Raw genomic sequence first — 72,089 nt, 5'->3', positions numbered from 1 at the left:
AATCTTGTATAAAGGTTCATCTAAGTCTAGAATGAAATACTTCTAGCATTAAGAAATAAAAGAAGTTAGTTTATACATGGTCTAAAACAAACATAGTATTTGCTTAAAACTAAACTTAAATCGCTTAATTATCAAAAGTCTATGTACTATCTCCCTTTTTACCTCTTTGGATACATCTGACCAATGTTCACATTCAAGCGATATTATCGCTCGTACCTCTTTTCTAATTTAAGAGTTTAATTTCAAGTTGTTACAATTCGGTTTTCTATCATTAAGCTCAATTGTAATTGGAATGGGATCATTTGCTTGAACATATTTCTCAAGTTTAATCCCTTTAGTCGCTCCTCGACCTTTTGTTTTGTACTAGAACCTACATGAGAAATGTTAACATTAATACGTCTAATGTTTTATGAAAAGTAGAAGATTTTATTATGCATATAAATGAATACGTACTTAGAATATCTAGATCTATGGACACCACTTCTTGCTCACCAATACAATTTTTATTAGTATTGTTTGCTTAATTCACATTTGAAGATGACCTACTACAGTTTTTCAATCCAAGATTTCTTGACAACATCCTACAAAGGGGTTGATGCATAAATATAACAATAGTTAGCATAAATATAACTATAAACATAAAAAAATGAACAAATAATATACAATTCAAATATATGCATAAATAAAACCATAGTTAGTTATATATAACCATGGTAGTATGATTACAAGTCACTAACTATCACAATCTTCGTTACTCATTGACTCATTGCTAGAATTATCTGAATCAAAATCTTCTTCATCAACCAATGCTTTGTCGATTGATGATTCTTCATTACTTCATGCAATAAAGTCTTTTTGGTCTCCAATTACCGAAGGTTCAACATATTCTCTATTAAACATTTGTGAATCTTGGTTATCTTCAACTCAAGGATAACATGTGGATATGGTTTCATCTACTGTTACTTCTATTTCATTACTTTTTACTTCTAAAATATCCCACACATGTCTTGGTTGAATTTGTTGAACTATTTCCCAGTCTTGACCAAGTTTGTAATCATCTAAGTAAAAATCTTGTGTTGTTTGACAGATGAAAGACTCATCTTTGTAGCACCGGTTACAAGTGTTTATTGATATGAAGCCATCAACTATGTCTTGAACTAGTATTATACCACTCACACTTAAAAAGCACAATTGCCTTCATGCAAATATATTGTGGCCTTATAATTTCATGTAAATTGCCGTAAAAAAATATTTGTTCTGTTTCATCATCAGCTGGCACCATTACTCCACTATTCTGAGTGGTCTGACGACTATCACGATCTTTAGTTTAAAATTGAACTCCATTTGCTATACACTCACTATAAGAGTGATCAAAGTCATATAAACCACATGCAATGGCATACAAATAAGCAGATATGGATTTATCACAATGCAACTTTTGGGCCTAATCACAAAGGCAATGCTTAAATGTAATAAAACAATTTTATAATGCAAGGTACGACCATTAAAAATAACTTACCTTTGCTTTGAACCAAGTAGGGAATTCTAATTGTTCTCTCTTATGCAAATCACCATGTCCACTACTTGACTCAAGGATTTTCATATGCTCCCTACGTTTTGCATTTCGTGTAACTTTTTAGTCATATTTAAAATATTAAAAAATAAATATAAAAAAAACAACAAATATTAGAGATAATTGGATTCCACTTCAACACAATTGTTTAGAATATACCAATGCAATTTCTCTAACTCATCATAGGTTAGTTGTCGAAATAGGGCACCACCTAGCCATCTTATGTGTTAAGAGACAATTAAGAGCAAATTATTGATCTCCTCATCATCAATGTTATCATTATTTTCATCCCCTCTATTAAACCTTGTTTCAGTGCCACGTAAGTACATAGAACAAAAGTTTAAGGGTTCATTTATGACACAAGCTTCTGCAATTGAACCCTCAGGCCGAGCTTTGTTTCTTACATATTGCTTCAAATACTGCAAACTCTCAAGACAACATGAACCAAATTACATGTGTTGGAATCCTACACCATAAAAGTAATAGCAACAAAGAATTCACATACCTTTCGATTGGATACATCCAACTATATCCAACAGGCCCAACAATTCTTGCTTCCCACGATAAATGGACAACTAAATGGACCATCACGTCAAAAAAAGTTGGCGAGAAGATCTTTTCCAACTTACATAAGATGAGTAACATATCATCTTGCATTTTGTCTAGTTTTCATATGGTATAAGTTTTACTACATAGAGCATGGAAGAAATTTGACAACTTCGATGTAGTGGTCGAAATGTCTTTACATGGATAAGGTCGAAAGTCGATTGGGAGAAGTTGTTATAATAAAACATGACAATCATGTCTCTTTAAACCATATATTTTTCCTTACATCAAATTAACACAATAAGATATGTTGGATGCAAAATCATTTGGAAACTTCATAGACTTCATGAACGTACAAAAGTCCACTTTTTTAGTAGCAGTTAACGTGTAGGAAGCATGAGGCTTTACACGTCTATTTCCAATCTCTTGTATCTGAAGCTCTTTTCTTATTTTCAAGTTAGCTAGATTCTCACGAACTTTAATGGTGTCATTAGTCTTCTCATCGATGTTCAATATTGTACCCACCAAGTTATCACAAATATTTTTCTCAATAATGCATGACGTCGAATTTATGATGTAGTTGTAACGACCCAACTCTTTATACTAAGCTGAGGTCGTTACTAAAAAGAAACAATGACAAGAGACACTTTTTTGAAACGAGGGAAGAATAAATTTTCATTAAAAACGGAATATTAAAACACTGAAACATAAACGCGGAAACAAAATTGAGTCCCCATATGGCATGTCACGGATCCTTCTCTGTCGCTCGCCAGCTTTCCTCTACCTTTACCTTCGCCTGAAATGTTAAACATAGAAAGAGTGAGTATAAACATATACTCAGTAAGGGACCTACTACTAGTCCCGCTAGGTGTCTGTTAACTTCCCATTAGAGTCCTGAAAATGGTACCCAATCTCTGGCACGTTCCCGAACACGTGCAACATGCGCTCCCGTAGGAACGAAAATCTGGTCTTCGGTGTCCCGGGGGAGCACCTAGGACATGCTGGTCTGTAGTGAACCCGGGGGTAACACTAAGACGATCGGGATGCGAGGACCCCGTCGAATCACTCGAATCATATCTATATACATGCTAGACTGGCGTCCCGTCGGACCACACAGTCCTAAATAGGTGGTGATTTCGAAGGACACCCATGCAGGTACGACTTTAATAGACAAAGTTAACAGAACACCCTATCCATAGCATGTAGCATAACATAACATCATAACATGGCATGAATATTAATCTTAACGTCCTTAATCATGTGATTAATATATCATGCATTAACAATCATCAACATCAATCTACCAGTCATTAACATAACATCAGTCATCATCATCAATCATCAACATAATAATCTCAGTCATCATCATCAACATCAATACAATGACAGTCATTATCAGTAGCATCAAGTTATGCATTTTAGCTACCATCAATGCATAATCATAATTACATGCGGTCTCTTGAATTCAGTTCGAAGGTCTAGTAGGAGAATCTCTTACCTGGAGATTTTAGCCAAACAAAGGTACTCCCTATTTGACAGTAAAATTCTCCAATTAACTTGATCCTAATCATAAAAGGAACACTTAGTATCTTAATTAATGAAATTAGCAATTGGCTAACATCCAAAAATCCTCCCAAATTAATTAACTTTCTAAAAATTGGGGTTGAAACCAATTCAACCTTGATTGGGAAAAATCCAAGATTTAGATCTTAAAAAGTTTAGCCAATTGAACCTTTTACAGAAAACCCAAATAGATCCAAAATTAAATTAATAAAATATTAATTTAATTTTACTGGCTTACCAAGGTTACTCAGATGGAGGTTGGAAAATCCTCTTATCCTTGATGAAAAATTCATCACTTTAAATCCTCAAGCTTCCAAAGAGACCAATCTTAACTTCAACTGAGGCGGTGACAGCAGAGGGTTATCTTAGAGAAGAAGATGAAGAACCTTTTTTTTTCCTTTTACTTTCTAATTTAAGCATTCCAATGCTATTTATAGACCCAAATAATAACAATAATATTTATTATTATTATTTCCTTTTCCTTTTCCTTTTAGGATATATATATATATATATATATATAATACCAAAAAAATATACATATATCTTTATTCCCATTATCTTTCCTAAATAAATGCCTTAATCTTAGGCATTTATAACCATTAGTAATAATAATAATACTTCTTTATTATTACTATTTTTCTCTCACCAAAATCTACAATAAATATATATTTATTTAAACCATTATTCTCTCTTATAAATAAATATATATCTTTTTCGTCCAATCAAATCAACCATCTCTCTCCTTATGGATTATCTTCTTTTCCAAACAAATATAATTATATTCCAACATATAATTAACTTCACTTTTCCAAATTATTAATTATATATATATATATATCCATATATATATACTCAATTAATTACAATTCCACCAAAACTAACTTTTCCCTCCAAAATCTCAAATTAACTTAAGTCCTCAATTAATTTAATCAATCAAATCTTTTCCAATAAATCACTTATAACTTCCAACATGAATTATCTTAACTCAACCATAACAACTTCACTCCATAAACAATATTTATCTTTCTACATAATAATTAATTATCTTCCACAATAACTAATTATTATTTATCTTTCTTCAAAATAATTAATTATCTTCCACAATAATTAATTATTATTTATCTTTCTCCAAAGTAATTAATTATCTTCCACAATAATTAATTATTGTTTATCTTTCTCCAAAGTAATTAATTATCTTCCACAATAATTAATTATTGTTTATCTTTCTCCAAAGTAATTAATTATCTTCCACAATAATTAATTATTGTTTATCTTTCTCCAAAGTAATTAATTATCCTTTTACAAATAATTATATTTTCCCAAAATATAATTATTTTACTTTTTCTCCTTTAATAAATATCCTTTCCCTAAAATACAACTATCTTTTCCTTAAATAATTATATTTCAACAAATATAATTATCTTTTCCTTTAACATAATAATTATATATATATTTCCACATATACATATAATTATTGAATCTCCGACAAACTTTCCACCCGACAATTTAATTAAATAACATCCATAATTATTTAATTAAATTCAACTTCAACAACACTAAAAATCCACAACTTTACTTAATTCTCTTAACTTACCATCTAATCAAAATCTCAACAAACAACACATGCTAAAACCTCTAATTAATTAAATATTCATCCAAGAAATATTTAATTAATTTCAATTTCCACATAAATCAAATAATTCTCATTAAATGGATTCAAAATAAGCCCAATAAATTATCTAAATTTTTGGGGCGTTACAATCTTCCCTCCTTTAACAACTTTCGTCCTCGAAAGTTCTAATCTTTGAACAACTTGGGATACTTGGCTCTCACGTCTTAATTAATAACAAATTATACCAAACTCCATAATCTTTAATTAAAAATACACACCAATGTATATATATTCAATTAATCCAACACAAAACAACCGAATACATTCCTTAACTTCCAATTCCACTTAATGTAATACCCATAATAAGTTCCTTAAATTTATGGGGTGTTACAATCTTCCCTCGCTAAGAAACTTTCGTCCTCGAAAGTTTTAGTTCTTGAACAATTTCGAGTATCGAGCTCTCTTGTCATATTTTTGTTCCTAAGTAGCCTTGTCAACTTGGTAATTCTACCATAAAATTTTCCTAAGTGCAACACTCATGTTGCGCAATGCGCTACCTCACTTGACAAAATATTACTTTTCTCAAATACTTTTCTTCTCTTTACACTTATCCAAGTAAACCTTAATTCATAACTCTTCAAAAACTACATTCTATTTTCCAACTTCGGACTTCCACCCTTAGTAAGGCATTCTCCACCATTTAGCAATCTTTAGAACTCACTAATTTCTCTTTTCTTGTTTGATAAAGTTCAAACTCATGTCCAACTATTGACTTTCTTTAATGACATCAACTTAGCTAGTTATTCTAAAGGAGTTCGTTAATTCACCACTTGTACTTTAAACTAGCTGTAACTTATCCTTCATGGTAAACTCAAAAACAGTTTCTTGAAGTCTCACCAAAATAACTATGCACTAAAGTTTGCTTTGTTCCTTCTCCAGCAACTCAATTCTAAACACAATCAAATGTGCTTGATATACTTGAACTTAACCATGCCTTTAGTTCCCTTTAAAACCACCAACATAACTTATTTCTTAGATATCCAGTCACAAAACAGTTCATCACGCTGAACACGTCCAACTCTTTTGCCTACTCAATCACCCCTTTGAGCATCTTTACGTGCCAACATTTTTCTTAAAACTTTACCACCAAAGCCATCACCATTAAATCATAACATTCATGCAGTTCTAGTTTAATACAGGCAAGGTCACGTGCATATTCATAATCATCTATCATAAAATACATACCTGGCGAGTGACGAAGGACCGTAATAGCCATATATAGAGACAAAATCAGAGACTCACATCGTAAGTTAGTCTACAGAACCTAAAAGCTGACGCTCTGATACCAACTGTAACGACCCAACTCTTTATACTAAGCTGAGGTCGTTACTAAAAAGAAACAATGACAAGAGACACTTTTTTGAAACGAGGGAAGAATAAATTTTCATTAAAAACGGAATATTAAAACACTGAAACATAAACGCGGAAACAAAATTGAGTCCCCATATGGCATGTCACGGATCCTTCTCTGTCGCTCGCCAGCTTTCCTCTACCTTTACCTTCGCCTGAAATGTTAAACATAGAAAGAGTGAGTATAAACATATACTCAGTAAGGGACCTACTACTAGTCCCGCTAGGTGTCTGTTAACTTCCCATTAGAGTCCTGAAAATGGTACCCAATCTCTGGCACGTTCCCGAACACGTGCAACATGCGCTCCCGTAGGAACGAAAATCTGGTCTTCGGTGTCCCGGGGGAGCACCTAGGACATGCTGGTCTGTAGTGAACCCGGGGGTAACACTAAGACGATCGGGATGCGAGGACCCCGTCGAATCACTCGAATCATATCTATATACATGCTAGACTGGCGTCCCGTCGGACCACACAGTCCTAAATAGGTGGTGATTTCGAAGGACACCCATGCAGGTACGACTTTAATAGACAAAGTTAACAGAACACCCTATCCATAGCATGTAGCATAACATAACATCATAACATGGCATGAATATTAATCTTAACGTCCTTAATCATGTGATTAATATATCATGCATTAACAATCATCAACATCAATCTACCAGTCATTAACATAACATCAGTCATCATCATCAATCATCAACATAATAATCTCAGTCATCATCATCAACATCAATACAATGACAGTCATTATCAGTAGCATCAAGTTATGCATTTTAGCTACCATCAATGCATAATCATAATTACATGCGGTCTCTTGAATTCAGTTCGAAGGTCTAGTAGGAGAATCTCTTACCTGGAGATTTTAGCCAAACAAAGGTACTCCCTATTTGACAGTAAAATTCTCCAATTAACTTGATCCTAATCATAAAAGGAACACTTAGTATCTTAATTAATGAAATTAGCAATTGGCTAACATCCAAAAATCCTCCCAAATTAATTAACTTTCTAAAAATTGGGGTTGAAACCAATTCAACCTTGATTGGGAAAAATCCAAGATTTAGATCTTAAAAAGTTTAGCCAATTGAACCTTTTACAGAAAACCCAAATAGATCCAAAATTAAATTAATAAAATATTAATTTAATTTTACTGGCTTACCAAGGTTACTCAGATGGAGGTTGGAAAATCCTCTTATCCTTGATGAAAAATTCATCACTTTAAATCCTCAAGCTTCCAAAGAGACCAATCTTAACTTCAACTGAGGCGGTGACAGCAGAGGGTTATCTTAGAGAAGAAGATGAAGAACCTTTTTTTTTCCTTTTACTTTCTAATTTAAGCATTCCAATGCTATTTATAGACCCAAATAATAACAATAATATTTATTATTATTATTTCCTTTTCCTTTTCCTTTTAGGATATATATATATATATATATATATAATACCAAAAAAATATACATATATCTTTATTCCCATTATCTTTCCTAAATAAATGCCTTAATCTTAGGCATTTATAACCATTAGTAATAATAATAATACTTCTTTATTATTACTATTTTTCTCTCACCAAAATCTACAATAAATATATATTTATTTAAACCATTATTCTCTCTTATAAATAAATATATATCTTTTTCGTCCAATCAAATCAACCATCTCTCTCCTTATGGATTATCTTCTTTTCCAAACAAATATAATTATATTCCAACATATAATTAACTTCACTTTTCCAAATTATTAATTATATATATATATATATCCATATATATATACTCAATTAATTACAATTCCACCAAAACTAACTTTTCCCTCCAAAATCTCAAATTAACTTAAGTCCTCAATTAATTTAATCAATCAAATCTTTTCCAATAAATCACTTATAACTTCCAACATGAATTATCTTAACTCAACCATAACAACTTCACTCCATAAACAATATTTATCTTTCTACATAATAATTAATTATCTTCCACAATAACTAATTATTATTTATCTTTCTTCAAAATAATTAATTATCTTCCACAATAATTAATTATTATTTATCTTTCTCCAAAGTAATTAATTATCTTCCACAATAATTAATTATTGTTTATCTTTCTCCAAAGTAATTAATTATCTTCCACAATAATTAATTATTGTTTATCTTTCTCCAAAGTAATTAATTATCTTCCACAATAATTAATTATTGTTTATCTTTCTCCAAAGTAATTAATTATCCTTTTACAAATAATTATATTTTCCCAAAATATAATTATTTTACTTTTTCTCCTTTAATAAATATCCTTTCCCTAAAATACAACTATCTTTTCCTTAAATAATTATATTTCAACAAATATAATTATCTTTTCCTTTAACATAATAATTATATATATATTTCCACATATACATATAATTATTGAATCTCCGACAAACTTTCCACCCGACAATTTAATTAAATAACATCCATAATTATTTAATTAAATTCAACTTCAACAACACTAAAAATCCACAACTTTACTTAATTCTCTTAACTTACCATCTAATCAAAATCTCAACAAACAACACATGCTAAAACCTCTAATTAATTAAATATTCATCCAAGAAATATTTAATTAATTTCAATTTCCACATAAATCAAATAATTCTCATTAAATGGATTCAAAATAAGCCCAATAAATTATCTAAATTTTTGGGGCGTTACAGTAGTTTATGATGTAGTTTATATTTTTCTCAATAAGAAAGATTGAAAAGAAATGCTTCTTTTAGTTCAATTGTGCTCAAAATTTATCTTTTTTCTTTTGATATCACATCTTGCAGGATTTTTGTTCAACATTGGAAAACTTATAGAATTCAATTTATTTATAATATCTTGTCCATATAAAATATTCAGAGTTGCTCCCATTTATTGTTTTCCATCATGTGGCCTACTTTTACGCCATGCATGTATTAAAGGTAGATATTGACGATGTCCCATATAACAAATTTTTCTCTTTAGTCTCATTGATCTTGTATCAAAATTGCAAATTGGGCATGCTTTAAAACCTTTTTTCCTCTAGCCAGATAAATCATCGTAAGTTGGAAAATCATTTATTGTTCATAACAGTGCAGCACAAAGTTGGAAGAAAGAAGCGTTGGAACTATCGTACGTTTGAATACCACCACCCACAATCCATTTAACTCATTTATCAATTGTTGTAAGTAAATATCAATTTCTTTACCAGGAGCCCTTAGACCAGGGATGAGTAAGATAAAAAGTGAATGGTGCTTTTATACACTTCCGAGGAGGCAAGTTGTATGAAATGAGTATAACTGGCCATATGCTGTATGATGTACTCATGTTTCCAAATAGATTAAAACCATATGAAGAAAGTGCTACTCTGACCTTTCGAGCGTCTGAAGCGAAACAAGGATATTGGTCATCAAAATGTTTCCTAACCCTCTGCATCAATAGGATGTTGAAGTATGCCTTCAGTTTCGCACCTCTTATCTTTGTGTCACCTAATATCCTCTGCAGTATGTTTTAAAAGAAATAATCTCTGCAACCTTGCCTTTAGCGTAAAATATCTCAACATCTTATGTGGAATTTGTTTCCCTTTCTATCATTCAACCTATATCTAGATTCTCCACAATGTGGATATTTGTGAAATGATGTATAATCTTTTTAAAATAAAGTACAATCAAATTTGCACACATGAATTGATTCATATCCCATCTTTAGGTCACATAGTCTTTCCTTAGCACCATCTAGAAAGGCTTCATTTAATAATTCAAGCAACATATCAAAGGATTATATTTGTCGCTCCAATGATTAAGCACCTTAATGTGCATAAGATTCGTTAAAAAAATTAAACGAAGTGAACTTTAGACATCCCAGATATAACTTCTCTTCTACTTCAGGAAACTTTCCACTTATTCTATCGAAATCATCTTGCTCGTTTGATTCTTTTGTAGTTTTTTTCAAATATTGGCCCATGCAGATCATGAACCATCTCTAGCATCTCATCATCCATAGTATCTCTAACTCCAATGTTTTCTCTAAGATTTACATTCTCTTCTATATATTTACTTAAATTAGATATCAAAAATGGAGAAAAATCAACAGTATCTCCATGGAATATCCATTGCCTATAAGTCGAGGACATACAATATTAATACAAACAACGTTCTACAACATCTAATCTATTCCAATTGATATTCACCCAATTTAAGCCATTATTCTCCTTCGTCCGTCGTCTGGTCTTCACTTTTGTCTGTTGTCCCTCACTGTCATTAAGCCATTGTTCTTCTTCAATTTTGCTTTTTTGTTATTTTGCTTTAGAGATTAGAAATATTATTAAATTTGTGATTGTTTTCATTTTTTTATTATCAAGGGCCTCTCGGTGTGTTATTCTACTTGACGCCCTTATCGCCTGCCATGTCGTACCTCTCTCGTCTGCTGCCACCGCCTACCCTATCACTTTGTTCTTTGAACGTATTTAGGTATTTTTGAAAATGTTTTCCTAAAACTCTTTGTTCTCTAAAATTTCCCTAAAATTACTTCGTTTTGAAGACTTTGTTTGATGAAATGCTTAGAATGTTTTGAGATTTGTTTGAACTCTCTAGAATTTTTAATGTTTTTATTAATTGTGGATTCTGGATGTTGCCCCAAATAATATCTATATTTTTTATGTTCAGTAATTTTAAGATTCATTTTATGGATGAATGTTGTTGGTGAATGTTATTGTTGTTTACATTTTTTAGTTAAGGTGTGGTTGAAAAGTATTCCTTTGATAATTTAGAGTTAGTTTGTCGTTAAATTAGATTTATATTTGATTTTGTAGGAGTTGACTAATGCATTGTAATGAATTAGTGTGTACTTCCTGTAAACACACTTTTAGATTCGTATTTGTGGAATGTTGTTATTGTTATGGAATGTAGTTGTATTTGTTGGATGTTGTTGTATCAATCTTTGTGGGTCAACTTGCTCCTAAGACTACTAGTTAGTTGAAGTAATCTATAAATGTTGTTTGTGGAATGTTGTTGTATCAATTTCTGTGGATCAAAGAATATTATAAACTTAGGAAGTTTTTAGTTCTATTTAGTAATGAACTTCCCAAGTTATAAGCTTTTTAGTTGTTTTTCATTTATGCATATCATTTATCTTTCGAGCTTCATATCTCCATCAATACTAACTCATTTTATGCATAGGAAAATTGCAATAGATGACAAAAAAGTTTAGAAAAAAATAGCCCATAGCACCTCTTTTTTGCACATTGCAAATATGCAAAATATGACAAGTAATTAAATATATCAGGCGACTATCAAAGGGCCATCAAAGGGCTATTAGACGGCTACCAAAGGGCTATTCACTTTTAAATTTGTTCCTTTTGCAATTTAGAAAATGTAGTGACATTGGCCCTATTATCATAAATTTGTTTGTTATTTTTCCTAACCCCCTTATGCATATGACCACTTGATTTGAGGTGTTTTTCATGATCTTTATATCTATTGTCATAAAGTTAGCATTTTACTAATGTATCTAGAATTTCCTTCCAAATTTCTTCCACCCAAATTTATTGATCTTTCCTTTAGTTTTTCTAGTCCTTAGTCTCTCTATGCTAATTTGGATGCTTGAAAGTAAATGTTGAAAAAATATTAATTGTTTGAACTATTATTTTTCATGTTGAAATGGAGAAAATATGATATGTTTTTTGTTGCTTGGATTAATCTAACTTGGATTGTGTTGTTACATAATATATACCTTTCATTATTAAATGGAAGGTATTTTTTTTAAATAGAGGATCTCCCGATACCGTATGGACAACATTGGGAGTGTACAATTGCCGACACTGTATGTATGACATCGGAAGATGTATAGGATCTCTCGACGTTGCATGTTGTGCATCAAGAGATCCTCTCCCAACAAATTTTTCCCAACCCCTATCTCGACGGTCATTTATGTGTGAGGAGATTCTTTTCCAATGCTTTTTCATATAACCTATCCTGACATTTTTTGCATCAAGATACCGCTCCTTTCTTGTAGTGAGAAAAATTTGTCAAAAGAAAGAGAAAAAAGGGAGACCTATTGAGTTCTTAAAGACTTTTCTTTTTAAGTCTCAAAAGAAGAACAACAGTGTGATATTTAAGGAAAGAAAAATGGAGACCCCAAAAGCTAAAAGGCATAAGGAGAGATTAAGAACAAGTATAGAAATGGGAATAAAGTAAAATAGAGGTTAATCCTCATGAGCGAGATGAATAAAGTAAAATGATATGGAAGAAGTATGAGAAAAATTGGTCCCCATTACTCATATAGAATTCAATCAAACTGACCCACCATAAAATAATAATAATAATTGTCTTTGAAGTTTGAATCAACCCTCGTAATAAGAAAAATTGGGAAAAAAGGAGAAAAATAATAGGTCAAATTTCTTGTGATAAAGAGACGAAGAGAAAGACATAGTTTTGACAAAGAATTGTTCTTATTCCTTGAGATATAATTAGAGACAGATGTTTTTGAAGTAATCAAAAACATATTTGCATTTCATGTGAGATATTTTCGTGCTTACCCACGAGAAAGAAGAAAGTTGATTTCAATTCAAGATCCATACATCTGTTGCTTTCTTCTAAATGAAAATTGAACAATGTAAATGAACACTTCAAGCTCCATGAAAAAAGAAGCTAACAACAACCAATCTAGATGCATCCACATGATAGAAGCTTAAATAAGGCAAAAAAATTATGTGATTAACTTGAAATGTTATCTTCAACAAAGCTCCTTGTTCTATAATCAAAGGATGGTTGAAATCTCCTTAAGAAAACAAACCCAATTATCTCAAACATCACATAACATGCTTCTACAATCTTTTCGGCACAACAATGTTGTCTAAACTAGGATGCTCAAAGACATTCCAGTAGTAAATTTACTTACCTCGAAATTGGGTCCAAAAAGCAAGCAAATTTATTCCCTTCTTGTCTAATGAAACCTTGAATCAAACCCTAAATTATAAAGCAAGTTTAATTCCAATCATAAAGTCATAGCTCAATCTTAATTCAACTCAAACACACCAAGTCAATTATCTTAAAGCTTTGCCAAACTCGAAATTTCACCAAAATTGCGAATGCAGAAACCAACCTAAATATAAACCACATTTAAGGGTTTAACAAAATATTACAACAATATAACCAAGTAAAAAAGAGTTAAAACTTTTGGCATAGTGGGGTTTTCTTTCCAACAGAATAGATGATTAATCTGAGTATGCCTAGGGTCAATTAAAAGATGCCAGTGTAAATGCTCCTTAAGTGATGTTCTGATTTTAGGGCTAAGGGGTGGTATGATCTTGACTAATGATGATGGAATCAAGGGACCAGGCTTCCTATTTATGTAGAGAAACTAGTGGGTCGGCATCACCAAACATCAACCTCTAAGCTTCATGGGTTGCCGCCAACTTGTGTGGCCAGCCAAAACTTTAGCTTCTATGTGGTTGGTCAAAATGCATTACTTTCTGTGTGGCCGATTGAAATGTTGTGGGTCGTCATCGATGAGAAAACAAGTACAAGTGTGGCTAACCGGTGAAGATGGAGAAGATTGAGGTTGGGGGGTTTTTGGGGACTTTTCATGAAGATGGTGGAGAGAAAGGGGAGATAAAAAGTATATAAATTAATAAATTATTTAATGAAAAAAGTTGGAGGGAAATTAAAATAAGGGGGAAATTTTTGTTAAGTTTTAGTAATATTTATGTTTGTTGATAAAACTATTTAATTTTTAGTGACATTATTATCGTGTTACTAAGTCTTTAGTGGTGCAGATTAAAAACGTGTCAATAATAATCTTTTGTGGCACTTTTGTTTTTGTGCATTGCTATAAACAATTTCTTACTGACAAAAATTATTTATGCCACTAACTTTGTCACTGAAATAGTTTACGTGATTCATTGTTATAAACTATTTAATTCTTGTAGTGCATTATACCTTCATATCCTTAACCAAGGATAAATGGGAGCAATGAATCACAATTATCCATATGCATTAATGGCTAGTGATCACAAGATTCATTCAAGTGATCCTAATAATTCATTCAAGATTGAAAACCCATAAAAAAAAGTATTAAGCTCACATTCTTACAAACAACCAAAAGAAAAGCGAAAAACTACATTAAACGTAGTTAGAAGAGTACCTTAGCCCATTACAAGCTTCACGACACAAGGGAGAACCTTCCCAACGATTAATACAACCTAAAATGTGAAATGAAAAATCAAAATGGTGAAGGAGAATGTTAGCCGCTCAGTCATTGGCCCTAATTTGACAATGGAATATTTAAAAAGTTATGAAGACGTCGCGACACTAGGTAAAACATGTCGAAGTTGCCACCAATGTGCTTTAGCATGCACTGCAGATTGTGAACTTCAGGCGTTGGGATGCCATATGGAGAATTGTGGTGCTGCCTTTAAATTTGAACTCTCGAGAAAAGGCACTAGGCGCCACTATGCCTTCCGTTGTACTTCCTTAAGGGCGTTTTGGTTATTTTCACCTCTTGATTTATTCCACCCTTAATTGGTTCATAGTACCATCAGTTTGCTCCAAATACTCTGTTTTATCTCTTAGGCATCAAATATATGTAAATTAGACACTTAAGCTTATCAAACACGAAGAATTAAATAGAGAATGATATCGTATTTAGCCACAAAAGCAACTGAAGAGACAAAGCTTGAAATCTTAAACAAATATATTTGACCAACTATTAAATTTTTTGCTTTTGCACTACAACAAAACTTTCTAAAGTCTATTTAAAACTAACAATATAGAGTTACCGTGTTGGTTGTCAACCGATATCTATAAAGATGTTATTAAAGGTTTTTAATGTTGGTTTTGCTTTGATGTTGATTTTAAACTGACAAGATGCCTAATAATTTCAGTTTAAAATTGACATTATAGAGGTACGGTGTTGGTTCTTGTTGATAGTATACTCAATTAAAGTAAATCCTAATTAATAAAATTTTCCTCTTACTATTTAGTATCTGCTTTAATTGGAAATATGCTATCAACAAAGAAATATTTTTTGCTAATCTTCAGGTAAGAAATTCCATTACTGGACTTTCAAACTGAACTTAAGAGACTGCATGTATTTACGATTATGCATTGATGGTAGCTAAGATGCATAATGCGATGCTGTAGATGATGATTGATATTATGTTGATGATGATGACTAATATCTTTATGAAGTTTATGATACATGATATATTAATCACATGCTTATGGACATTATGATTAATATTCATGTCATGTTATGATGTTTATGATGATGTTACATGCTTTGGATTGTGGTGGGTCTGTTAACTTTGTCTGTTGAGCTTTTTCTCCCCACTATATTGTGATCCTATATATGGGGTAACTCACACGACTACAAGTGTTCCTACGGAACCACTCACATGATTTAGCGGTGTACCTACGGATCCCATGCACGGTTGGAACATTTATATTGTTTATACGAGGTCACTCGCACGACTAGGGCCGTTTCGACGGGACCACTCACTGAGGGTACTTGAATGGATCATTCTTTGGGAAAATCCTTTATAGTCTCCTAGATCTAGAAAATTCATATTTAATCCTCAATTAATCTCTTACTCAAGAAAATATCCAAAAATTTCTTTAAAATTCCCAAAAATAACAAAACAACAAAAAACAACCCAAAAATGGCCCACCGGGCTCACTGATATAGTCAATGGGGCTGAGTGCGTTCACATGGCCTAGAGGCCTTGCCGCATGCTAACCTCACTGAGGTGGCCCTTGCACCGAGTGCTAACCTCATAGTGAGCGGTGACACATGCATCATGGTCGCATACCCAGCTCGCCCATCGCGTGCCTTGTGTGCGTTATGCTGCCCACATAGCCTGCCTGCTAACCTCTTTTCGTAAGTCATGCATGCAGCCTGACGCATGCCTTGCCGCTTTGCTATACGATGACCTTGCCGCATGCACCAAAACATGTCAATATAACCTCTATGAAATAAAATCACGCCTACAACGTCTAGTCGTGCTTGACACTTACCCACTGCCCATAGTTACTTTTTCGTCTAGAAACATGACTCGATATTTAATGCTCATATCTTTAAATCTATAATTATTTTTGGAAAACTTCCTTCTATAATGTTTCTCTAAAATGTCTTATGTTTCTTTTCACAAAATTTTAGAACCCAATTCCAAGGACTTGGTCTATAGCCCTCTAGAAATGCACCTTAGTTTTATTCTCTTCTAAAATGGCATTCTCACCTTTTCTTGGTCAAAACGCCTATCTTCCTGCCTCTAAACTTCACAACATCCTTCTTCTATAAACTAGACTCAATTACTTAACTTTTGAAATTAGTTTGAGAGTATTTTCACTAGTGAGTTGTGAGAAATCATTCCCTGAAGTTGCCTATTTATTGGAGAACTTTGCATGAAAATAAACTGACACCTAAACTTCTCTTAATTCATCCTTAATTTTTCGTAAGACACCTCATACTTCCATTCCTGCTCCATCTTAGCCATGAAATTCATGTAACAAGCTTAAGACGCTTGGATTAACTTTAAACCGATTTCCATAAGTGTAACGACCAAACTTTTCGGACTAAGTTGAGATCATTACTTACTGCTAGACTCACAGTAAAACATACAAACTCATAAAAAGACTTGTTTACGATTCATTATAATCCTTCAATACATAAAAAAAAGCAGTTTTGGGCCCTATTTTAAATAACTTTCCAAATGTTCTAACACATAATCCATGAAGTCATCAAAACAAGATAGGAAAATAATTGTTCTAACCATGACTCCATTTACTAAGTAAAAAGAAACAGAAACAAAAAATACGTTCAGCGGAAGCATAAAAAAACTAGACATGTCCATATGGCCTTCACGTATCCTTCTTGCCTCTTGCTAGTCTGCCTCTCGCGTTACCTTTACCTGAAAAAGTTATAGAGTAAAGATTGAGTATAAAAATATACCGAGTAAGAGACCCACTACTGGGCCCGCAAGGGTAATAACGATTAGCTTCCTATTAAGGGGGTACCTTACATAAACAGTCTAGTGGTTCCGTAGAACACACACATCAATCAATCTAAGAATCCCGAAAGATACACGTGTCAGTCGAGTGATCCCGTAGGATGTACATATCAATCTAGTGATCCCGAAGGATGCACATATCAGTGGAGTGATCCTAAAGGATACACATATCAGTTTAGTAATCCCGAAGGATGCACATATCAGTCGAGTGATCCCGAAGGATACACATAACAGTCTAGTGATCCCGAAGGATACACATATCAGTCTAGTGATCTCGAAGGATACACATATCAGTCGAGGAATCTCGAACACCGTACCTATAAGGTACACTACCCCATAGATAAAACTAATCGTTACCCCTCAGTCCATACTTAACCGTCTATAACCATCACATCACAATATCATTCAAGCTAACAGTTCAGTTCATAAGCTTAGCCAGTCAGATAGTTTAGGCTTAGTCAGCAGCCTCATCAGTCGCTATACATAAATCCAATCCACGCAATACCGTCACCTTATCTAAATCCTGTCAACGAATCAATCATCTCTAGGTAATTACACCTGGCAATCATTTTGTCTCAGTTCAAACCCTAGCGCAACTACAGGTAACCTATGTTATGCATAAAGTCTATATTATGCATAACGGTCGTAACCATTCTACAACACAGTCCAACAATGAATACACAATCTACTCCTGAGGTTCCCAAATTCTTAGTCCATCAACGACATAACTTGATAATAGGTAACGCAACAACATACCTCAACTATACATAACTTCAAAATTTTCATAACCCATCGACATTACTATTTCGGTTAACAGCACGACCCATCAATATAACTATATCACACGAGACATCCAGGCGTCCATACTCCATCAGCAGAACAACTCATCAACATATATATATATATATATATATATATATATATATACAAGTTACAACTAACAATCATGTCACCAAGTGCATACTAGTGACGTTTCTACGCATACGTGCATCAGCCAATTAATTGCAGTTACTATTGTGCAACCCTCATTTGAGTTACTACTTATTCCTTTAACAGCTTATCTCGAAGAAGATAAGTAAATTATGCATCACGCCTATGTTCAGTCTGCAACACAGTTCATCAGTATATACAACATACTATAGTCTAAAACCAATACTCCATCAATAGCACAGCCCGACTGTATGCACAGACTACACATAACTGCTCAAACATCACTACTTCATTAACAGTACAACCCATCAGTATGTTTAACTGCATATAATAGCCAAGTCATTTACACTCTACCAATAATATAACCCATCAATATAGATGATAATATATATATAAACCACTCATAACGATCCAAACACCTAAACTCAGTCGACAGCACAGCCCATCATTATAACTAGACTACACATAGCAGTCATATGCTTATACTCAGTAGAAAGCATTACTTGGCAATACTTTTTGGTTTATACAAACAGTCGATAAGTATAGTCATTATATTATAATTCTCATATCAGTCAGTACGAGCCAATTTAAAATTGAGTCCAGTAGTAGAAGTCCCTTACCTGAACTGTAGCTAATATCCTTGTTCAATTCGACGTCCAAACGAATCCACCTAAATACGAACATGAGGGTTTAACAATGACATCACTAAAATCTACATTACAAAACATTCCAAAGCATTATCTATGGACTTACCCAAATAGAGGAGAGTTGGCTCCAACTACACTTGTCGTAAAACTCCAGAACTCGAGCGTCACCTATCTAACCTTCAAGGGATCGACAGTTAACCCAATCAATAAGTTCAACATTTTAATTCAACATTTAAACTCGCGTTGACTGTAGAAAACATCAGGAATTCCTTACATGGTCCTTACCAAAACTCACTGGGACTTAGCACGGATAGAAACGGCTTACGTGGCTCGGTGAACAGGGAGATTGGCTTGGAAAAATGGCTTGTCTCGGGAGGCAGCTCGGCTTAGCTTGGCTCTCAGCTCGGTTCAACTCGACTCGTAGCTCTCTTCGACTCGACTCGCGGCTTGGTTTATGGCTCGGGTATGGTGTGTGGTGCGAAGAGGGTAGAAGGAGGAAGAAGAAAGCACGACGACGGCGACGACTAGGTGTATGTGGCCGGACGAGGTCGGGGCGGTCGATGGCGTTCGGATCTATGACGGAAAGAGGAAGACAAAAGGATTGGAGGCAGCGGCGGATCCGAAAGTACGAAGGGAAAAAGTCGAACGACGGGCGGCTTGGCTTCAACTACCGCAGACGAACGAGGCGGCTCAGGTGGGGGCGTCGGAGAACCGTAGCTGCTGGTTGGCATTGAACGGAGAAGAAGCAGAAGATTAAGGAAGGTGGGGGCAGATGGTTTGCACGGGGGAAGGAAGAAGGAGGAAGAGAAACGGAGGGGGGGTTGGCGGCGCGCACGGGAGGGGGGTTCTAGGATTTTTTTTTAATAATAAAAATTATATATATATATATATATATATATATATTAAATATAATAATAATAATAATAATAATTCATAATATATAATTTATATTATATTCATTATTAAAATTTTTACCCTCCAGTTTTTTTTTTCTTTTCTCTTCTAAACCAAACAAAATTTTAAAACCCAAAGAAATTTTGAACTCCCAAAATTAACATAAAAATGTTAAAATTTACCTCGAAATTTGGGGCGTTACAATAAGCTTAAACGTAGTTGTACAAACCGCTCAGATAACCTTTATGGTCCTTCTCACATAGCCTTGGTCGCCTAACTAAAATGCCCAATTTCATCTCATCTCGCCTACTAACCTCAACATCAATCTTTCTCATCAAACCTAAATGCTCAACTAACTTCTTGACAAGTTCAAACACATTGCTAACCTCTTTAATTATTTTGTTAGACATTTTCTTAATATCTTTTCGCCTAGCATCCTTTGTCTACTAACCTTTTATCCCTTTTTTTCACCTAGCAAATCTAACATAGCCAAGCCATCCAAAACACCTAGACATATTTCTTAGAGGTTATTCCCATTCTTTGGCTGCCTACTACCTACACCAAAACGCGTAGGTTTGGAGGTTCTCAACCTTCTTTTATTGCTCAATAGGTGTCATTTAGAGCCTATTTTGTGGCCCTCGGCTACCCATCCTAACCTCTAAACTCCTAATGTTCCTTTCTTTGATACTTAGACAAAATTTTCCTTGTTTTCTATAATCATGATACACTTTTTATGACATCTTTTATCTTTAATTTCCTTTAACAGTGAAACTTCCCATCACTTCAAAAAACTCAAGTTTTCCAATGGTCTTAGAAAAGCATGGGGTTTCACATTTCTTACCCCCTTTTGTCCTTAAAATTTTAAACAATTCCCTTAAACTCTCAAACTCCAAAAGCTTCTAATTTCCTACTAATACACTTGCTTATATAATCAATTTGATCAGTGAGTGACATGATTTCTTTTTCTTCACAATTAATAAAAATAAAAATTTCACTTAAACAAAACTGTTACTTATAAAGATTTTTGGCAAGATTGAGTCTCGGTCGTTGCTTACATACTTTGCCTGCCAATCAAATTTGATAAATTTCCTTTAAATTCATTTAAAATTCTATTTTTCATTTCCCTAGGAAGTAGTTTTTGATCTAATACAACTTGTCGCACCCTCTCTCGATTCACCTGCTCTAAACCCGAGAGGTGGTATGGTTTCAACCGAAACCATCAACCATTAAGAATATTCCAGTTGACACTTGACATGAAAACATGAAACCTTTGCCAACGAAATACTTCAAACGTTTAAGAATATTTGCCAATACATTAAAACCATACTGTAACTCATTTGAAATGTCTTTTATAAATATCAAGTAAAGTGTATAAAGCATGGGGACATAAACTTAAACGCATATATACTTTTAACAAATCTATTCCTTTTAATCTTTAAAATAAAATTGGCCTAGTAGCAGTATGTTCAGCACATGGAGACTCACAATCTGTACCTAGAAACAGGAAAAACATTTTAAAAGGTGAGTTAAATAGCCTAATGAGTGACGATTTTATAAAACATACTTTAAAATAAATAACTTTAGTCTTTTACATAAATCATTCATAAAGCATATCATAAGGTATAATTTTGGAACTTCTTTATACATGACTTTTGTCTTTGGATAAATAAATTATGAAACATAGCATAACATAAAGCCTTTAAAACTTTTTTTAATAGTTAAACTTCCCATAACTTCAAAGAACTTATTTTTTCCAATGGTCTTGCAAAATTTTGGAGTTCCACATTTCGTGTTGAAGGAGTTGATTCTAAAGTTGGTTCATGAAAAGAAGATTGAGCTAGATATTGATGAAGTGGCTCAGATGAATCATGTTGCAATCGAGATGACTTCAACTGTTATGTCATCAACATAGCTTTATGATCAAAGGAAAAGCTTAATTTAGTTTAGGAGTTTCAAATTTATATTTGTTTGATTCCAACAAAAGATCGTGACAAAAGACTCCAAAACAAAGAAGAGCCTGTTGAAGATAATGTCAAAGGATGTCAAAGGATGAAAATATGAGCTGCTAAATATGGAAAACTCCTTGTCGCAAGAGCCTACACTACATAGTGCTTCTAGCCCGTAAGAGCTTAAAAGGTGAATGGTAAAAAAAACATTGAACTACGTTATGACTTGTTTTTTATATTATAAAGGGTACAAAGGCACCTTAAAGAAAACTTTAAGTTTAGTCCAGTTAAAAAAAAAATGAACTACGTTATGACTTGATTCCTATATTATAAAGGGTACGTAGGCAACTTGAAGGAACTTTTAAGTTCAGTCTGGTAAAAAACAAAATTGAACTACGTTATGACTTGATCCCTATATTATAAAGGGTAGATAGGTAGCTTTATGTAAACTTTAAGTTCAGTCTAGTAAAAAAAAAAAGTTGAACTACGTTATGACCTAATCCCTATATTATAAAGGGTACATAGGCAACTTAAAGGAAACTTTAAGTTTAGTCGCGTTAAAAAGAATTTGAATTATGTTATGACTTGATCCCTATAAGGGTACATATGTAACTTAAAATACATCTTAACTTTAGTAGCATACAAATCAATAGTATTGTCATGACCACGTAAAACATGACACTAGCAATTGATGGTGTTCATTACCATTAAAGAATATCAACTTAAAGTTGAATATGTCCTGTTGGGGGTAATATAACAAATCAAAGAGGCGTTGCTTTAGGAGCAAGATGCTGCAAAGTTAGATGCTTATAAAGGGCATCACTCCTCTAAATTTCAACAATTCATCTTCACGTTTAAAAGTTCCTCATAATTTCTTTCTTGATGCTTCTTCAAATTCAAGTTCAAACATTTCATCTAGGCTCATTCAAATGCAAGATTGGAGATTTTACTAATTCATCTTCATCTCCGACTTTGAGCATTGCATTGTTGCTTTTCCATCTCCAAGTTCGAGGGTTTCTTTGTTGGTTTCACCTTCAAGTTCTTCCAAGATGAGGATGACGGTGCAGCTCTACCTCAGTCTCTCTAAGATGACGATGGTGCAGCTCGGTCTCCAAGTTTCCAAAATGACGATGATACAGCTCTGAGAGGAATGACGATAGTGGAGCTCTACCTCTGTCTCTCCAAGATGATGTCCATACTGCAGCTCTGCCTCTCTCTCTAAAATGATGATGGTGCAGCTTAGCCTCCACTCTTGAAAATAATAATGGTGCATCACTATGAGGCCCCGAGTAGAGAAAGGAAGTAAGTTGGAAGAAAGGTGATCGGTTGTAGCCTATAAAAAGGAAGAAAAGGTGAGAAAAAAGAGTCTAGCTTCATGAGATGATAAGGTGAAGAAGAGTTTGGCTTCCCAAGATGATAAGTTTACTGTAACGACCCAACTCTTTATACTAAGCTGAGGTCATTACTAAAAAGAAACAATAACATGAGACACTTTCTTTAAAGGAGGGAAACTAAATTTTCATTAAAAACGGAATATTAAAACACTGAAACATAAATGCAGAAGAAAAAATGAGTCCCCATATGGCATGTCACGGATCCTTCTCTGTCCCTCGCCAGCTTTCCTCTACCTTTACTTTCGCCTGAAATATTAAACATATAAAGAGTGAGTATAAACAAATACTTAGTAAGGGACCTACTACTAGTCCCACTAGGTGTCTATTAACTTCCCATTAGAGTCCTGAAAATTGGTACCCAAGAACTGGCACGCTCCCGAACACGTGCAATCTGTGATCTCGTAGGAACATATCTGATCTTCGGTGAACCCAAAGGAACACCTAGGACAATCTGGTCTTTAGTGTATCCGAAGGAAACACTAAGACAATCAGGCTGCGAGTGATCCCATCGAATCACTCGAATCATATCTAATCAATGCCAGACTGGCGATCTCGTTGGACTACGCAGTCCTAAAAAGGTGGTGATCCCGAAGGACACCCATACAGGTACGACTCTAATAGACAAAGTTAACAGAACACCCTATCCATAGCATGTAGCATAACATAACATCATAACATGACAGAAATATTAATCTTAACGTCCTTAATCATGTGATTAATATATCATGCATTCAGCATCAACAATCATCAACAACATACTACCAGTCATTAACATAACAATCTCAGTGATCATCATCAATCAATATAATGAATTATGCATTTTAGCTACCCTCAATGCATAATCGTAAATACATGCAGTCTCTTAACTTCAGTTTGAAGGTCTAGTAGAAAAATCTCTTACCTGGAGATTTTAGCCAAACAAAATACTCCTTAGCTGACAGTAAAAATTCTCCAATTAACTTGATTCTAATCATAAAAGGAAAACTGAGTATCTTAATTAATGAAATTAGTAATTGGCTAAAACCAAAAGTTCTGCCAAATTAATTAACTTTCTAAAATTTGGGTTGAAACCAATTCAACCTTGATTGGAAAAAATCCAAGATTTAAATCTTTAAAACTTAGCCAATTGAAACTTTAAAGAAACCCCAAAAAGATCCAAAATTAAATTAATAAAATATTAATTTAATTTCATTAGCTTACCAAGGTTACTCAGATGGAGGTTGAAAAATCCTCTTATACTTGATGGAAAAATTCATCACTTTAAATCCTCAAGCTTTCCAAAGAGATCAATCTTAACTTCAACTGATGAGGCAGCGACAACATATGGTTATCTTAGAGAAGAAGATGAAGAACCTTTTTCTTTTTCTTTGCTTTCTCACTTAAGCATTCCAATGCTATTTATAGACCCAAATAATAACAATAATATTTATTATTATTATTTCCTTTTCATTTTAGGATATATATATATAATACCAAATATATACATATATTTTTATTTCCATTATAATTCCTAAATAAATGTTTAAATGCACAAAATCTTAGGCATTTATAACCATTAATAATAATGATAATACTTCTTTATTATTATTATTTTTCTCTCACCAAAATCTACAACAAACATATATATTTATTTAAAGCATTATTCTCTCTTTTAAATAAATATATATCTTTTCGTCCAATCAAATCAACCATCTCTCTTCTCAAGGATTATCTTCTTTTCCAAACAAATATAATTATATTCCATAATATAATTAACTACACTTTTCCAAATTATTAATTGAATATATATATATATATATATATATATATATATACATATATATATATATATATATATCCATATATATACTCAATTAAATCCAATTCCACCAAAACCAACTTTTCCCTCCAAAATCTCAAATTAACTTAAATCCTCAATTAATTTAATCAATCAAATCTCTTCCAATAAATCACTTATAACTTCCAACATGAATTATCTTAACTCAACCATAACAACTTCACTCCATAAACAATAATAGTTATTTTTCTGCAGAATAATTAATTATCTTCCACAATAATTAATTATTATTTACCTTTCTTCCAAAATAATTAAATATCTTCTACAATAATTAATTATTATTTATCTTTCTCCAAAATAATTAATTATCTTCCACAATAATTAATTATTATTTATCTTTCTCCAAAATAATTAATTATCTTCCACAATAATTAATTATTATTTATCTTTCTCCAAAATAATTAATTATCTTCCACAATAATTAATTAGTATTTATCTTTCTCCAAAATAATTAATTATCTTCTACAATAATTAATTATTATTTATCTTTCTCCAAAGTAATTATCCTTTTACAAATAATTATATTTTCCTAAAATATAATTATTTTATTTTTTCTCCCTTACTAAATATTCTTTCTCCAAAATACAATTATCTTTTCCTTAAATAATTATACTTCAACAAATATAATTATCTTTTTCTTTAACATAATAATTAATAATTATATATATATTTCCACATACACATACAATTATTAAATCTCCAACAAACTTTCCACCCCACAATTTAATTAAATAACTTCCATAATTATTTAATTAATTTCAACTTCAACAACACTAAAAATCTACAACTTTACTTAATCCTCTTAACCTGCCATTTAATCAAAAACTCAACAAACACCACATGTCAAAACCTTTAATTAATTAAATATTCATCCAACAAATATTTAATTAATTTCAATTCCCATATAAATCAAATAATTCTCGTTAAATGAATTCAAAATAACGCTCAATAGATTAAATCTAATTAAACAAAATTAAGATAATTAACTCCAAAATTATCTTAATTTTTGGGGCGTTACAAATGCATTCAGTACTTCGTTATTATTATTGCTATTCTTGTACTGTTGTTTGAAAAAAGAAACTGATTGTTTTCTATATGTATATTGTGATGAATGCGTGCAAACCATTAACCTTATTCTTATCAAGTACGTTGTGCTTATGCGATGTGCACATAATGTAAATGGCGTTGGTCAATGCAACAAGAAAAGGAATGAATCAGGAAACTTCTTAGATGTTGTAGATGGAGTAAACATCATAGCAGCTTAATCGTAAGATACTGGCAAGAGTGAATTGCATAAGGCTTGACGAAAGGAATGATTCATATTCTTGGTGGAAAGGAATAAAAGGAGCTAATGTGAAATTTCGGTGATTTGTGAAATGAGGCATTGGTAGATGCGTTTGTAAAATGAAAATATTTTGTCCTTGGCTTGTATTTCCAAAAAGATTTTCTCAAACTCTCACTCACTAAGTATGTTTTAAGTTTCCCTCCCTAAGTAATCAGGTATTGAGGCCAAGTAAGAATAGCTAAGATAGGTTGCGACATGGAAAAGATGATCAAGTTATCTGTCTTCAGATGGTTTCAAGTTATTACGTCCAAGGAGGATAGCATCCCAGTTTTGTGTGTGGGATGAGTATTGTCCTGGAGATGGATTATTGGGCAGTCAAAGAGAAGGATAAGAAAGAGGTTCTTATACTCCTGAACACCTTGACGTAAGGAGTGACATCAATTTTTTTGTATTAAACTACAGATAGAAAGCAAATTAAAGAAGGAATGGGTTTAGACCAATTATTGAATTGTAGCATTTAAAAAGTAAAGTATCTACATATAAGGTTAGTAATTGGAGAACTAGAACTATGCGCTATGTGTACATATAATTTTGGACATAGAACCCACACACTATAGAATCTAATTGACGAAGGCACTGCATGTATAAAAATTGGATACAAATTATTCTTATTTTTCACTGAAAATAATTAAGTGTTAATGCAAATTTACTTTACAGATTTCAATTTTGGATTGGACCGATAGTGATGCAGATCATGTTTAGCTTGCCATGTTTTCAATTCTCTAAATATCTTGAAACATTAGAATAAAATAATAAAGTGAAATAAGAACTAAGGAAGTTCAATACACTTACACATTTATGACTCCATGAATGTTGAAGTTTGCTTTAAAGAGAGTCTAACACATAGACACAGTTTTCTCAAAATTTGATTACAACCAACATCTAATGTAATCTACAATAATAAGCAACATCTTTAGCATTAGTATGCATTTAACCCCAAATAAACATAATTATTGTGTTCCTCTTCTTTATTTACCCGGTGTTACATGGAACAAGAAATACGTTTTCGAAGTTAGCATTTTTTAACTGGTTGGCTAGATATCCTTGATCGAAGATCAAGAGACGGCGTGTGGCAATAAGTTTTATTGTTCAATAAAAAAGACTTTCTAGTTATTTCATGGTCACATTCATCTCAAAGATACCTAAGTAAAAGCAACCTTAGTTAAAACACGAAAAAATATAAATGTAACGATAGTATTAGAGATAAAGATGAGTAATAGTTGTCTTATACTTAGGTAATATATGTACTAATATAACCAATTTCAACCATACTGTGATAATGCAACAAGTTTTCTTGAGCTAAATAAACAAATTTGTCCCTTCCAAATATACGCTAATTCATTTTTATGCCAACTATGTCTACATCTTTCATGCTGTAACAACATATATATTTAGGAGCTTAATGGCCCATCATTGTCCACTTATTTAGAGGAATACACAACATTATTGATTGTTGAATGCTCCTACCATAACCAAGGTTCTAAGTTCAAACTACAAAAAAAAATAAGAACAAAACTTAAATAACAAAGATGAGACTTACTTTTTCTCATATCATACACACAAGTTGACAAACCATGAAATGATGTTATCCATTGCATGATTTAAAGTCTCTATTTTGCCCTTCACTAGATTTGGTATAGTCAAATCTTCTCTCATGACAATGTTTATCAAAACTTTAACATTTGGGCATTCAATGTTATCATCAAATATCATGGCTATTGCAACGATATTATCAATTGATCCTATAGCCAAATGGCATGACGTTCATTTCACCAGTATTAAAAGCATCTCAAGCAAAATCTCGTTAAAAATTAAAAGAGACAACAAATTCAATTACCTTCAATCTTTTTTTTAGGCGTATTATGCTCTTTTTCTTATCCTCGGGAAGATTTAAGTTGACATTTCCAACGGATTATCTCTATGTAATTATCTTGTTTTCAACTTTTTCCTTTTGAGATTTTGCCACTTCGAGCATCCTCTTCTTTATTGCATACTTCAATTTCTTGAGTCACCTTCCCTTTTATTAACTTTAAATATTGAGATTGAGAAATTAAAATCACCCACTTCTCTTACACATCCACTAGATACCCAATGCTTTTTCAAGATATCCTCACCTGTGTTGCAACTAAAGTATCCTATAAAACATATAAGAGTGAAGGCACCATAGGTAATGTAACAAAAGATTCTATGTTGTATATAAGTACATCATAAGTAAACTTACAATTCGACTAGCACTTTATAGAGTGGAGTCATCAAAATAATCATTATTATTTCTTTTTCGTGCTTCTTTTCAAAGATTTGAACGATAGCAAAGCATCCCCAAACAATGTCTGGTGTTCTTGATATATATGAGAATAGATTTTAAGAAGAAACTGAAAGAGCAACGATTCATCCTTAAATAGATGTATGTACTTCTGAGTCAACATGACCTTGAAGTTTAAAACTTTCTTGATGTAGATATAAGTATAGAATGTTTGGAATTAGGGTGTAAAACGAACATCAACAAAATAAAAAGTATAGCATGTTTCGACTTAGAGTGTAAATCGAACTACAATGTATGGAAAACATTTTTGTAGAATCCATACAAATATGTAGTTAAAAAATTTCTCTGTTAGCTCGTTTGAAGCTTATTTTTAAGATTTGTATGGCACAAGAACCCGTTGTCAAAGATACATACTGAGTTAACTCCCCATTTTCTTCACAAGGGCTCCAATAGGTTATCTCTGTCTATTATATTTAATGGGCAACCATTGCCTAAAAGCTCTTGTCGATGCCAACTCAGACATAATAGTCGGGCTAAGTGGAACGAATGATCTTTTTCCTTTCTTGTGGAAGCATTTGTCTATCATCCTTGTTGCTAACACTTGAATATTGTATCTATGAATATGTAAAAAACATAAATATATTATTAAGCAAAGTAATGACATACCATAAGCACAATAATTACAAACCCTAAGCATACATCATTATTAAGCATAGAATGACATACCAAACACTTATCACAATCATTATTTATCTACCCATCTACCCTCACAATCATATCTAATATATGTTGACATTGTATCATCAATCTCATTAGGTATCTGAACATTGGAAATCCTTTAAATGACTTCATAACCACACTTTTGAAAAATATACCATATTTCATCTTTATGTAAACACTACAAGAAATCAGGATTTTTCCGACGCCGAAAAATGTCGAGAGAAGTAAAAAATAGGTCGGGAAAGGATCTTCCGACGCAGTCCTCGACGTCGGGACAAATGTCGGGGAAAGTGAGTCGGGATAGGCTTTCCCGACACTGTGTTGGTCATGCGTCGGGAAAGCCTCTCCCAACGCCATCTTTTCCGACGCAATCCACGACGTCGGGAAAGCCTCGTCTGCTTTCCCGACGCCATGTACTGCATCGGAAAAGCCTCCCCCGACAGGCTTTACCGTGCAGCTTTGTTAAGGAACCGTTTTGCCGACACTATACTGAAAGCTCGAGAAAAGCACTTGAAAAGGTTCGTTAAACTTGAGATTTTTCTTGTTTGTCCAATGTTACGCCAACCCTATGATGCACAGATGCACACATATTCATTCAATGAAAGTTGTTTCAATAAAACAAATATTCATTTAAGATATATTTGTTTTGAAAGTCATTGACTGACTTAGCTACAGGGTGACAAACGAGATCTTGAAAAAGTGAGAATGGAGAGAGAACTTGAAAGATAGCAAAGAGAAGGTTGGCGGCGAGCTACGGACGGAGGAAGGCTGAAGCTGAAGTTGCAGTCGCAGCGACGGATGGCGGCGACGGACGACAACGAAGATGGAAGGGACGGCGGCGAGCTACGGACAGCGACAAATGTTTCTCTCTCTCCGAACCATTTAGGATAATTGAACTCTTTGTACTATATAATGATTTTTTGTATGGGATTGTTGAGTTTGTTTTAGTCTGTACCTGATATTATAGTAACCCTATGGGTGACTGTATCTTGTGCACAGAGGACTTGTGATAAGGTGTCCAGTTGATGCCTAGAGTTTCCATCACCTAGACTAGATAAAGGTGAGGGCCCTATGGACACCTAGATTTCTCATCTCAGATAAATTATAATGAAAAAGGCTGTTGAGTTGTCTAGAGTTGTCTCATAGTTATATAGGAAGTCAGGGTATATAGTAAGAAACCAAAAGAGAAAAGTTTAATAAATGAGTTTGAGAAATCTGAAATGCTTTGCTAAGTTTATCTATTGCACAATGATTGATATGCATATCTTTTTATAAAAATAATTGTCACTCACGAGGCTTTATAGCTCACACTCTTTCAAAATATTTTGCCCTTTTGTACAAAGAGATCATGGTTCCGATGTTTGACTACATTATGCCTACTATGCTAGAAAATTGAATTATTATTGTGTATGACTTATTTTCATTCATGGATTTAGTTCGTAATTAAGATAGTGAAGAACTAAGAAAGTTGAGGTCTATAATAGGCTAGTAAAGAACCAAGTGTACTGGGATTGTATGTAGTAGTTTTGTTGTTGTCGTTTTCTCCAAATTTTACATGTCTATATTAGACTTGATAAACCAGTTTGGTTGAGTCGGATGTTCCATGTCTTATAAGATACCACGTTTTTATTGATTTTCACCGGTCATATGTTTTTGTTTAAAGTTAGTTTAAAGATCAAGTTAAGCAAGGTTCGACGAGTGTCATTAGAGGAGGACGATGTCCATTGGCTTCACGCCGTCATCTCAGGCCTAGTGAGGAGTTGGGCTTGGGATGGGGTGTGACAATAAAGAAGAGAAGAAATAAACTCAACACATGATACATAGGATTGAATCACAAAAGAGTCTAATTACTCAAGCCAAAAGAAAAAAAGAAAGAGAGAGAGAAAGAAAAAAGGAAAGGGGTTCATATGAAGTGAACTACATTAACGAAGATTGGTATACAAAAAGGGAAAAGATGGATTATGTATTATGATGGAGGTGGGAATAGAACGACTAATTAAATCTCTAAATGAATGTGAAAGTAGTGTTTGCATTGAATAAATGAAATACTAGAATATATAATGTGTGCAAGTAGAGACTTAATTAAAGAGTGTAAAAGAAGGAAAAAAAAGTGAAGGAAAAAAAAAAGGATTAATAGTCATAATCATCCATTCGTCGGGAGTTTCCAAGATCATCTCTCATATTCATACTGGAACGTTGAACCAAAGTGACCAAGGCTTGAACCACTTCGGACATTGGAGGCCTAAATTCGGGCTCTGATTGAACGCAAAGGGCAATTATATCTGCAAATCTAGACACCGACTTTGGTGGATATAAGCCTCTCAATGCAGGATCCACCATTTTGTCCAACGCATCTATGTCATGCAGTTGTGGTGTTGCCCATCTCACTAGACATTGTTCCACTTTTGCCTTACTCCTGTAAACATATATGTAACAACTACGTTCAGAACCAAAACCAATCAACTCTTTTTACTCAAAAACATGCAAAAATCAATGTTACCAACAACAAACGGAGCTTTAACTAAAGTAATTAAGGTAAAACATACGAGTCATAAGGCATCCGGCCCGTCAACAATTCCAACATCACCACTCCCAAACTGTGAATGTCACTCTTCAGAGTATAACTTGAACCCTTTGTACTGCATTCTGGAGCCTCATATCCACCTCCAGGGTTTTGGCTTCTACTCTGAAATCGATCGAATCAACAAAAATTGCTTAATTTCAGAACACCCATTTTTACCAATTAAATGTATGGAGTGGAGAAGTACGTAGTGAACCTTATAAAATGTTGCCAAACCGTAGTCCGAGAGACGAGGATTAAGTTCGGCATCAAGCAATATATTAGAGGACTTGATATTCATGTGAATTATGGATGGCGAGCAAACTTCGTGAAGATACCTGAAAACAAAATAACAACAATAACAATAACAATAAAAAACAACAACTGAATATTTGATTTGTAAGATGAATTAGGTGAATGATTTTGAGTAGGAAATTAAGCACATACTCGAGAGCTCTTGCAGTCCCCAAAGCAATTCTGACTCTGGTGTTCCAAGTGAGTGGTTTACTGAAGTCATCAGACATATGAAGAAACTCATGAAGTGAACCATTGGGGAAAAATTCATAAATCAACAAATGATGTCCCTGCTCTGAACAATATCCAACAACTTCTGCTATGTTTGTGTGATTAAGTTTTGAAATTATTGTTACTACTTCACTGAACTCCTCTGTTCTCCTCCCTTGAAAAACTGATGAATCTATCTTCTTCACTGCCAATACCTATTTACAAAAATTAAATTTCACCATATTAATATATACACACACACACACATACTAATTAGATAAATTAAATTACCTTTCCATCTCCAAACTTGGCCTTGTAAACACGTCCAATAGTACCCTCACCAAGAAGTCGAGCGGGAGCAAAATTAGCAGTGGCGGTTTGCAAATCAACCAATGAATAAGAAGTTGCACGAAACGAAGTGCTTCTCGTCCTCGAATTCAGACGGGTTGCAAACTGATTATCACTGAAGGACCGAACAGGATCTAAAGGAGCTGGTGGTGGTCTAACCACACTAACACCACTTTTTATGTCAATAGAAGCATCTGAATTGAAGGATTTTCTATCAATCCCATTATTATTATTACTATCATTACCCTTTGAGAGTTCTTGGGAAGTGAGTGGAGTGAATGATCTGTGTTGGCTTGTGTCTTCATCAAGATAATGAGATACATGCCTCCTCCTTTTTGATGTCATTCCAATCACTACTGCTATTACTGCTAATACTCCCATTGCTATTCCTGCTATCACTAACCCACTTTTCACTGCCGAATTCTTGTTCGACTCCTCCTTGTTCGACTTCTTGCTCGTTGGAGATACCGTCCCTGGTGGTGGAGGTGGTGCGGGTCCAGTTGACCAAGAATTTCCTACAGTTCTTCACATAATATAATAAACAATTACATTTCAAAATATTTCGTGCACATGAAAATCAATAAAATTACGCATAATGTTAAACCATACTCCAAATTATCTATATCTTCGAGACTGTCAGGAATCCAACCAGTGAATTTGTTATTTGCAACATTCCTATAGTCAAAACATTAAGAGCGAGTTTAATTAACAGAAACTATGCGTCTTATATCATATTTTGGGCCTACTACTTACAAATCATCAAGTGGAAGGTCAGCAAGAACGTTGATTGAACCTGAAAATTTATTGTCTTGTATATGCCTATAAAAAATTAAAAATGAATTAAAATAAATTTAAAATTATTGACAAAAATGAAACTGGACATGAAATCTTATATTAATTATTTGCTTTTCTCACAATACGGTAAGGCTTGAAAGCTTCTTAAAACTTTGAGGTAAGTTTCCTGAAATTTTGTTGAAGGACAAATCCCTGCAAAATAAACACATTACACTCACATTTGTTACTTAATGCAAAACATTTATGAATCAAAACTTTAGCAATTTTATGGATAAACAATGTTCATGACTGATTGAATTGATTAAGGACGATGTCGTTAATAGAGGAAGAAAATACAGAAGAATATGTTATAGTTACACGTTTGAAGACAATACGAGACTTACAGCCTTTTGAGTTTAGCCAGCTTGCCAAACATATCACTCAGTTGATTGCTAAGCTGGTTATGACCAAGATTTCTGCAGGCCAACAAACAAATCAAGCCCCCAACATATAATTCATACAACATGTGGCTAATATATTTATCTATTTCTTGATCAAAAGGGTGCGCTTCCCTTTGACTTTTAAAGTTTTTAATCCAGAAAATAACTATTTTTAGAACAATTTTAAGTGGTTGATAGCTCTTCAAAATAGCATTTTGAAGAGTTAAATAAAATGGACCTTTGTGAAAGAAAAAAGAAAATCTCTAGTTAATCCAAATACGCCCTTAGACAACATACTACTTTGATATACTTACAGAAATTCAAGTTCAGTCATCTGAGATATTGAATATGGCACACTACCAGTGAAACTGTTCCCAGAAAGATCACTGCGTAAATAGAAAAACACATGTATCAACAACTTAACCCATCTATGAAGTGTTCTTTTTTAAGTAATTTTACTAATTTAGATGTTTCTAAAAATTTTCCTAACTACTAACCTATTTCAATTAGTTGAGGATTCTACGATCTAACAATTTCAAAAGATACGTAGACTGCTTTATTTCATTTCATTGTTAATTAGTTTAAAAATCAATTATACTGTGTTTATCAAATATGATATCAAAGCCTACCAACAAAAATATGGTCAAAACAAATCGGCATTGCACATATAGCAGACCAAAAATATTAATTAGTAGATATAGTTTGGATTAACTTTTAAAGTGTTTAAATTTGAAAAAAAAAATCATTTTCAAAAAATTGAGGTATTTGGTTAATTTTAAAAATGCATTTTTAAAAAATAAGATTGAAAAATAATCTATTTTAAAGAAACACTCCAAACCAAATTTTGAGAAAATAGGTTTTTAAACAAAATTATGTATACAAACACTTCTAACCAAACATGCAAGTATTAAAATTTTCAACTCATTTTAAAGAAAGTGTTTCGAAGAAAATGTATTTTTGAAAATCATTTTTTTCCATAGTATTTTTGAAAATCATTTTTTTCCATAGATAATCTAAATGCAATCTTAGTGTGTGATTTTTTTTTAAATATAGTAAAATTGCTAAATTTAGATCTAGCTATTAAAGTCAAAATAGTGATGAAATCCTATTAACCATATAGAGTCTATATAATCGATAAATATCGGTGTTACGGTCTATTATTAATGGGAGTCTATAACTAATAAATTTTGCTATAGTTTCAATTTTCTAAAAATATTTTTACACAGTCAATTATTAGTCTTAAAAGTTACACAAATAAAATGGAATTCAACCAAAAAATGATGATTCCAAATTAAAGAGGCATCATCTGTTGTTGACGATCCCATATTAGAAATACATATATGCCTAAAAAATCTTTATAAGATTCACGAGTCACTCTTCTTATCATTATTGCAAACATGATTTAAAAAACTGTTCCTAAGTGAAAATATATATATGTATATAACTCAATAAAAAAGGGGAAAAAAAAAACAAGAAAAATTGACTTACATGTGAACTGCATTAGGGGGAAGTTGGTAGGGGATATCACCACTGAGGCTGTTCTTGCTCAAATCACTGTACTATCACAAGTGAGAGCATGCATATTACCTTAAAACTGATGTTGATTAATTAACAAAAACATGTTTAGAATAATTATAATATTGATAGTAAGTAGGTCTCACAAGTAGGTGACAGATGCCAAATTTGAAAGCTGGTAACCCATTGATCCACTTAGTCCAAAATCTGATAAACTTCTGTAGAATATTAAAATTAAAAACCAAAGTAATTGAATTAAAATAAGAATAATAATAATAATAATAATAAGAGAGGAAAATTTAGAAATTACATTTCTGTGACGGATGATCCTGAACATTTTATCCCTTCCCAAGAATCTCCACATGGATCACCCCCACTTGACCCCCAACCAGTGAGTTGTGAAGGTGAATTTAAACTACTAAACATCACATTCAATGCAGAAACTGCAACCATTTGGAAAATTATTCATCTCATTTTTCCATATAACCATGATTCAATTGGTTACAATATATATAAGAAGGAAAATCTATTTGTTGAAATATTAGTAGCGTGTATCAAGAAAACGAAACTACAAACAAAATAAACAAGGAAAAAGAATCCATCTCCATGAAAATCTTGAAAGAAAAAAAAAAAAAAAAAAAGCGAGGAATGAGAATGAAACTGATAAGAAGACAATAGGAATTGGGCACGACGGGTTACCGTCTGGCGCTTTCGTTTTAGAAAAAACTCCGACTCCATGGATGGAGATCTGGATGATCCAGAAAACAAGAGTAGTGAGGTTCATGTTTTGTGAAAGAAGACAATGAACCAAAAAGGTAATCTGGAATAGAAGGATTCAATTATGGAGAAATTTGGAAGAGAAATCATCAGCAGCCATTGGAAAAACCAGCCTTCCAAAATTAAGTTAGGCCTTTTCTGCCTTTTGGGGTTTGGATTTCAGATCAATATTCCACAAATGGGATGCAGATCTTAGGGTAAAAAATTAAACAAAAGAGACAAATGGAGCTGTAATGCCATCATTAATACTTAAATCCTAAAATTAGTATGTGAGAGAAGCATTTTTCTTATAAGATTATCATTATTCTTTTGACTTAGTTATTGAGGTATCTTTGTTGTTGTTGTTTTTTCAATTTTGAAATTTCTATAAAAAGTTAGTTATCCATAATTGGTGATGGTTGAGGTAGTTATTTTGATTTTTTGTTTTTCCCAATTATAGAAAGTTAGATCGGTTTATATAATTTAGCTATGCTATTTGGGTATGAGCTGTTATACAAATGGGTTAGATTGGTAGGTTAAATGCCTTACAGTTTGTAACCATTCCTTTCTCTTCTATCCTTTTTCAAGCAAAGAAACGAATTGACCCCAGAGGCTAGCTGAAGCTTAAAAAAAAAAAAAAAAAAAAAAAAAAAAAAGAGAACACTTTGATGCCCTAGCAAGGGTGTTATCGTTCAAAATTATATATGTTTTTAAATAAATAATTTATATGTGAATTGATTTATGAGAATTTGGTAAATTAAGTTAAATGATGTAAGTAAAATGTTAGAGTTAATTTAGTAAGAGTTTCGTAGTATTTAAATTGTTGTGTTTAATTATGATATGAGTTATGCTCGTGACATGATAGGATTGAAATAATGTTATAATCTAAATCATCTTAAGTTTGAATAAGAATACACATAAAGAGTTAAAGTCTTACGATAAGTTTTTTATTTCTTCTCTCAAAATTATATTCTATTTTGTGATTATTTATTTGGGGCATTCATCACAAGTTTCCAACCAAGTGGTAAGAGAGCATGAGTTTGGAGTGATCGAGTTTAAAAAATTGTTTTTGCAAATGACAAACAACAATTTAGTTCCCTTCCAAATACCTTGACTTGCGAAAGAAATTATAGCATTTGGTGTATTCAAATATATGAAAGCTCTACTTGCTTCTGTGAGACATTGTTAATAATATAGTTATGAAGAACCAGAAAGTGATACAACTTTAAGTTAAGGTCAAGGAGAAACTTTACAAAATACAATAAAGGAAAGATCAAAAGGCTCTTACCATCATTCATCAAGTCATTGATGATTCAAATTTTAAGAAGATTTCTAGAGCAACCACTACACATCAAGCATAGAAAATTTTGGAGAATACGTATAAAGGAGCGTAGATCAAGGTTGGCATTCAAAAATTTAGAGGTGATTATAAATCACTGCATATAAGAAGTTTGAATTAGTTTCATATTATACTTCAAGATTGATAACAGCAGTACCTGAAATGAAAAGAAATGTTGAGACAATAAGTGATAAGCAAGTAGTAGAAAAGATATTTTGCTCATTGGATGATAAATTCAATTTCATCGTCGTAGCTATTGAAAAATCAAAAGATTTGAGTACAATGTCCATTAATCAACTTATGGATTCTTTATAAGTCCATGAATAGAAGCTTGTTAAGAAAAACAAGCACCCAGCGTGGCCTTCGCCTTTTGATGGATAAAAAACAAAAAGGACTCTAGAACCTAAACCTTAGTATAATGCTGCAAAAGAATTGTAGCTATTCTTAATTCGGAATCTATCAAGACTTATTTAGAGTGAAAATATGGACTTCTCATCTTTTATTTATGTTTCAGTAGAAGTTGTGTCGTTAGTTTAAAACATGAAAGTACAATTGAAAACCTTAAAAGAAAATGCTAATTACAATGTGTAGTGAAAGTTTAAAATGTCAAAGAAGTAGTAGCAACTAGGAAATTATGTTACAATAAGTATTGTGTTTCAAAACCAAGAATGTTCTTAAGAAAGTTAAGCAGTTGAAGGTAAGGATACTAATAACTTGAATAATGGGGGGGGGGGGGGGGGGGGGCCGTCTATAGCTTGGATGGAGATTGATGAGTCTAATGGTCTCTTTTCGCTCCACCCATCCGCACGCAGTAAGCTCCCTTCCCAATGGGGATGAAATAGTTCATTGACGGGGCTCATGACTTTTTCGACTTATGGGCTGTGGAAGACAGATTCAACAACGAGTGGAACACAGTTGCTCCCAGGGATCAACATTTATTCTTCTTTCCCGCTAAAAGAACAACAACTTAATAAGTTCGAGAGACGATGATTCTTTGTTAAATAAGAAACAATATAATAATGCAAATAAATCAGCAGCGACTCAAACAAACTTATATCTCCTGTCGGGTTGAGAATGATGTTTTTTTGGGCAATTTCGACTTTCACTAAAAAATGCTGGAAGGTCGGCTCTAAATTTTTTGTAATTTGTTTATTCTTTTGGATTTTTCTGTTTTTAATTTTTTTTATTCTGTATATCGAGTATATAGGAGAATCGGAGAAAGAAGAATGTTGGTATGTTATATATATATATATATATATATATATATTATTTAGACAATGGTTTGAAATGGAGAACGGAGGGTATGTTTTTTTCATCCACGTCAAGAACAAAAAAGAAAAATAGAGTCTCTAATATTTCTGATTTTTTTATATTATTTATATATCTTGGACTGTAGTTTGAATTGAAGTGTTGGATGAATGGTCTTAATTTGTAGGCTTTGTTGGAAAGCAGTGAGATTGTATTTTGTGATTCAACTAAGTGGTTGAATTAATAGTCTATCGGTTTGTTGTATTTTCTTTGATATATGTTTGATTTACAGTGCCTGCACGATTTTAAGAAGGTTTTAGTATCAAAATCTACATTAATTATATCTCACCATATCCAAATTTGAAATGCACAACTTTAAAAACCCAACTATTCTACTTTTTAATCCATGATAAATTTTTAAATTAAAATCTCATAAATTAAGAAAAGAAAAAACTTAACTAATCTCGCAAACACATCTCCACAGTATCTCGCAACTTAAAAAATAAAGATACCAAACTCCAAATCAATTATCTCGCATATTGCAACTCTCAAAATTGAAATTTGAAATCTCAAATAAATTTTATATGCGTTTTTTAAGTGTTTTAAAAATTTTTATGGTGATTTTAAACATGTTTTATTAACATTTTAGTTACAATTATTTATCTCACAATCATCTTAGATCTATCTCGTCACACCGAAAATTGAAGTTTTTAATCCCATATAAATTTTGTGTGTTTAGGTGTTTTAAAAATATTCTATACGGATTTATTACATGTTTAATGGGTTTTTTTTTTTTTTTTTTACTTTTTGTTTAATATCGCAAACATCTCAAACGCATATTGCAACTTTAAAACTTTAAACGTTCAATTCCAAATCAATTATATGTACTTCTTTTTATGTGATCTAGGGTTATTTTAGACATGCTTTACGAAGTTTAAATTTTTAGCTTCAATTCGCTGACATCTCGAAGATTTTCGGAGAAATTTGGTTCGTGAAGTTGAACTTATCTTAGTGTTGTAGTTACATTGATTTGATGTGATGTGGTCCGATCTCTAAAATTTGATCTTTTGATTCTATCTTAGTCGGATGCTCACGCTTGGTTTGAGGAACCGAAGCATGTGATGTTCTTGAAGTTGGAGTATTGGAAAAAAGCTTGTATCTTTAAATGAGCTTCGGAGTTGGGAAGTCTTCTACTTCTTGGTCCTCTAGGACCTCTGAACTTCTCTATTTATAGAGTTCCCTTGTGGGCTTTTATAGACTTAGGAGTAAATTAAGTCATATTTATTTTTGGACTAAATTAAGTTTTTTTTTTTTTTTGCTCAATTAAATTTTAGTCGAAATAAATTATATTTAATTGAACCAAAATAATTAATTTGATCCAATTGTCATAATAAAGATATGTGACATCAGAATTGTCCAATTTGTCTTTAAATTTAATTTGGGACACATGTCAACTTTTAGTTAATCCCAACTACAATTATTTTAGTAAATGTCCTGCCAATTTATTTGTAATCACTAGAAGAAATTTGGGTTTTAAAGTCATGTGGAAAAAATGAAAAATGAGCTTTAATGTCGCTTTTCAAAAAGTGGATGTTTAATGTTAGTTTTAAACCGACATTAAAGCTCCCTCTTTAACGTCGGTTTAAAACTGACATTATTTTTAAAAGCAACATCAAAGTTCATTTATTATTTTATTTTATTTTTTTAATTTTGTAAAATATTAATGGTTTCTCTCTCTTACTTTACTTTTTTCTCTCCAAGCCATATGATTTTACAATCCCTCTCTTTCTCAATTTCTATCCTACTCTTCTCAATCTTCGTCTTACGCCTTCGATCCCTAACACTACTTTAAACAACAGCCGCAAGAAATCCATCAAGCCAACCCGTGCTCAGTCATCGTTGAACCCAACACTGTGATCCCTCGTGCCCAGCGTTGTTGTCGTCGAACCACCACGTGCCCAACCTTGTCGTCGTTGAACCACCACTAGAAGAAATCCATCGTCGCTGTGCTCGCCACCACCGTAAACCCACCCATGCTCAGTAGTCATCCAACCCACCACTGCTTTTGTGCTTGCCACTAGAAGGTCCGTCCCAACCATCGCCATCACCGTGCTCAGCCGTGTCTATCTCGTAATCTTGGATCTGGTTAAAGCTCGTGGCCAGATCTGCATTCAAAGCACCGCTCATTGAACGCCTTGAACGATTATGAAGTCGCCCATTGAATTCAATGTTGGCAGTTATTGAATACCTTGAACGATTTCCAGCTGAAGATATTCTCATTAGAGATGGTATTTCTTCCAAAGGCTTTGTAATTGATCTATTTTCGCTCACATTTGTTCGATTTAACAGTGTGAAGTATGTCGATCTCAATGTTAGCAGCATCCTAATGTTATTCCGACGTGAAGAAGAAAGTGGTAGGGCTTATAATGTTATTTATTTTTGTCTTCATTTTCTCATGATATTACTTTTAATAGAATATCCCTAATTGAACTTGAATTTTGTTTTGTGGTCTATCAGAATCAATCAAAAATATCCCTATTAAGAAAAAGTTTACTGAAGAAACAAATAATATTTGACTTGATGAGGCTCAACCACTTTCAATTAGAACTAATGAATTTGTAGTTCAATTTCTTGTTGAAGTTTTATTACTTGTTTTGATTTTGATCGGTGTGTTTTTATTTATTTTAGAATGATGCAGATAGAAGTTAAAGCACCTTGAAGAAATGACTCCTCTAGCATACTACAACGTGGAAGACAAAGACATATATCAATTATTACAAATATCAAACTTAAGTTATAAAAGGTTAGAGCACCTTGAAGATATTGTAATCTTTTGGATGCGAAGAAGCTTTACAACTAATAGTCACTGAGTTCATCTCCACTTTTGAAGAGCATACTTTGCTGGTAGTCTACTATAAGTCATTGTTGAACTTTTAGACAACGCTAAGCACGATGAATTAGTTTAAGAGCTATTAGTATTTGACATTAGCATCTATATTTTCCTTTATGTCTTTTTTTTTTTTTTTTTTGTATGAAGTTAGGCGTGAAATTTTGTTTCCTTAACTTTATCTTCATGGGTTGCTGTTACTAGTAACTTTTTGATGAAAAGGAAAATAAAAAAGAAAGAAAACTAATCATTATGCTAATATTGATATTTGTTTAATTACCACTGTGAAGTTGGTGTTTTCTAATCATTGTTCATCTTTTGGTTTGAATTAGATATGGGAACGGAACTATGGTGGTGAACATGGTAAGGGGCTGGTGGGATCTTATATTCCACAAGATTAGAGTAGTTTTTGGCTTTGGAATATGATTAGGTACTTGCTATCTTAGAATAGAGTTCAGTCTTTTGGCTTCTGAAGATGCTTCTTATTTGCATATCATCTTCATCTTCATGAATATATAATCCGTATTGTATTCCATCCATTTTTTAGAATCAAAATTCATTGTTGGATTCTGAGCTTACATATAATGAGATACGATTGTCACTTTTTTTTTTTATCAAATTTTGTCTTGTTCTTTGTAACTGATGAATCATATGTTAGCTTCCAGTACAGATTTAAAAAGTGGAGATGAAATTGATGGTTGTTAAAGTTTTTTATAGACTCATTCTCAAAAGTTGATGATGGTTTAATTTCCTTTTCACCTTCAATAATCACCTCCTCATATTCTCTGTAATGTGGCTTTTGTTATGTTTATAGGAAATATAGACCACTCACTTCAAAGTTTAAAGAACCCATTTGAAATCAAGCTTCAAATTTCGTACAAGTGATAGTACCTGAGATCTCAACAAGAGGTAATTAGTTGGGTTAATTTTAATGAAATTCTACCTATTTGGTGATTAAAAGAGGATTGCTTAGATTGTAGAAATTCTACCATAGTTTAATTAATAGATACAAAATTGGGTTCCTCGATTTAAGGGTTAGATGCCAAAATCTCTTCACCATTTAATTAGTAGATAATTGCTTCAGCTGAATTAGTAGGTAGATGGAGATTGAGTGATGTTCGCTAATTTGTGACTTTATTTGGCGAATGAATATGGATTTCATATGGGTTCTTTACACAAATCTCTAAATTGGAAAACATTTGTTGCTAAATGCTTGAAGGTTCAATCACAAGCTTTTCCATAGTTCAGAAAATTCTCTTTTATGCTTTACTTTTGAAAAAATTAAAAAAAAAAAAACCTTCATGAAAACTATGAGCCAAACATTAGGTAAGTATTATTCCTTTTAAACGTGAGGTATTTTTTTTTTTGTAAGTATTAATGCTTTTTTGCAAGTAAATTAGCTATTCCACCCTAAAGGAAATTTGTGTAATTCCTTCAAGTACAAAAGAGGTCGAATGTCGGTATTAAATAAAAATAAATTTGTAAAAACTAGGCTTTAATGTCGGTTTTAAACCGACATCAGAGTTCAACCAACATTAAAGGGCTTCGATAACACTATCAAAGATGTCGGTTGAAAACTGACAAACCGACATTAAATAGGCCTTTAATGTCATTTTTAAACTGACATTAAAGGACTTCAATAACACCATCAAAGATGTCGGTTGAAAACTGACATTAAAGGCATTTAATGTCGTTTTTAACCCGACATTAAAGAGGCCTTTAATGTCATTTTTAAACCGATATTAAAGCCCAACCGACAATAAAGGCCTTTAATAACGCTCACAAAGATGTCGGTTGCCAAGTGACATTAAAGGCCTTTAATGACTGGCCCTCCTTTTCGTTGTTTTGTGTTTGTAAGCTCCATCATGCACACGGTACGCCTAGTACTATAGAAACGGTTGAGAAACTTCTTTTCTAGTTGTTCCCAGCTGTCAATGACTTCCGACTCCAAATCGATGTACCACTCGAAAGCATTTCCTCTCAAGCTTGGAATGAACTGCCTGAAAAGCTTGTCTCCTTTTTATCCTGCATTCTCACATGTTTTAACAAAGTGGGCAATATGCTGCTTTGGGTTGCCCTTTCTATCAAACTGCTGAAATTTTGGAGGTTGGTACCCAAGTGGCATTCTCAAGCTGTCGATTCTCTTGGTGTACGACTTAGAGTACATGACAGAAGTTTGCGGTGGTCCTCCATACTGAGCTCTAATGGAATTTGCGATCATATCATGTAACTATTGAACTGAGAGAGAAGCAATAGAAGCTGATTGTTGTTATAGTTGGTTTTCTTGCACCACATTCTTCCCTTTATCAGTAGCTTTGACAACATGAGTTTAACTTGACTCAGCAGTTTTCACGAGTCTACATCTGCTCTCTCAAAGTTGTGATTTCGTGGTCTCATTCCTCCACAACCTTTATTAAGAGGTTAATTTTCCTCTCCATCTCTGTCATGGCAGCCTCGACCGTTATATCAGCCATCATGATAGACATCACGTCAGAGTGTGCTTTTTTCTTTGACTTGCTAGAGGCAGAATCAGAATTATCATACAAAGAATTTTCTTTTAGGACAATCCCAGCTTTATGAGACTCCATTAATTGCTTAAGAATGCTCTGCGCGATGGAAGAACCTTGATCTTGCTCCTGGGTGATTCCCTTAGAAAAACTGTGAGTGATGGGTCCTGTGTAAGCATCGCTTGCAACAGAAGATTTGGATGTAGCCTTCTTTGATGCCATTGATTTTCTCGTAGATTTGGATGACGAGAGAGAGATGAAAGGTAGAGATGTCCTACTAAGCGTGCCAATTTATTCATATAAGATTTCTAGAGAAATTTGGTTCGTGGGGTTAACTTATGTTGGTGTTGTCGTTACGTTGATTTGATGCGATATGGTTCGATCTCTAGAATTTGATCCTCTTATTCTCTCTCGGCTGGATGCTCACGCTTGATTTGAAGAAGCGAAACACGTGATATTCTTAAAATTGGAGTCTTGGAAAAAAACTTATATCTTCAAAGGAGCTTCAATCTTTGAGGGCGATCGACTTCAGAATTTGGGAAGTCTTCTAGCTCTTTAAGATAATTCTCTCTAGACTTTTTACAGTGAAAATTTTCTAACCGCACAAACGAAGAGAACTCCTCTATTTATAGAGTTCCCTGGTGGGCTTTTATGGACATGGGTCTGGTTTGGTCCATGGACCATACCCATGGCCTTAATCACATTGATTTGCAATATAAATCCTGAAGTGATTGCTCAATTTAAGAGCATTATCAGTGGAGATTGGATGAGAAGAGTTGAAGAATTCAAAAAGAAATTATGCAGAGTTCATAATTTCATTTTCTCTAAATACTCCGTAAATTGATCACTAATTTGATCCCGCAATTGCATTCTAAAGTCAGATAATAGTAGAAAAGACTCTTGTGGTCATCTATGGCTTGAGCATCAACAAAAAGGATCATGAACCGAAGGAGAATTCTAATTCAAAGGTTAGTGTTCTTGAAATTATATTTTTGCTTAATTTTCAATTTTATGTTAATTAGATGAAATTAGAGTATTTCTTTAGAATTTTCTTCCATTGCTATGGCTTGTCTTTTCATCAGTTAAACGATCATGTTGACTATAATAAATGATTATTTAGATCATATCAACATGATCGTGTAATTCGTTTTAAACTGATGGGAAAAAGACTTCAAATTAAAATGATCCTGTTGACCATGGTAAATGTGATCGTGTTAACCATGCTAAACAATTGTATTGATTATGGTGATTATGGTAAGTGATCATTTAGATCATGTCAACATGATCATGTAGTTCATTACAAAAAACGGGAAAAAATTTTCAAAATTAAACGATCGTGTTGATAATAGTAAACGATTGTATTGATCATTTAAAATGATATTGAAATGATCTTGATAGTCTTGAATATGAGGAAGATGATGAAGAATATTGAAACAATCGTGAAATGACTTTAAAGAATCTTGTCGAAAATGATGAAAAAGAAATAGGAGATTTAAACAAAAGAATAAATATAGCTTAAAAATATAAGAAAAAAAATCTGGAGATGAAAAATCTAGAAAATAAGGAAATACAAAGAAGGAAGAATCAAAGGAGTAGAAAGAGAAATCACGAATTGTCTGCAATATTCAAGGACAAATCTGAAAATTATGAAAAATATTTTACTGATTTTATGGGCTTTTGTTTTTTGTCACACAAGCCGTAAATATTTTTTGGGTATTTTGTTACACGGATCGTAAATATGCTTGGAGTTATTCTACGTTAGTAGAGGGAGAGCGATGGAGTTATTTGATAACTTCTCCCTCCATCCCTCTCAAATGGTCAAGATACATAGAACTTTTTTTTTTTCCTTTAATTTTCACCTCTCCTCTATTTTTTTTCACGATCTCTAATTTGATCTCCAAATCTCTCAAAATTTTCCTTTACCAAATCAATATCATAGAAGCCCACACAACTCTCTGTGTGATTTTCACCTTGAGAATAACAAGGAAAGCTTTGTGGTGTTCTTGGAAGGAATCTACAAATATTAGATTTTTTTTTTTTCGTTTCCTCTTTAGAAAATCATGTTGAGTTTTAATTTTTGTGTTTCTCTGAGTTTTGTGGTTTCCAAATTAAATTCATTTTACAGAACATTCATACGCTTCCGCTATAGGAATTTCATTACTTCGATTTTAACTTAGAGTTATTGGCCAATTCTCTTAGAATTTTTGAATGCTAGAGATGCCTAACATGTCGATGTGTTAATCTCACAAGAGCAAGAACTAAAGCATGCTTGTGTATATTATTAGATTGTTTGGATATATCCAAATTGAGGTTGAAGGGTGAAAAAAATATCATAAACGCTAAGAAAGCAAGTACTTTTTTTGCCAAAAAAAAAAAAGAATTTTTCAGATTTGAAAATTTATAACCATTTTTAAGTATCATAGATCTAGTAAAACTTACATAAATGTAACAAAAATGTAAACTATCTACGGCCCGTGTAACAAAGACCATAAAGCTAGCTATTTTTTAAATATTCCAAGTTTGTCCTTCCCTCTTTTTTTTCTTCCTCGCGATTAGTCTTCCTCCTCCTGTTATTTCGTGTTCCTCGATGATTTCATCTTCTTCTTATCTCTTTTTCTTGTCTGCGATTTTTTTCCATCATCTTTCTTATTTTTCAATTATTTATTTATATCGTTTAATCTTTTCATCGTTTTTCTTCTTCGATTTTTTTTACTTCGATTTCTTTCCATCGTTTTTCTACTTTTCCTCTTCTTTCTTTCGTTGCAATTTCTTTCCATCGTCTTTCTTCTTCTTCTTTTTTACACACTTACATTTGGATAACCAAACCTAAACAGTTAGCACTGTGTACAACAAAAATAGCAAAATCTAAAAGATCGTGTATAAAGAATTTTGAAAAAAAAATCATTTGATTGGAGTAGCCGAATGTAAAAGATCGTGTATAAAAATAAAAAATTGTGTATAAAGAATCTTGAAAAAAAATCATTTAGATTGAAGTAACCAATGTAAACTATCGTTTTAAAAGTAAACAATCGTGTAAATAAATCTAAACGGTCGGTACCAAAAGAATTAAAAAAATCGCGTACCAAATTTAAAAAAAAATCATTTAGATGATCGTGTAACAAAATTAAACAATGAAATTGAAAAGATAAATTGTAGTCATATATCGCGTATAAATTGTAATCATATTCGCGTATAAATTGTAATCATATTTAAACGGTCGCGTATAAATTGTAGCCATATCTAAACGATCGTGTATAAATTATAGTCATATCTAAACGATCGCATTATAGTCATATCTAAAACGTATAAATTATAGTCATATATTGAACCATATCTAAACGATCGTGTATATATTAAACCATATTTAAACGATGACGAATAAATTGTAGTCATATCTAAACAATCGCAAATATATTACATGGTGGGTATCTGCTCTTTTTTCGTTTTTTGAATTGCTTCATAGAACGTAAATATTTTGCCATTTTTTATATTTTAAAAACACCCCATGAATCTATGACAATTTTTAAATATTATTGAATATAAAAAATAAAATTACAAGCATTATTTCATTTCGTATCTTATACACTTCCTCCAAATTTACTCTTTTCTACCTAAAAAGAAAAAAAAAATCTCAATCTTTCTCATTCTCTCAAAAAAAAAAAAGCAAAAAAAACTCTCTTTCTTTCCTAAATTTCCTTTCATTTCTCTTTATTTCCCATGATTCTTTTTCCTTTCTTCTTCCCTTTCCCGTGAAATTTCCAAATACGAAGCCGTAGCTCACACCGCTGCACGTCGACGACTCCAGCTCCTTCCACCGCCGCAGCTTCCATCAATCCACGCTGTCGGTAACCTGCTCTTCCTCCTCCTCTTTTCTTTGACTCTCTTCGAAGCCAACGACAACTAGAACTCAGCGTCCCGCTGCTGACAATCGGATTCATCATATACGATGGGCCAACTGCAGCCAAGTCGACCATTAAGGCCATTGAATTTGACGGTGTGGAGTTTCACAGAAGGGTTTTGACTGTGAAATTGGATGATGGGAGGAGGTTAAAGGAGAAGACGGATGAGAGGGCGAGATGGATGGAGGGAGATGACAGCGTGGAGTATCGTTCCCATTGGCATGAAGAGAGGATAAAGCACGAAATGGCTTTGGCAAGGTTATTGAGACAGATCCAGAGAACTGGCAGGCGGTTGTATCGGCTTTCGAGAGGATCAAGAAGGTAGTTTCTTGAATTCCTTTGAAATGTTTTTGAATTAGCGGGTTCTGAATTGTGCGTTATTCTACCACCCACCACCCGCAGCAATTTCAACACTCGACAATTCGCCTCACAGAATGCCCTCGGACTTCCTGCTGCCGCCGTCTACTTCAATTCCTAGAAGCAACCTGCATCCAAGAAAGGCTGATATATATAACATATCCATATTCCGTACCACACTTTGTATGTTAATACCATACCCTCAACTTTTTTTCTACTTAGCAAATTTAGGCCTTCCCCTGCTGTTTCCCCCATAAACACACATGGAATAAATAAATCTTTATTTCCCCCCATGTTTTCTGTTCTGTTTAAACAGGGGAAATTGCCAAAAATAACTTAAAAAAGGAGGGTTAAATGACTTTTGGGATAGTTTTTGAAAATAAAGGGTTTTAGGACAATTTAGGTGTGAATGTACAAAAATGTCCTTCATTAAATTTCTCTTTCCCTTTCCTTTCTCTTCCACGTAAAAACTTTCAACTTTGGCTTTCCCTTCTCTTTCGCGTACAGTTGTTTCTCTTTCCCTTCTCTTTCGCGTAGAACACCTCAAGTAAAAAAAAAAAATCGTCTTTTGTTGGCTTTTGAAATTTCCCGCTCTATTCCTACACTCTACTCTTCGAAGATACTTCGATCGTTCATCACTTGCCGTTCATTGGTCCTCCATTGCATTTCGTTGCTTCTCCTTTTCGAACCATTAAATCAACTTTGAGTCTTTTCTCTTATTTCAGTGAGTTTTATCTCTAACCCATTTTTAATTTATTTGCTGTAAATGTTTGGTTTAGGTATTTGTTGTGAGTTTCATCCATCTGGTTTAGGCTTTTTTGGAATCGACTTATTTGCTGGAAATTAGTAAGTCTCTTAGGCCTTCATGGTTTATCTCGCACGTATCTCGCACGTATCTCGCATGTATCTCGCACGTATCTCGCACACATCTCGCACATTCCAAACTTTCACTATTTATTTCGAAATGAAATTGGTACCCCTGCTAATCCATTTGGAGTGATTCTATTGATGTTTAGTAAGTCTCTTAGGCCCTCATGGTTTATCTCGCACGTATCTCGCACACATCTCGCACATTCCAAACTTTCACTATTTATTTCGAAATGAAATTGGTACCCTTGCTAATCCATTTGGAGTGATTCTATTGATGTTTAGTAAGTCTCTTGGGCCCTCATGGTTTATCTCGCACGAATCTCGCACACATCTCGCACATTCCAAACTTTCACTATTTATTTCGAAATGAAATTGGTACCCCTGCTAATCCATTTGGAGTGATTCTATTGATGTTTAGTAAGTCTCTTAGGCCCTCATGGTTTATCTCGCATGTATCTCGAGCGTATCTCGCACACATCTCGCACATTCCAAACTTTCACTATTTATTTCAAAATGAAATTGGTACCCCTGTTAATCCATTTGGAGTGATTCTATTGATGTTTGTTAAGTCTCTTAGGCCCTCGTGGTTTATCTCAAATGTATCTCGCACCTTCCAAACTTTCACTATTTATTTTAACTTTCACCATGCTGTTATGACATGTTTAGTCAGTCTCTTATGCAATTATTATTTCATTTGTTCCTTTTTGTTCAGGCTTCAATTATGACATCGACATCGACTGATGGACCCGCATACAAGATTAATCCTTCTCATCCTTGGCCAGTTATCATTGTCGACTCCATTCCACTACAACGAAATAATAGTGATTGTGGCGTATTCACCATTAAGTATTTTGAGTACATAGCTGCTGGTTTTGATTTAGATACATTATGTCAAGAAAACATGTCCTACTTTAGAAAACAATTGGCATTTCGATTATGGACCAACACTCCTATGTATTGAACTTTGTTGCGAGATTTGTAGGAGTTGTATATCATGTATGTTGCAAAATATGTATCGATTCTTCTCTATAATGCACAAGTATAGATGTTATATAAATTAGAATAAACGTAGTTTATGAATGGTCAATTGATGACATTCAAATATCATATTTGTTTGCAAAACTACTTGTAGGTAAACGATCGCTTAATATTTTTTATGTTTATTAAGAAAATCGTTTAGACTTTACTAAACGATCGCTTAAAGATATATGCACGATCTTTTACATTAGTGTGATTACATATAAACGATCGCTTAATATATAAATTAAAGCAGTTGAGTAGCAAAGAATTAAAAAATATATAAATTAAAGAATTACAAACTAAACGAATAGTCGTGTGAAATATATAAACGATCGTTTAATACAATTAAACGATCGTTTAGTTATTTTAAACGATCGTTTAGTTATTTTAAACGATCGTTTAGTTATTTTAAACGATCGTTTAGTTATATTTAAACGATCGTTTAGTTATATTTAAACGATCGTGAAGCCAGTTTGTATATTAAACAAATTAAAATCTGTGTCAATACGTTTGTGTTTTTTGTGTTCCTAAATGAATAAGCCAGCTGTTATTTTCGTCTTCTTCATCTATCTAGAAGCACATAAAGTAAGAATGTTTGGAGACATCATTAAGAAAACACATCCAGATAGATAAATAACAAATTGAAAGAAAAGGAACATTCATTAATTAGTGTAATAATTAGTACATTGGTAGAGAAATTTTTAAATTTGTATGCTGGACTTCTCGGTATATGAAATTGTATTAGTACACGTTAATCTGTTGTGACCTATCTCTTTACTTCAACTCTTTTGACTACTTTCGGAGGTAAAACAATCATATGTAGATAGTCTTCGCTTGTCTTCCAAGCTGACTGATTTACAATTAGGTAGACGGCCTCCGCATATGCTGCCAACAAACATTCATTGGTGTAATAATTAACACATAATCTATAAACATTTATATTGCGATCTCGTGCTGCAGCAATGACATGTGAGCATGGTAGTTGCTCAGCTTGAAACTCCTTGCAAGTGCACTCTTGCAAACTAAATCTTTTACTTCAATTCATTTTTCACTACCCATTGAACTTTCTAAGAACCTAAACCAAACTTTGACTAAACTAATTTACAGCAAATAATTCCATTCCAAAATAGCCTAAACCAGACATTTACGGATGAAACTCGCAACAAATACCTAAACCAAATATTTACAGCAAATAAATTAAAAATGGGTTAGAGATGAAACTCACCGAAATAAGAGAAAACGCTCAAAGTTGATTGAATGGTTTGAAAAGAAGGAGCGACGAAATGCACTAGAGGATCGACGAACGACAAGAGACGAATGGTCGGAGTATCTTCGAACGACATTAGAGCAGAGCAAAGTATCGGAGCAGAGCGATTTTTTTTTTTTTTTTACTTCAGGTGTTCTACACAAAAGAGAATGGAAAAGGAAACAACTCTACGCGAAAGAGAAGGGAAAGCGAAAGTTGAAAGCTTTTACGTGGAAGAGAAGGGAAAGGGAAGGAGAAGGAGAAATTTAATGAAGGACATTTTTGTCCATTCACACATAAATTGTCCTAAAACTCTTTATTTTCAAAAACTATCCCAAAAGTCATTTAACACTCCTTTTTTAAGCTATTTTTGGCAATTTCCCCTTTAAACAGAGTAATTGAGTAACATCTCAAACTTCACTTAGATTGAAAAAAAAAAAATAATAGTGGAAAAAGCAAACATGAAATGGGAATTGAAAAGGGTGAGCCAGAATGAAGGAAGAAACGTGATTGAATGAAGCGCTGATGGGAAAAGTTGGAATTTTGAAATAAGTTCAGACATCAACATTGCACTCAATGACATATCTTTCAATCTGGTTTTATTATCGCTTCTTTCTGTTTACGAACAATATTTTCTGTATACATATATGAGATTGTGGATCAACTTTGCGGTACAAATGAAAAAAATAGTTAGTTGTATTGAATTGTACTATCCACATTTTCTTTTTTATCATTATTGATATTTCAACGTGGCTTTTTTTTTTAGGTTGGTTTAATAAATGAAACATCTGATTTTAAGACTTCGGGGTTTTGGTAAAGTTAGATTTGTACACCTATGTTTGTTTGTACCAGAAGCTTAATTACTTCTGTTTTTGAATTTCTTCAAGTTTTGGTGCCAAATTTTAAAGTGGGTTTATTCTGGGTTGGAAACATAGGACGGTTAGACACTAATTATTTTTTTACTATTAATTACTGTCTTATTAATCTTATAAGAAATGTTTGAATGAGTGTAAGCAAGCATCAACAAAAACTCTCTTCCCCCTCCACCGCCGCTGCTGACTTGTGTACCAATGTAAGGTTTAAGGCTTACAGGTTCCATTTACTAATGGGTTAAAAACCAATGATATTATATATGTTTTCCTTTTCAATGACTTCAAAAATTAAACATTATCTGAAGCACTATGACAAAGTACTTTCGCATTATTGTCGGTGTTTTCTTATACGATAGAGACCTCTTTGTGGGAGTTGAATGACAAGATATATTCTCCAAATTAAGAAGCTTGTGATGCCTTGTGTCTTTTCTCATCAAGTTCAAGGTACTCTTGCAAGTTGAGTTCATTTAACATTGATTTTTCTTTCACTTCAAGAACCAATCAAAAAAGTCATCCAAGTATAGGAAGTAGATTTTTGGATTGAAAAGTGTGGACTTCAATTTAGGTAAGTAGTTTCTACATCCCTACCAAAATACATATTTGACTATTGTGGTTTAAAGTATATTTTGTATCATTTTGGTCTTGTTAAAAGTATTTTCTATGCTTTAAAAGTACACTTTTGTTAATAATAAGTGTAATGACGATACCTACAACTATTAGTAATAAATGTAACAAGTATAATGTTCTTATGAAGTTAGGGCATAGTGTAAAGGTTTTACAAACGTTTTGAGTTCAATATGACCTCACCATCACCACAAGGTCAAGAATTTGTGTTGCAGGTGTGATGTTTGGTTTATCCTTCCAAACTTGTAGCTCCATAAATATTCTTGTGTTGATATGAGTTTACTAGTTTGGTTGAAATGACGTATGGTTAACATTTTTTTCTATTTTAAGATCATGTTGATCTAGAAGGTTGTAGTTAGTTTCAAATATTTGTTTATTATTTAAATTATATATTTATTAGTGTACGTATTTTCTTTTGATTTATCTTGAAATTATCAATAAATGCAATGGGAACTATTATAACTTTAATTATTTGTACTTGAAGGTTGTTTTAAAATGTTCAAACTAAGTTTTTTAAGGCTCTTGTCAAGGTAAATTACATTTTCTTTTAAGTATAATAATTTCTTTTATCTGTGCTCGGTAAAGGCGTTTTCCTTGCAAATATAATTATTATTCTTGATGTTGACTTTGATGTATTTGGTTGAATTCTAAAATGAATGTTTTTTTAATGTCTCGGGCAGTTATATAGAAGGAAGAAACCACCTAACAAGTAATGTACATGTGCTTTCTTTTTGTTGGGATAATGCCAAACTTTTTTGCAACACTTGTTATATTTAGTTTGTTTGAAAATAACTTACCGTAGATTTAGGTATGTTTCTTTGTATAAACGGTATCCTACCTATGAAAGTTTATATTTATGTTTGTATATGCATCTCATGTCAAAATTGGAGGAAACAAATTCTTTTCTAACCCTCCCCCAATAAAAAAAAAATACAGGTGAAATCAATGATTAACAAAAAAAAATAATCTTGAACTTATGAAATACAACATGTATTGTTATATGTTGTTGTCTTCATTATTTGTATATATATAGTACTTTGTACTTGGACTGGTGTGTATAATAGTAGGGCAGCAAGAAAAATGGGAACTGTGAAAAAAATAGAGCAAGAAACAAATGTAATAATATAAAAAGAGTATATGACATTTGTATTTAAAAGAAAAAACTGTCAACAAAAATGAATTTTTGACGGTCAATTAAAGTAATGCAACGTGAAATGATGAGAGTTAGTCATTGTCATAAAATATAAATAATGACATTTATTATTTGTTAATAATACTGAATATGTGACATTTAATTTCTGTCATAAAACATAAATATTTATTATTTGTCAACAATTAGAAATATATGACATTTATTTTATGTCATAAAAAACACTTATTGTGACAATTTTTTCAAATTATCATAATAGGTTTTTCATGACCGTTGAAACAATGACTGAAAATAATTTTCACAAATTTTAAATACGATAGTGTTTAACTGTCATTGTATGTCAATTTTCCAGTAGTGATACGATGTTGTGGTAGCATTCGATGATTAGTGAATTTAAAAATCTTTGGATTAATAAACTGTAGCATCCCAAGTTTATTAACTCAACATAGTCAAAATCGTTTAGTTAATTGAATTGTTTAATTGATATGATCGCTAAGAACCCAATCAAATTGATGGACTAAAAAAATTAAGTATCATACATAGGAAGGAACATTTTAATTTGAAGTTTCAATCCAATCACAATAAAATTCATTTTGACGTAGGACAGGGATGTGATTATTGTGAAGCAAAGTGGAGTGATAGAATAAGAGGAAGCTAAGAAATAGGTCGTGAGAGGCCACAACGACGACACACGTGCTAGTTTCCTGCAAAACCACAAATGAAATTTATTGGCAGCTAATGGGCTTGCATTTGCCCTCCTTCCTCGTTCTTCTCAAGTCAAACCCAAAGTCAATCTTTCTAATTTTGGTATCTGCTCAAACCCTCTAGGTTGTTATTAAGCAAAGGGAGGTCTATCAATCATCTTTCCAACTGATTTTAAATTGACTAAATCAGTCTTGACCTACCAAATTCACTTTTCTCTTTTTCAAAACTTGTGATTTTGATAATGATAAAGAGAGTGGTGTTGGTAACATTCACAATCACATTCCATGTCCAAGAGATAATTATTTAATATAAGCCAAGAGAGAAAGAATTAAAAATGATAATCTACCAATAATGATAATTTAAAAAACCAAAACAATAAAGGGATTTTTTTCAAAACTATAACAACCAAGTAAAATATTTACACTCTACGAAATAATTCGAAAAAAAAAAAAGTCTATAGGTCTACAATGGAAAATACTAAACTATACCAGTCAACACCTGATTAATTGACCACACGTGCATGTGTGAGTAATGTTCTTCTAAACGATCGTGTACTATAGTCTAAATGAATGGTCTACAATCATTTAGGTCATGCTACACGATCATGTAGTTCTTTTTAACAATGAAAAACATACTTCAATTTTAAACAATTACGTTGACCATGCTAAATGATCGTGTTAACTATGGTAAGTGATTATTTAGATCATATCCACACAATCGTGTAGTTCCTTTTAAATGATAAAAAAAGAGCTTCAAATATAAATAATTGTGTTAATCATGCTAAACAATCATATTGACTATAGTAAGCGACTGTTTAGATCATATCAAGACAATTGTGTAGTTCTTTTTAATGATGAGAAAATGACTTCAAATTTAAACGATTGTGTTGACAATGATAAACGATCGTTTAGATCATGTCAAAATGATATTTTAATGATCTTGATATTCCCAAATATGAGGAATATGAAATAGCTTAAAAAAAATTGTTGAAAATGGTAAAGATGAAATAAGAGATTTAATCATAAGAATAAATCGTTTAAAAATAGAAGAAGGAAAATCTAGAAGAAGAGATGAAAAAATCTAGAAGAGAAGAAATAGCAAAGAAGGAAGAAGAAAAAGAAATAGAAGTGACATAATGGCAAACTTGGAATTATGAAAATATTTTATTCGGCTTCATGGGATTTTGTTTTTTGTTTTTTTTTTTCGTTATATGGATCATAAATATTTTTTAGTTTTGTTATATTTATGTAAATTAACAAAAAATATATATATATATATAAGAGAGAAGGTTTGTTTACTGTTGTAACTAAAATAACATATATTATATATAGGGTTTTATCAAAAATAGAAAAAATAAAACAAACTAATTACACTAGGTAGAACAAAATGCTAAAAGACAAAATTAATCATACCTAGGTTTAGCCATAAAAATTTTATATTTTACCAATTTTTTATTTTTGACAATTTCTAATATATATATAATGAAAAAAGGAACCTTTCCTAGTCAAATGGAGGATTTACCCCAACTAGAGGTTGGGTGTAGGATGCTTAGCAGTTAGCAGAACCCTTGAAACAAATACAAATTCTCTAGTTTTTTTTTTTCTCTAACTTTTCCTAAAAAAGTTTTCCTAAACCCATCATTCACTAAATATTTGACTTATGTTTAAGTTTTCCTTCCCCATGTTGTCAGGCATTGATAGGCCAAGTAAGGAATATGGGTCAAGCATAGAAGACAAATAAGGGAGGGAAAGGAGGGTTGTTATGCAAACTTGTGTGGCGTCCAAGCCGTGTCATCCTACCTTGTGTTTAAGGAGTCAGTAGGTAAGAACTTCACTACTTAACTCCAGGAGCTCTCGCTCAGATCAAAGGAAGGTCGTTCGATGTGTTAAGATTAGAGAGGGCGAAGACGATGAGTGTAAAAGAACTGAGCTAGGGAAAGGAAGCTCTAAAGCTTGTCCCTGAAATGGTCGTTAGGCGACTAAGGAAAAGAATGGAAATGAGGTCTTTACACCTCTAAATACCTTGCCATAAGGAGCAACATTGGGCGGTAGAGAGGAAGAAAAGTGGATCAGAACTCAGTTTTAATTTTTGTGCCTAGTAAAAAAACGGATGTAACTGTTATGTTGAACTTTGTGTAAAGTGTCAAGTTAATAAAAGAGAGGTTATGTTTATTCCGCTGCTTATTATTTGTACTTACCGCTTAGTAATGAATTTTCTTGTTGTGACAAGTGTGTTAGGCGATGGAGTAAGTCTAAAGGTTGCAGATTTTTTCGTTGCGTCGAGTTAAGTCTTTGTAGCAATTAAACAAGTTGGAGTAAATTGTTCTGCTTATTAGGCGTTCGTCGCGTCATCTCGCGGTGAGATACACGATGAGTGTCTAGGCGGCACATTCCCCATCTAGCCATAGAAAGTGGCATTTGGGGAGAGTCGTGACATGAAACATGTAATTATGATGTTTTCTTCAAAAGTCATCTATAAAATTACCTTGATGGTGGATTACTGGACTAAAAAAAGAGTCACGAAAATTGGTAATGACATCTATTTAAAGTCATGTAAATTGGTTATTGTTATAGTGATTAACATTTTACCTAAGATTTATCTCTCCCATACCTTCCACCACGTCTTTCATGACTTTCACCTCCTCTTCCTCTTGAGGATTCATTTGAATTTTGTGAAACGTCGGGTTGGCTCACCTCTTCCACCCTGAGCTTGACTACCGCAACCTCTTCCGCATCCATGACTATTCTTCTTCTTGAGTTTGAGTTGGAGACGTTGTTTAACAATCTCCGTTTGCCCCGTTTTTCTTTTTTCTTTCTCTTCATAGACTATCTATAATTTGTTAAATCGTCATGGTCTCAAGATTTTTTGTTGCCTTGATTGTCGTAGCAATGATCTCAAACTTGGTATTTAGGATCCATAGAATCTTTTCCATAACATGAACATCCTCAATTTCTTTGTTACTCCATCTTAGTTGGTTAGCAACAATCATTACTTTGGTGTGATACTCCATTATCATCTGTATCTCCTTCTTTTGTATCGATTCAAACTCAATACCTAAAGTTTGTAATCTTGCCTTTTTAACACGATCAACTACTCTCATGAGTTGATTGGAGCCTGTCTCATGCTGCCTTTGATATCTCAGCATCCAAATAGTCTCAAATGTATCTTTGTCAACTAATTGGTACAAGATATAGAAGGTTTTCCTATCCTTCTTTCTTGTCTCTTTTAGCGCGTCTCCTTACACTTGTTTGACTCTAACTTCTACCTCTTGGAAACTGTTCTTCACGATCTCCCATAAGTCTTATACCCTTAGTAACACTTTTATCTTGATGTTCCAATTGTCATAGTTAAGTTTGGTAAGCATCAATAATTGAAGCGAAATCATCCATTGTTGGCCATTTTTTCCTCTCAAATTTGTTGTAGGGTTATGATATAAGTTTGTTAAAAGAGGAAGGGTGTGGGTGCCCCAAGTGTGGAGAAAGCCATATATTGATTCAACTAAACATGCCTTTATATAGACTTACAAAATGCAACAATAGAATTTTAAAAGTTAAGAAACCATACATTATTACTTAATTCTCATAATCTCTAAAAACCCGCAAAGACACAATTCGTTATAAATACCAAAAGTTACAAATCAATTTATTACTAAAACCTTCAAATTTCTCGTTAATATGAAACCTTTTATATTCTAAACGGTGCAAGTCTATTATATTTATACTAGAGTTTGATCCAGCATTTTTAGTATCTTATTTATTATTGTTATTATCCTTTTTTTAGTTATTAGGAGTCTCAAGACTCCTAAAAATAGCAGTTGAATCATCCTTGAATCAAATATATCGATTGGAGCAAAAGAGAACTCAACCCCTGTTGGTCTAATCATAGGGCCTTTAAGGACATAGGAAGTGTTTTAGAAATAATAATTTTAAGAAAATTGATTTTCTGAACCTAATAATTTCCTATAAGTTTTTTTTCCATACAATCAAACATTTAATGTTTGGTTCCTCACTCTTTAAAAGTAATTTTCAATTCTTATTATTAGTTTGCAAAATATATTCAAGACTTAAAGAACACATTCGAGAATGACCTTTAGAAAAGTGTTTTAAGCTAAACTATTTAATTATAAAGTGTGAAGTTATGTTAATATTAGGTTTTATACTTGTACAAGTGATTTAAATGAAGTGATTTTAAATATGGTTTTAGAATTATCAATTTACTTAAAAAAGAAAAAACATCACTTACAAGATTGAAAAAAGTAGACATTGAAAATCTTTGAAAGGGAAACAATAGAGAGTTAACGAAAATTTTCAAAAATAAAAAGAACTTAGAGGAAGAGGAGAAATTTAAAGTGAGACATTTAATAGACATTGAAAATTCAAAGATAAAGAAATAAATTTTAAAAACTTTAAAAAAAGAATTTGGGGTGAGTGATGGGTTTAGGAAAACATAAGTCAATGCCCGACAACTTGGGAAGGAAAAACTTAAACGCTACCACAACAATTACACGTAGTTCAAGTAATCAGAGCAATCATTACTCATCATCGGGACCTGACATTCTTCTATCGCCTAGACTTAGGGTTCACACTCACCAGCATCTCGCGATTCATCTGTAATTTCCACCAGCGTCTCGCAATATTCAATCTCATCTTTAACATGGGATTTGCTTTCACCAGTGTCTTCACATATCATTTCTCGCTCAGATCTGGGATTCACTTTCACCACCATCTAGAATTTCAAGAACAAAACTCATACTCGCTCAGACCTGAGAATCACACTTACCAGCATCTTACTTTAAGCCTGGGATCTCTACCAGCGTTCTGCGATAGATCACTCACCATTACTCGTCACAACACCAACATCACGTGCGAGGCGTTAGCTTAACATATCACTTTCAACACTTAATACAAATATGATACAATAAACATCAACGAAATGATTACAAAAGAATGTTATTCATGCAACATTCATAAGATACTTGCCAGTTTGTCAAGATTATAATTTACAACACTTATGTGATAAACAATATGCATTCATTTAGAAGGATATGAAATCATTTACAACAAACATTTGCTTTATAAGGAGCACTCACAACAACACTTTAGCCTCAACTCTTTCTCCCTTTGACTTCCAACTTCCTCTTCTTGCTTTATGATTTCCTTCAACTAGCTTCATAAATCTACTCTTAACAACTAAGTAGAATGCTTAACAATTGTCTTTCCTTTTTCCATCCGGTCTTTAATCCTATTTATAATGACCTTTCATATCTAAGGGTGATTTCCCTGCTTTACACATGTCACCTTTTCATTTCGTCGCATTCTGCAACCAACCCAAACTTGACACGTAAGCCAACTATTAGTTACGAATAGAAACTTTCCTTGAGACGCCAACCTTATCTCCTTGAAAAGCTAAACTTCTTTAAGTTACTTGACTCTCTGTGCTCTAGAAACATTAGAATTTTTACTCTTCACCAGAGGGTCGTCCAGTCACTGTAAACTTTAGTTTCATGATAATACAATAAAATCGTAACATTGTATATAATGATAAATGTCAAGATCTTTGAACTACATAATTTTACAAATTAAATTTAGTTAAACAACAACATATCTTGATTCATGATAATCTTCTCGAGGAATTTTGTTTCTCTCACTTGCCTTCCTTTAGGACTTAATTTAGGTTTCTTGATAGGAAGAATAAACTACTTAATGAGGCAGTCAGATGACCGATTCCTTAGGTTCTATTTATAAACACCACCTATCATGGTGTTTGATTAGGGCCTAATGGGCCTAATAAAATAATAAGCCCAAAAGAGATAAATAACATATAATGCAATTGGGCCACATTAATCGTAATATTATATTTAAGAATAAATCTAACATTCTCCCACTTGGCCCATTGACATTATTTACCATATACGTGAAGAGATGAAAACTCTTTACAGCGGAAGAATTACAGAAATCCAATTTTAATTGAAACCTTAAAAAATACCAATACATTGTAAAATTATAAAAATAATTTCTATGGCTAAGCATGCTTTCAAGAAAAATACAGAAAAGAAGAACTTACGCTCGCTGACGACTCTGAATCTACCAATCACCAATTTGGGCACCACCACTTGGAAACCTTCCTGTTCTCCGATTGAGATGGTTTAACCAAAATTGGATTGAGGGAATTTTTCTAGAGAGAAAAAAAAATTTCTAGAGAGAATACGATGATCCTTTTTTTCTTTTAAAAAAAATCACAGAACGTCTTCTGTGTTTTTGTTACACAAAGAATTCCCTATTCTTCAGACGAAAAAAGAGGGAAGTTAGAGAGAACAAATGGGAACGTGGGAAAACCACCCACGTTCCTTATATATTAAAATAAATAATTAATTAAATTAAATAATTAAATAATTTAATTAATTAATTAATTAAATTAAATCATATTTAATTAATATTTCATTTAAATCATATTTAAATTAATATCTCTTGCATAACCTATAGTTTTAATTTAATTAAACCAAATTAAACTAAACTATTAATTAATTCTCCAATTAATTAATTTCTTTATTAAATATCTTATATTTAATTTAATCCAAAATTTGAATCATATTCAAATATAAATTTCTCTCAAAACCTATAGTTTTAATATGTATCACATACACATTAAATTTTAACCTATAGTTTTAATATGAATCTAATTCACATAAACTAATATTTGAACTCATTCAAATATTTTATTCTCTCGTAATTTAATTTTGAATCATATCCAAAATTAAATTTATATAATAAAGTCTAATTAAAATATAAACTTTATATTATAATGTATCAATATACATTATATTAATTCCCAAAATAAATTTAAACATTTCAAATTACAACCAATATAAATAAATCTCATTATTCTTTATGAGCTAGGAAGGGAACCTAATGGACCTACAGATCAGAAGCTACAACGATATGAAATTAATTAGTTAAACTCATTAACCACATTAATCAATATTCGTTAACTGTGTGTACACTCCACTAAAGACTCACAGTTGAACTCTTCTCACTGTAGATATATTTCTGTGTCCACGGATATAAACCAATACCAGTAAGTTAGTCCTTCACAAGTGTTCGTAACACCAGTTGGGTCAAATTATCGTTTTACCATTGGGTTACTTCTAGTCCTTAAATACCAGTGCTCCTCTAATGAACAACCTGTTTATGGTCCAACCATTAAACAGAAAACCCCTTTCGTGCCATGGAGAGGGTAGGGTCCTTTGTTCAAGTCCCGGAGACACTATTTAAGGAAACACTTATTTACTTACCCTAAAGGTGGGAAGGAGTGAATTCCATCTTGTGTGATTATGTTCCCAGTTCCTCACTCGGTCTTGTCCCCATAATAATAAGCATATTGAGTCAGCAATCTGGCCACTCTCACCCGTACAAATCAAAGGACAATCCCTCGCAAACAGGAGTTAATAATACACTCAGGATTAAGACTAAGTTACCTAGCTCATCCTAATGAAATAAAAATCCAACTAGTTAATGGAGTTACATGTAGTGATTACTATTTCGTGGTCTAGTATTATGCAAACTCATTGCATAGGATACCCTCACTCGCATGTCACATACATGAACGCATTGGATCAATGTGTTTGTATCAAATACAAAATGAGTCGTATCCATAGTGTTAATAGGATAAGGTACCCAAGCTTATCCTTGTACTATAGACCCTTTAAGCTAATCTTGAACATTGCTCTCCGTATGTCTCTACATACTGTTCAAGACTCATCAAACAGCTTAGGATATTAGTTTATTGGATTTAGGTTATTAAGACAAAACTAATAATATAATCAATAACACTTATTGAAATTATAATAATAAAATACTTTATTACTAATGGTCAATTGATTATATTTACTATCTACGAGTTTGAGGACATAAAATCCAACAATACGTTCATAGACATAATGCGTAAATTTAAACTTCATAACATATCTTGTCAAGTCAAAGAAACTACTAAAGGATCATGGCATTCATACATCATTGCATTAATATACTCCCTTCCATGTACCACTGAAATAGTTCTTCTATTAACATAATCTATAATAAAGATAATCAATAATGGTCCAACAATAAGTGTCTTTATCAAAGATGATGTCTTGTTTGGTTTACATAATTCATTTATGTATATACTAATCATAAGAATAGAACCATAAGATAAAATCAGAAACAATAAATAAATGAGCTCAAAGTGTCAAATAACATAATCTTGATTCCAATAATGATATCTAATGATGCCCACACGTTCAGCGTGATCATTGCACATCTTTGGTGGCAATCCTTTAGTTAGTGGATCCACAATCATAAGTTTAGTGCTAATGTGTTCGATTGACACCCTTTGGTTTTTAACTTCTTCTTTAATGGCAAAGTATTTTAATTCCATATGTTTAGTACCTTAAGAATACTTGTCGTTTTTTTAGAAGAAACTATTGCAGAATTATCACAATAAATTCTAAGCGGCTTGACAATACTGTAACTAATTCCAAGTCCAAAGATAAAGTGTTGCAGCCATAAACCATGAACTGTAGCCTCAAAGCATGCGACAAATTCAGCTTCCATAGTGGATGCAGCGATAATAGACTGCTTTGCACTTTTTCATGAAATTGCTCCTTCAGCTAATAGGAACAAATAGCCAAAAGTGAATTTTCTTGTATCCACACATCTGGCAAAATCTGAACCTTAATATCCAATCACCTCAAGATGATCATATCTCTTATAAGTAAGCATATAATCCTTTGTTCTTTACAGATACCTTAAAACTTTCTTTGCAACTTTCCAATGATCCATTCCTGGATTACTTTGATACCTGCCTAACATACCCACAGCAATAAGCTTCAATAATAGATGCATAAGGAGTAGTTTCCATCTGATTTCGTTCCAATTTATTTTTTGGACATTGCATGAGACTAAACTTATCTCCCTTCTGAATTGGAACTACACTTGAAGAACATTTTTCCATCTTAAATTTCTCTAGAACTTTATTAATATATGTATTTTAAGACAATCCTAACAATCCATGCGTTCGATCACGGAATATTTCAATTTCAATCACATAGGATGCTTCACCCATATCTTTCATTTCAAGGTTTTTAGAAAGAAATTCTTTGGTTGAACATAACAAACTAAAGTCATTCGTAGCAAGCAAGATGTCATCAACATATAGAATAAGAATTATAAACTTACTCCTACTGATCTTTATGTATATACATCGATCAATGATGTTTTCTTTAAAACCAAAAGATGTGATGGTATCATTAAACTTAAGATACCATTGTCTGGAAGCTTGTTTAAGTCCATATATTGACCTCTTTAATTTACTCACCGTATGTTCCTTTCCTTCAACCATAAAGCCGTCTGGTTGATCCATATGAACACTTCTTCATCTAAATTTTCATTTAGAAATGTAGTTTTTACATCCATTTGATGAAGCTCTAAATCATAATGAGCTACCAAAACCATAATAATTCTTAAGGAGTCCTTTTTCGAGAAAGAAGAAAAAGTTTCTTTGTAGTTAATGCTATCTTTCTGAGTATAACCTTTGGCAATAAGTCTAGCCTTGTATCGTTCGATATTGCCATTTGAGTCACTTTGGTCTTAAAGACCCACTTACATCCAACTCTTTTACTTTCTTTAGGCAATTCTACAAGATCCCAGACTTCGTTATCATTCATAAATTTTAACTCTTCTTTCATGGCATCTAACCATTTGGCAAAATTATCTTCGTTAATGGCTTGTGAAAATGAAACCGGATCATTATCAATGCTTAAGTCAAATTCTGACTCATGCAAATAAACCACTTAGTCATCAGAAATAGCTGATCTTCTTGGTCTTACAAATCTTCTTAACTTTATTTCTTGTGGTCCCTCAGTTACAGGTTCATTTATTTTAACATCATTATGCGGTGTTTGACCATTAATTTGTTGTTCTTATAAATTGTTAATAGAGTCAACAACTACAGGAATAACAACTTGAGAAGAAGTTATAGATGAAGGAATTTCCACCCTAACTTCTTGAATCTTTACTTTACGTGGTTCAAAACTCCCACTAATTATGTCATACTCAATTAACCTTACATTTCTAGTTCCAACTATTCCCGTACTATGGTTAGGACAATAAAATCTATACCCTTTTGATTTTTCTGGATAACCAATGAAGAAACAACTGGTTGTTCTTGAATCTAGTTTCTTTTCATGTTGATTATAAACTATTACTTTCGCTTAACAACCCCAAACATGTAGTTGTCTTAAATTAGGTTTTCTTCCTGTCCATAGTTTAAAAGGTGTCTTTGGAACTGACTTACTAGGAACCCTGTTTGATAAATATTAAGTGGTTCTTAATGCATACATCCACAAGGACACAGGTAAAGATGAATTAATTAACATGCTTCTAACCATATTCATTAATGTACGATTTCACTTTTCTGCAACACCGTTTTGTTGTTGTGTTCCTGGCATTATATATTCAGCACATATGTCATGGCTTTCTAGGAATTTAGTGAATGGACCAGGGCATTGTCCATTCTCATCATATTTTTTATAATGCTCACCACCTCTATCAGACCTTAAGATTTTCACCTTTCTATCTAATTGCCTTTCAACTTCATTTATAAATACCTTTAAGACATCTATTGCTTGAGATTTTTCATACAATAAATCGATCCATAACGTGAGAAATCATCAATAAAGGTGATAAAATACTTTTCTCCACCAAAAGATAGAACATCAAAAGGCCCACAAATATTAGTGTGTATAATTTCAAGAAGTTGTGAACTTCTTGTGGTTTCTTTATTAACTGTGTGTTTTGTTTGTTTTCCTTTAATACAATTTGCACAAATTTCAAGGTTAGTACAATCCAAATTTAGAAGAATTTCATTCTTTATCAAACTTTTAATTCTTTCTTTGGATATGTGACCTAAATGTTTATGCCACAAGTAAGTTGATGATTCATTAGTTGGACCACGTTTAGTACCCAACATTATGTTGTAAGGGTTAACAAACTCTTAGCAAAAATATTATCAAGCTTTAATTTATATACCATCACAAAGAATATCAGAACCAATAAAAATGTTTTGTTTGAATAAACTAAAACACTCATTCCCAAATTTAAAGTAATAATCTGAAGTATCAAGTTTGACAAGGAAATCAAATTACGAGAATAGAAGGGACATAAAAGGTATCAAAAAGGTCTAAATGATGTCCAGTGTCTAAAGTTAAACAATAGGTTCCCACAGCTTCAACTGGAACTTTGACTCTGTTTCCCATAAAAATGAATCTCTCATTTGGTTTTATGGTTCGGGTCGTAAGGAATCCCTGCATCGTATTGAAAATGTGAATGGTACAACTAGAATCAATCCACCATGTATTATAAGAAACTTCAATTAAGTTTGATTTGAAACATACTAAAGCATTATGTTTATCTTTATTCTCGAACCATGCCTTACGTTTTAGACAATCTTTTTTATAGTGCCCAAGTTTGTTACAAAATCAACACTTATCTTGAATTTGTCCCCTTTTGTGGATTGGGGTAGATGATTGTTTTACCTTTAATTGTTCATGATTGTCCTTTCCATTCTTTTTTCCAGGTTTCTTTCCAGCTCCTTTGTGACCCATGAGATTGACAGAGTGAATTACTGGTTTCTTAAGCCCCACTTCCTCTTGAATGAGCATACTTTGTAATTCATGCACATTCCATTTATCTTTCAGAGTGTTATAGTTCATGTGAAATGGACCATACTCTAAAGATAAGGAATTAAGGATAAACGTTACCAAAAAATTCTCATTAACTTCCATTTCCATGGTCTTTAATCTTGCTGCCAAGTTCGTCATTTTAAGGATATGCTTGTGTATAGTACGAGAACCGTCAAACTTGATGTTGGTTAAAGTACTCATAAGTGTTCCAGCAAGTGACTTATCAGCCGACTCTAATAGAGAACATATTTCCACAGATTTCATAAATTCCTTAGCATCTTCAGTTTTCTTAATTGTGGACTTAATATTATTTCAGTCATTTGCATAAACATTAAGCTCAATCTATTTGAGCTTTCCTAAGCTTTATAGAAAGAACTATCCTCATCACTTCTAACAGAAGTAATTGTAGCAAGTTTCTCACTTAGAAATGTTAAATCAAGATCTAAAACTCCAAGATGGAATCGGATTTGTTCGCACCAATAAGAGAAATTGAGTCCATTAAACTTTATTATAGATGTAGCATACAAATAAAGATAAATAGGAGCAGATGATGCAATTACAAAATAAATATGTTTATACATCATTGCTTTGAGAAATAAACTTAAAGATACTGACATGTATTTAGATAATACTAAATAATCATTAATTATACATTGAAGTTCTTCTTTGAAAGGCACTACAATGTACAAACATTTACACTTAGCTGATGCTAGATTTAGTTTCATATAATTGGTAATTTATATGCTCAAATTAGATACATTAGTTATCTTTGGATATACTACTAATATCTAACCAAACACCTCAATTAATCACAATAAGATTCAAAATTATAAAACTATTAATTACCTTTAGGCAAATTAAATATTTTATAATAACGAAAATCAATATACTCATGATTAATCATTAATGTTTCATAATATTATCTCATTTATTAGCATCAAATGAACATGAGTAATTGAATCAACTTTAATTTGATGTTTAAAAATTTACCAATTTGGCCACTTTAACGACTAACAAACTGTTCATAACATAGGCATCAAGATAAAACAATTTCAATTAATCATAATAAGATTCAAAATTATAAAACTATTAATTACCTTTGGGTAATTTAAATGTTTTATAATAATGAAAATCAATATACTCATAATAATATCTTTATGTTTTATAATATAATTCATCATCATTACAAAAATATGAGTAATTGAGTTTAACTTTAATTTGATATCTACTGAACTTACTGAACCACTTTGGTGACTAACAAATTATTCATAATATAGATATCATATTAAAATAATCACAACCAATTATTAAACACTCTCAATGAAATATCTATAAGACTTACTAATTTGGTCACTTTGATGACTAACAAATTATTCCTAACATATAGATATCGAGTAACATAATTCCCAAGTGATTTACCTCACAATTTGCAGTTAGATACAATAATTTCATCAAAATTTCATACATTCATACATTACCCTCCAAAATTTAATTGTATAATTTAAATTTTAAAGAGATAAGTGGGTACTTTAAACATAACATATACATAACACATAAAATATAATTAATATATGGTCATCAATTTGAACATAAACTAGATATATGCATACTAAATATAGCAATTTTTTCGAAAATATCATAATCTAAAATTTAATTAGATTCAAGATGAATTAGATTTTCAACAATATCCTAACCTTCATTAGATTTTAATTCCTTTAATTATGGATTAAAATATTGATTTAATTTCCTTTTATATTAAAATTCAATATCTTAATTCTTTAAATTATTTATTCTTCATTAAATGAGAAACTTTAATCAGTAATAACATTAAAAAAAAAAAAAAAAAATTACTGTATGTAGCCGGCTCAATGAATTTTATCAAAAAAAAAAAAAAAAGAAAGAAAAAAAGAAAGAAGGGTGGCCGAGGGTTGCTCAATTAACGCTTGAAGAAAAGAAACAATGACCGGTGGTGATATGAAATAACATAATGTGGCCGTAAAGAATCAAAATATGTGGCCGGCGGTGAGATTTGATTATTAAAGAATCGAAATCCTGTAGCCATATTTAAATTTCTTTCCTCCCTTCCGACTTTCTTTCGATAACATTCAAATTCACAGTCGATAATAAAAAAAAAATCTTTGAATCAAATGATAATCGATAATTGAAGAATTTGATTTGAATTTAAGAAAACATGCAGCGAAAACATAAAAACAACTTATTAATCATCCATGTAAAATTACAAGTTCTCAATCAAGGCTCTGATACCACATATAAACTTTAGTTTCATGATTATACAATAAAATCCTAACATTATACATAACGATAAGTGCCAAGATTTTTGAACTAGATACTTTTACAAACTAAATTTAATTAAATAACAACATATCTTGATCCATGATAATCTGCTTAAGAAATTGTGTTTCTCTGTGGTACTTAATTTAGGTTTCTTGATGGGAAGAATAAACTATTTAATGAGGCAACGAGAGAACCAATCCTTCAGGTTCTATTTATTAGACACCACTATCATGATGTTTAATTATGACATTATCTTTCAACCTAATAATAGGCCTAATAAAATAATAAGTCCAAAAAAGATAAATAACATATAATGTAATTGGGCCACATTAATCATAATATTATATTTAAGAATAAATCTAATTGTCACTTCACCCGAACACCTACCCCATCGCTATACTCTTAGATGTAGGTACTTTTTCCCCCATTGTGACTCCAATTGCCTAGTCCTTGGCATTAAACATAACTTCTTCTTCGCTAGTAGCCTCAACGCATTACTTAATTCCATGCGATGACTCTTAAACTCAAATACTTATTTTTGCATCACTCGTTCTTCAATCACATCCTTTTTTGCGGAATTCTTCTTTCTAAACTTGGTCAAAACAACTTATCTTAACAAAGTTCTTCTTCAATAGGACTTCTTTTTAGAATCAGGGTCTCACATTTCATGATATTAAATTTCAATCCACGCTAATTATTTAATGATACTTAATTTATATCATATAATTGTTTGTGGTGACAAGTTTTTGACAACCTATATGTGAAATGTTGACTTTTTCTATCAATTAAAGTTTAAAATTGACACATTATAACTGTCACCAACGATACCCTTTCAATGATTTGACACATTTTTATTACAGCTCCAATTTTTTCATCAAACAAATTATATTATTCTTGTTTTTAAATTCTAAATATTCTACGAAAAGATGGTAGTCTATCATTGAAATTTTGAAATTTTAATAAAACAAACAATTATACATGTTTTCCATGTCTATATATAAATAAGTGTGTCAACCAAATGGATGATGCATATAAGAATTTAACCATAAAATAAATAGAAATAGATATTTAGCATAATTATTTAGTTAAATAATTATTTTTGAAATAAAAAATTACTAATTGGATAACTCTAAATTAACTTTTGGAATAAAACGTAATAATTCAAAATCGATTCTAGATATATAAAAATAACTTGTAAAAGTTTGATACCAAGCATGAATTTGATTGTTTAAAAATCAATGATTTCTAAATCTCTTTCTAATTGGGAAGGAGGTTTGGATTATCACTCACTCTTATTTATTTGAAACTTTTAAGAAGAAGCTATAGAAATAAACTTTTGATTTTGATGGGATGATATTGGTGGCTTTTCCAAACTTAAAAAATTGGAGAAGCCCTAAAGTGAAATTGTCTTCTCTAATAAAAAGAAATAGAAATTAAATAGCATAATATCCAGGAAAAAAAATGTTGGGATCATATCATATTTATCATATATTTTTCCCTTTACTGTAATTTAATCAAACTGATTTGAGTTTATTCAAGAATCCCAATATATATTATATATAATTTATACTGTTTATTTTTGGTTATTTCGTTCCCAACGCATTACTTCCCTTTACGTCGAGCTTTCAAGTTTAGAATACTTTCCAAATATACTCTTCAAAATAAATATCTCTACTTCTACAAATAATAGAAAATAAAAATTATATGGAGAAGCCAAGAAGGAAAGAAAATAGTTGACGTTTTAACTTTCTTTTATATACATATATATATATATATATATATATATATATATATATATATAATTTAGTTTTGGTTAATTTATTTTATTTAAATAAAAACATGCCAGCACTATAATAATAGGTCTTTTTTAAAACAAATATATATATATATATATAAATATATACCATAATTAATAATTAAAATACTAAAAGAAACCTAATGTTAGATTTTTTTTAAGGTATATAATATATATATATATACTCTCAGTTTGGTTTGGTTTTGATTGGTTTTTCAAATGAAAAATGCAATTTTTTTTTTTCCGAATAGGAAAACACAAACTAATGTGTCCAATTTTATACTGAAAAACTCAAACCAAATCATTGAGTAGATTTGGATTGGTTTATTATTATTATTCATTTTCTTTTTTTGGACTCATAATTTTAAGACTTTTAATCTTTTTCCTCCTGGCTAAAACCAATCCTATATAGATTTGGATTAATAAATGAGTTTAATGGGGATAGATCATCCTGCAAGCTAAAATTTGAGTATTTGAGAATAAATACTCAGGAATTATATTTATCTCAACTAAATATCTCTTATGGTTCAACTTCTTGGTTGCTACCATCTTTTTAAGAAAATTATTTCAAAAATAATGAAGTAAATTAATGTTTGGTAAATTTAAACTTACTCACCTCAAAAAATATGTATTCAAGAGTCTTTTTAATAAATATTAAATTATTATATTCTCAATTAGATCTACCGCTAAAACTTTTATATTTTTTTTATAGTATATAATTTCAAATAATTTTTTAGAACGATATGTTTTGTTTACACTAAATTAATTTTTAAATATAATGGCACATACATTTATTTAAAAGAAAAATCAATGTTGATAATCCTTAAACAAAAAATGTTGGCCAATTAAATCACACCACCTCATTACACTAAAGTTGTGATGAGTATATTTTGATTGGATTTGGGTAGTTAAGTTTTCTCATATATAACCCAATTCAAGCCTCTGATGAAAAATAGAGCCAAAGAAATAATGGATCCGAGCTCGAGC

General features: G+C 32.1%; 1 protein-coding gene and 2 long non-coding RNA genes across 4 annotated transcripts; 1 reads left to right on the top strand and 2 right to left on the bottom strand.

Moving 5' to 3' along the window:
* Positions 1–31,613: 31,613 nt before the first annotated feature.
* On the bottom strand, positions 31,614–36,889 carry LOC103488592 (protein STRUBBELIG-RECEPTOR FAMILY 5). 2 transcript variants are annotated; one of them, XM_051082598.1, is made up of 14 exons: positions 36,516–36,889; positions 36,127–36,259; positions 35,963–36,034; positions 35,790–35,860; positions 34,616–34,687; positions 34,266–34,337; positions 34,003–34,074; positions 33,841–33,906; positions 33,697–33,762; positions 33,031–33,610; positions 32,683–32,954; positions 32,453–32,573; positions 32,222–32,361; positions 31,614–32,091 (listed from the first exon to the last, which is right to left on the bottom strand). In XM_051082598.1, exons 2-14 carry the CDS (start codon positions 36,178–36,180, stop codon positions 31,806–31,808), a joined length of 1,944 nt encoding a protein of 647 aa, XP_050938555.1. In that variant the 5' UTR covers positions 36,181–36,259; positions 36,516–36,889; the 3' UTR covers positions 31,614–31,805. The 2 variants fall into 2 exon arrangements, with proteins under 2 accessions (XP_050938555.1, XP_008445635.3); XM_008447413.3 differs by having other exon boundaries at positions 35,790–35,855.
* An 11,312-nt stretch (positions 36,890–48,201) lies between these two features.
* Positions 48,202–49,100, top strand: LOC107992307 (uncharacterized). The gene is made up of 2 exons (XR_001764830.2): positions 48,202–48,773; positions 48,855–49,100. It is a non-coding gene; the product is annotated as an uncharacterized LOC107992307 (long non-coding RNA).
* A 2,240-nt stretch (positions 49,101–51,340) lies between these two features.
* On the bottom strand, positions 51,341–52,328 carry LOC127148537 (uncharacterized). The gene is made up of 2 exons (XR_007819576.1): positions 51,925–52,328; positions 51,341–51,584 (listed from the first exon to the last, which is right to left on the bottom strand). It is a non-coding gene; the product is annotated as an uncharacterized LOC127148537 (long non-coding RNA).
* Between the last annotated feature and the right edge of the window lie 19,761 nt (positions 52,329–72,089).

The sequence above is a fragment of the Cucumis melo genome, chromosome 3 (assembly GCF_025177605.1).
Source record: "Cucumis melo cultivar AY chromosome 3, USDA_Cmelo_AY_1.0, whole genome shotgun sequence".
Classification (NCBI taxonomy): Eukaryota; Viridiplantae; Streptophyta; class Magnoliopsida; order Cucurbitales; family Cucurbitaceae; genus Cucumis; species Cucumis melo.
This window is presented reverse-complemented; position numbering and strand designations above follow the sequence as displayed.

Bases quoted from the DNA above. Each gene is read 5' to 3' on its own strand.
- LOC103488592 (XM_008447413.3), bottom strand. From the start codon at position 36,600: ATGAACCTCACTACTCTTGTTTTCTGGATCATCCAGATCTCCATCCAT. The intron at 36,035-36,126 runs GTAATTTCTAAA...AATATTCTACAG, and splicing joins GGATCATCCGTCACAGAAAT to AAGTTTATCAGATTTTGGAC. The intron at 32,362-32,452 runs GTTCACTACGTA...GATCGATTTCAG, and splicing joins GTTTGGCAACATTTTATAAG to AGTAGAAGCCAAAACCCTGG.